This window comes from Astyanax mexicanus, chromosome 18 (assembly GCF_023375975.1).
Source record: "Astyanax mexicanus isolate ESR-SI-001 chromosome 18, AstMex3_surface, whole genome shotgun sequence".
Classification (NCBI taxonomy): domain Eukaryota; kingdom Metazoa; phylum Chordata; class Actinopteri; order Characiformes; family Acestrorhamphidae; genus Astyanax; species Astyanax mexicanus.
In genome coordinates, this window is record NC_064425.1 from 45196245 (window position 1) to 45249343 (window position 53099).

The 53099-nt window shown below is 35.7% G+C and overlaps 3 protein-coding genes across 8 annotated transcripts in view; all 3 read left to right on the forward strand.

Moving 5' to 3' along the window:
• The first annotated feature begins 6599 nt into the window (after positions 1–6599).
• arfip2a (ADP-ribosylation factor interacting protein 2a) lies at positions 6600–20589 on the forward strand. 5 transcript variants are annotated; one of them, XM_022668778.2, is made up of 11 exons: positions 6600–6695; positions 9225–9327; positions 10739–10771; positions 13179–13287; positions 13424–13486; positions 15552–15632; positions 16741–16856; positions 17782–18003; positions 18498–18655; positions 19322–19496; positions 19899–20589. In XM_022668778.2, exons 1-11 carry the CDS (start codon positions 6664–6666, stop codon positions 20052–20054), a joined length of 1248 nt encoding a protein of 415 aa, XP_022524499.1. In that variant the 5' UTR covers positions 6600–6663; the 3' UTR covers positions 20055–20589. The 5 variants fall into 5 exon arrangements, with proteins under 5 accessions (XP_022524499.1, XP_022524501.1, XP_022524500.1 ...); XM_022668780.2 differs by lacking the exon at positions 13424–13486; XM_022668779.2 differs by lacking the exon at positions 10739–10771.
• Positions 20590–22292: 1703 nt separating this feature from the next.
• fhdc4 (FH2 domain containing 4) lies at positions 22293–40583 on the forward strand. Its single transcript, XM_022668785.2, has 12 exons — positions 22293–22475; positions 24043–24483; positions 29517–29578; positions 32426–32528; positions 32961–33046; positions 33447–33547; positions 34032–34102; positions 34742–34849; positions 34947–35017; positions 35950–36067; positions 36843–37007; positions 38598–40583. Exons 2-12 carry the CDS (start codon positions 24121–24123, stop codon positions 39711–39713), a joined length of 2364 nt encoding a protein of 787 aa, XP_022524506.2. The 5' UTR covers positions 22293–22475; positions 24043–24120; the 3' UTR covers positions 39714–40583.
• Positions 40584–44962: 4379 nt separating this feature from the next.
• The window catches only part of trim3a (tripartite motif containing 3a), a 31625-nt gene continuing 23488 nt past the window's right edge, over positions 44963–53099 (forward strand). For both annotated transcript variants that reach the window (XM_049466940.1, XM_022668797.2), the window contains exon 1: positions 44963–45128. The gene's annotated coding sequence lies outside the window, so the exon portion shown is untranslated. The remainder of the gene's footprint in view (positions 45129–53099) is intronic.

Consider the following 53099-nt stretch of genomic DNA (forward strand, 5'->3'; position numbering starts at 1 on the left):
GAGAACGAGCTCCTGTTTTCTGGGTGCTGTTTTACAAGCATTGCTGTTCTCACGAACTTCACAGGGTTCAAAATGTGCTGTCAGGACATATGAAACTCATATATTATATATCTGTATTAAACACAGAGTGATCTATTTAAAGCGTTTATTTATTTTATTGTTGATGATTATGGATTACAGCCAATGAAAACCCAAGAATCAGTGTCTCAGAAAATTAGAATAATATAAAAGACCAATTGGTACTTTTGGTACTCAGTGTGGGCAGTGTGCCAAGTCCTGCTGGAAAATAAAATCCTCATCTCCATAAAAGTTGTTATCAGCAGAGGGAAGCTGTAAGATATGAAGTGCTGTAAGATTTTGCGGGAAAATAAAACTGCACTGACTTTAGACTTGATAATAAAACACAGTGGATCAACACCAGCAGATGACAGACATGACCCTTTATCCAAACCATCACTGATCATCAGTAAATTTTATCAATGATGGTTTGGAGAGACATGTCATCTGCTGGTGTTGGTCACCCTTGTATAAATAAAATATATATTATACTAATGATTATTATTGAAAGTATTTAGTAGTATCTGTATTATGTAAGTTTGTCTTTTCTCCTTCAGGCAACCATCCGTTAAAAAGTACTGAACATTTCATATCAAATTTATGAAATATATCAAATTTACGACAAGAGTCGTATTGTACTGTATACTCTATGATGGCATCACAGAGCTGGTGGATGTCCTGTTTGAGGATGCCCCACAGGTACTCAATTGCCCAGTCTATCACTTTTACCTTTAGCTTCCTCTGCAATCCATCTTCTTGTAGCCTAGGCCTCATCTTAGTGGAATATCTAGTGGTTAGTATGGGAAAACTGCTTCCCATTCACACCTGAGATCTTGTGACACTAACAAGTTACATGACACTATTGGGGGAAAATGGCTAATTGGGCACAATTTATTTTATTTTTATTTTTCACTTAGTGCTGTACTCACTTTTGTTGCCAGTAGTGGTCAGTTGTAAAGCGCTGTGCTGTTAAGATAAGAACGCGCCAAAGTCAGAGCTCAGAGCTGCAGACTCTTAAAGGGAATGATGACTGGCACACTGATTGATTTATTATTTCATGTTACGCCCAAAACCTAATCACACCAATGATTAATTAGGAGAATTAGTACATGCTCAAGGCATATTTTTTGCACTTTTACGATACCAAACACACTCCGACACATCATAAATCAAGCTGTGTGATCTGCAATTGACCAATACGGCCTAAAAAATAGGAAAATAGGGCCTGTGTTTGACGTGTGCTGTTTTAATTAGTGCTTGAGGTAGTTTAAAGATGGCGATATGATACAGCTCATGACAGAACAGACTGCAGAAGCAGCTGAGTGACAAATCTCTTCTGAAACAACAAAGACCCCAGTGTGTCTTTGCTCTAGCGCCGTGATCAAACACAGCATCATCTTCAGTGTCAAATTTAAATTGAAGTGTCTCATTGTCTTTCTGATCCCGCAGCAGAAGGACAGGAAAGAACAGCTTCATTTAAGGACATTTTAATGCTGTTCTCAGAGTCAGTGATCAGTGATGAAGTTTGAGAAGACTTTCATCTGTGTTTCGGCCCCATGAGGAGCCGAGGAGCCGAGGGTGACAGAGTGATACCCCGCTGCTGTGTGTTAGATCTGAAGAAAAGAGGAAAACATTTAGTATATATATATATATTTAGCTATATTAAGAATTTGCACACTTAAGCTCTATCTGTACAGGATTAGTTTTTCAGAGGGACGTCTGTAAAAACAATATTTCACACTTCTACTCAATGATAAAACTCTGCAATTGAAAAAACAGTGACACTAATTTTCTTTATTATGGGTTTTTTTATCCTCTGTGATTTTATTCCCGTCCAGAACGATCATGTAGGTGTTTTTCTCAGACGTCCTCTGAGAAAATTACAGGCTGAATTATCTACTGTTTTTCTCTGAACTCCGTGCTCCTCCGGTAATTTTAGTCCCGTCCGGATGCACATCTCTAAGTTTTGTCTCCTCGTGTTTGATAAAATAATAAAATAGCTATTTGTCCACTGCCGTGCACCGTAATTACACTTTGGGCACGCCACGGTTTCCACGGAGATCCACGTTAAAAACTCAACAGCGAGTGGAAATGGAGGAGCTACTGAACGCCGAGAAAAAAGCCTAAAAACTCACTGGTTCTCCTGTTTTTTCAACTGCAGTCCGGATACAGGAGTTTAAATTTTTTTTTTTATAGACGTCCCCCTGAGAAAATAATCTAAACACTGTTATGACTCCAGGTTCGACTCCAGCTCATTTCAACAACGCAAACCTTTCTTCAGTAGACAGTTCTGTATTTAATAGGTAATCATCATTTTCTGTGTTATAAAAGGAGCCAGTTCTGAACTTGGCGTAGTCGGCACAAACTTGCCTGAGTGATGCTCTAAATTCACACCGCTTAAGGTCATCGGTGACGACAGCCAATAAACAGTTTCAGAGAGCTGGAGGACTGGAGTAAACCTTTGTTGTGGCTTCTGGATATCATCCATTTATTGTTTTCAAAGCTCTAAAGAACCTTTTTTCCTACATTTTTCACGTAAACAGTTCTGTTTTGTCAGGGTCACGAGGTCATCAAACACAAAGCTCACTACATAAAAGAGCGTTTCTGTTTCAAAACAGTGAGTGTTGCTGAGAGACCATCAAAACAGCTCATACAATACAATACAGAGTAGTTTCTTGTTTTTTTCCATGCAAATGTGATAATAAGCTGCACGCACTGTGAATCCATAATAACAAAGAATCTAAGTAAATGCAGAAAGTTGCAAAACTTTTTAAGTCGATTTTACGTGTCATGTTTTTTTTTAGTGTAAGGTGAGTTTATGCTGATGTGTATTTTACGGTGGCCGAGAAAGCCCAGCGCAGTGCAAATTGAAAAGCGCTGCAAAAGCACAAAACACATCCATCAAAATTACAACACAGGCGCAGCAAATAGAAAAACACGCTGCAAATACAACCACAACACAACGGAAGTGAGTCACAACACAACGGAATTTTCCCGGGGGAACTTAAAAGATGCTGTACCAGCTGTATACAAAGGACAACAAGTGGCAAATAAGCTTCTGAAAAGTAAGTTATGTTTATTACCTGTGATTACCACGGTTGTGTGCATATTATTAAAAGTTCTGCTTCACAAAACGCCTTGTTTGCCACTTATTGTCCTTTGTACACATAGTGAAGTCCGAGACGTTACTGAAGACGCAGCTTAGCTGGTACAGTATCTTTTAAGGTCTCCCGGGAAAATTCCGTTGTGTTGTGGTTCACTTCCGTTGTGTTGTGGTTGTATTTGCAGCGCGTTTTTCTATTTGCTGCGCCTGTGTTGTAATTTTGATGGATGTGTTTCGTGCTTTTGCAGTGCTTTTCAATTTGCACTGCGTTGGGCTTTCTCGGCCACCGTAGTATTTGGATTATTATGATTATATTTTTTGATTGACTTGTGTACCACCACTCTCTTTGAAACGAGACCCTCAGAGAGCGTGAGAATATGAGATATCAGATGAGAAAAACCCTGTTTGGATATTAATATTGATGCGTGTGAGTCTGAGTGTGTTGGTTTATGATCCGTACAGAGATGATGGTCACTTTCCGCAGTGACACATGTTTGGGCCAAAAGTAACACATGAACATGCATGAGCCTATTGACTTTAAAATGAAGCATGTCTCTCACCCCCGCCTGAACTTTAACACCAGTCTAACTCTACAGATTCAGCTTTCGGTCGTTTTGGCCTGAATACCAAAAATTAAAAAACTAGGGCTGCGTGATATTGTGCAATAAACTGACATTACAATAAAGTATACCTTCTCATTTAATTTTTATTTTTATTTTTTTCCTTTATAGTAAATTAATAGTAGATAGGCGTGATCTATCTATGAAGGAACACATAGTGAATCATGTAGTAACTTAAAAACAGTGTTAAACAAACCAAAATACTCTGCGAAGTATTTAGGTGTGGTATCCTGGGTGGTCCTGATGAGTGCCAATTTCATCAGTTCTTGAAATTCTTCTTTTCGAAATGACTGACATTAATTTTTTCTTTATTTAGTTGAGTAGATCTTTCTTCTCATAATCTGGATTCGAACATTACTCAAATATTCACTATTCACTGTAAACCTGTAACTCTACCTCTTCACTACTTTCCCATGATATTATTAATTATTTCAAGTTCAACCATTGCTGTTTTAAGATAGTGTAAAGTCACACTTCACAGCAAATAGAACTAAACTGTCGCCAGGTGATCAGCTATTATACAAAATACACTTGCAAAGATATCCCCGGAGGGTAAGACTACACACTGATGGTGAGATAGTCATGAAGAACAAAATTGTGAATTTGCAAAATTGCATTGAACTACTTGGACATTCAACTTGCACGTTGGCCTTTTTAAGTCACACACGTCGTGTAAATACTGCTTTTCACTAAAGCTACAGGCTACAGATGCAAGAACCAATTTGTTCTGGATTTTTTACTTCATGACCTTTCCTGACCCTCCTCACGAGCACCTCTTCAGATCTGCTGTTTATTATTTGCAGGTTTATTACTGGTTTGCAGTGCTCTGCTAATATCAGCACATCTGGAAAAGTTCATGCATCTGTGAATCAGAATGGGGGCAGTTCACCCCCCTGCTCTACATCCAGTGTGGCACGGTCACTGTTTTACTATGGTAAAAGTTATTCAGCTTTATATATATATATATATATATATATATATATATATATATATATATATATATATATATATATATATATATATATATATATATATATATATCTAACAGCAGTATTAGTGTGGCAGGCTGCATCTTATTGGTCCAGCAAATTTATAAGATTAGATCATTTCCTGTTTGGAGCACAGTGCAGGTATTTTTAAGGCAATAGCGACACCATGTGGCAAGTTTTCAGCATTACAATTTTTTTGTGTGTGTATTCAAGAGTATCAGAGCACACTGAATTATTTTTTGTTTAATCTTAATAAAAATAAGTAACAGAGTTTTTTAAAAAACTGAACACTTTGTTATTACTAGTTTGCACTACATGGTTAAGCTAAGCTGATGCTGTTAAGGTAATATTGGGCCCTTGCTTCAGGGGAGCTGTAGTATGGAGGACCCTCTGCTTTCTAAACTGGGATATGCAATATAAAGTATAATGATAATTTATGGAATATTGAAGTCTAATATATGAATATTTATGCTCATATGTACTTTACTGTATTTTTCCTCCTTCTCCTGTTAAGTTAACGTGATTGAGAAAGAACATAGTGCTGTTACAGCACTTATAATAATTTAATTTATTTAATTTATTATAATTTGAACACACCTATGTATTTGTATGTATTGTATCACACCATAGGACTATATCTTTGTATCTTTGGCTTTTCACAACTGTCATATTTATCTATTTTTCTACAGTAAGATAAAAAAGTAGTTTAACAATGTTTAACACTTTTAGTCTAATATATCAGAAATATTATTAACTTACTATATATATATATTTTTACTATAGTATATTTTTACTATATATATATATATATATATATATTTTTTTTTTATTTTATTATTGGCAATTTTTTTCTTTCATTCTTTCAATGGCAACTTTTTTGCCAATAACTTTTTTTTATAGAATTAATTGCAATTAATGTTCCCTTTTGTCTAAAAAGATATAAATAATAAATGTTGACATATTTTAATAAAAGTCACATATTTAAAATATATTTATGGCAATATATCACAGATTTTTGTATGGGAATAAAAAGTAGACCTCCTTAAGATCATGACTCGAGTGGATAAATATTAATAAATCAGGAGAAAAATGTAAAAAAAAAAAAAAGCTATTAAAGATTTATTTTCCTGTTTTTTCTCTTTCTATTAATGTCATTTGTTTGGCATTCGTAAAACTAGGCCTGTCATGTTGCATAAGCTATTGATTTATTGTGCAAAATGCGAACATGATCCCAGTTCTTTCAGTGGCAACTTTTTTTGCAGATTTTTTTTGTTTTATAATTTAATGCAATTAATTTTCCTTTTTTAATCAGATATAACAAATAAATTCGACATATTGTAATAGAAGCCACATATTTTTGCTGTATTTATAGCCATACATCTGATTTCTGTATGGGAATAAAAGGTAGACCTCTTCGGGAGTGTATAAATCTGAATAAATCATGATAAATCAGCAGTAATTGATGTATTAAAGGTGTGTATTTGTGTATTAGTGTGTTAGTTTAGTTTGAGAGAGAGGAAGCAGCTGCTGGTCTGTATTAGAGGCTGAAAGACAGACACTGGTTAATCCTAAAGCTCTAAAGCCCTAAAGCTGGACTGTGACGACAAACCCCCATTCCTCCACCCCCCCGTCGTCACTTCCGTTTTCGTGTCTCGTTTCTATTTTCCCACCTGTTTTCAGACAAGCCCCGCCCTCCTGATCTGCGATTGGCTGGTAGCGTCCCGCCTACTAGGCTGCGATTGGCTGCAGCTGCGCACTCGCGGCTGGTCCTCCAATAGCGAGCAGCGCACCTGAATACAGGTGTGAAAGAAAGTAGTGCGGGCTGCAGTTGGAGCGGAGGGGTTTGAGGTGTAGTGATACTGTGGTAAAGCTGCAGCTGGCGGAGGACAGGTCGATGATAAAGCCCAGTTTGGACTCGGAGTACCGGTAAGCATCATCTTTAGCATCATCTTCATCATCATCCTCATCAGTACCATCATCATCCTCATCATCAGCATGAGCATCATACTGGTGGAGGTCACTGGCGGGTGGTCGCCAGGCTGGCAGGCTCTACTGGGGAATATGGAGGACAGGCTTGACCATTAAAGCTAAGAGCCTGGTCCAGGTAGATGCTGGTGGATGAAAGGATGGATGAATAGATGGATGGATGGAGGTGATCAGGTGGTCTGTGAGATGCTGATGTTGATGGGTTTGCTGGCTGTTGATTGGCCAGTATTGTCTTCTATAGATTGATAGTGTAACTCTATAGCTGTAGATATAGAGGCCTGCATGCCTGTGTATAGTATATTTATAGTATATGTATGTATGTAGTCTATATATATATATAGTGATGCTCATATATATATATATATATAAGCCTCATTATATATGTATATATATTCAAGCCCACTACATGCACTGACCTTCAGCCCAGGTTAGACCTTCATATTTCATATATTATAAATATGTTTGTTCATTGGCTGCTGTGTAGGACTATAATCTTAAGATAAGGTGAGCTAAACCCAACCTAGTCTCTCTATTTTTTCATTTATTAATACCTTTGCTTGATTTAAGGATTTATTACTTTATTATATCTTTATATATTTCTATATTCTTTCTATTAATTGCATTTTTTGGCATTTGTAAAACTAGGCCTGTCATGATACATAAGATATTGATTTATCATGCAATATTCATGTTGTTTCTGTTATCTAGGGGAACTCATTAATTCAAATGTTTGGATATTTAAACAGTGTTATGTTGTAGGTTATAAGAGCAAGCATCATTTTCTGAGCTGCTGATTCTGTATTGGTTGTATGCCGTACTGTTCATTCTATAGCACTGACCTTCAGCCCAGTTTAGACCTTTATATTTTATTAATTGGATGGATGTTTGTTCATTAGCTGCTGTACAGGACTATAATCTAATGCTAAGGTGAGCTAAACCCAACCTAGTCCCTCTATTTATTCACTTATTAATACCTTTGCTTGATTGAAGGATTTATTACTTTATTGTATCTTTATATATTTTTATATGTTGTGATACATAAGCTATTGATTTATCGTGCAATATGCAGACATGATCACAATCCTTTTTCTTACCTCAATATTGGCTTTTATGTTTTTCTTAGCAAAAGACAATTCATTAGCGGTAATAAGAGAGCATGTCAATTTAAAGGTTTGTGTATTAGCTGATATATAGGACTAAAGTCTAAGGCTAAGGCTCTTTCCATTCTTTCATACTTTTGTTTGGTTTAGGCATTTATTGCAGATTTTTTTCTATATTAATGGCATTTGTTTGTGATCTCAGTATTGGCCATTTTGTTTCTGTTAGCTAGCGGAACCCATTCATGTAAATATAAGGGTATGTCAGTTCAAATGTTTGCATATTTAAACAGTGTTATGTTATAGGTTATAAGAGCAAGTACCATTTTCTTTGCTGCGGAGGCCTAAACACAAATCTACAGATTTATTTACAAATCTACAGATCTATTACATATTTACATATTTATATGTTCTTACTATTAATATTTGGCATTTGTAAAACTAGGCCAGTCATGATAAATAAGCATGTCATGATCTCAATCATTTTTCTTTTGTGTTTCACATTGTTCTTTATATGTTTTTCCCAAAATCTTATAATTATTTTGGTTTGGGTAATATAAGTTAATATAATGAACATTTTCCAGTATTTATTAATAGGTCACTCATTTATTTTTATGGTAGGGGCAGCATTATTAAAGCTACATAACCCATTAATAACAGATAATGTACATCTACAGTACCTCAGCATTTATAAAAGGCCTTTTTAAACAAATGCAAGTACAGTATAAATACAGTCTTGGCCAATTATGATGTCATTTTATTGCTGGACTCGCCAGATTATCAGCATGATCACACTGACCAAACTGGGCATCAAGCTGGTGGTTATGAGGGGTGAGGGTGGACAGACTGGTCTTCAAGCTGGTTGCTGTGACGGGCCAGCTTAATCATACCTGTAGAGACGACTCTCCAAACCATCACTGATCATCAGTACATTTTACATTTTTCATTTAAAGTAAATAAAGGGATCAGAGTCTGGAGGAAGAGTGGAGAGACGCACAGTCCAAACTGCTCGAGGTCTAGTGTGAAGTTTCCACCAATCAGTGATGGTTTGTGTAGATGCGGATTTCATTTTCCAGCAGGACTTGGCACACTGCCCACACTGCCAAATGTATCAATAGTTCTTATATGATATTAATTTTTTTAACACTGATTTTTGGGTTTTCTTTGACTGTAAGCTTCATAATAATTATCAATAAAAGAAATAAACTCTTAAAATAGATCACTCTGTGATTAATACATCTATATTATATATGAGTTTCACATTTTCAACTGAATTACTGAAATAAAGTAACTTTCCAATGATATTCTAGTTTTTTAAGATGCACTAGTTATATCTATATAATATCTATTTATTATATATTTTTCTCTGTAGGTCCACCATGGCGGACAGCATCATGAGCAAAGCTGCAACGATGGAGATTCCCATCAACAGCAACGGAGACTCCAGAACAGCTGAAGACGACAGTCTGGAGCAGGTAAATAACTACATCACTACAACAGAACAAATATATAATACAAATATAGACTTTAGATAGTAAATATATAACACAAGTTATTTTAATATGTGGAATTCTAAATAAAACTGTTAAATGATTAGCTCATTTTTAGCAGTAAAACTTCAGGAAATCCATTAAAAATCACACAATAAAGAGTAAAAATAAAACTAACGATATTTGGGAAGAGTTTAATTTAGATAATAAATATGGAGTAAAAAATTCTGAGTTGCTTTTTACAGTGTAAAACTATTAGCCACATCATACATGTTATTAACACTTCTAACAGTTATTAACACTATTAACAGTTTCTCTTAATATAATTCACTTGAAAGTAATAATATCTTTAAGTCAGTATACGTCAGCAAAAAAATACCATCTTCATTATTATTGATCGTTTTTTGTAGTTTATCTATAATATATAGTTTTTTTATACATTAATAAAAACAGTTTTACATAGAAAGTACTTAGTGACAAATGAACAGTAATTAGACAACTAAAATTAAATAATAAAGAGGATAAATTCATAATATACGTAGGGCTTCTGCAAATATATATATATATATATGTGTGTGTGTGTGTGTTGCAATATTGAATGTTGCAAAATGCTAAATGAATCTAAAAACTATATGGTAACACTTTCTACTTTCTATTAATTTTATCTCTATAAGATTCTTAAACATACTTAAAACACATTATAATGCATTCATACTACATTATATACATGGCTATACATGTTTATAAAAATGTATAACTCATCATAGCCATGTTTGGTAAACATGATGAAGTAATAGCTGGTCATAATGCATTTATAGCTGTGTTTATAACATGCTATCATACATAATATTACCAAGAAACTCAGTGCCAGCTTGCAGAAATATGCATTATAATATGTTATGAATGTGTTTATAGAGTCTTATAGAGATGAGATTTATAGAAAGAGTTACAGACTACATATAAGTAGTCACCTATATAAAAAAATGTGTATAAATAACTTTAATAATAAAGTTTATGAGACTTATAACATGGTGTACCCAGTTAGCTAAGAGTGCTAGGCTCCAGTTAGAGCATCAGGATATGGAAAAACTGGTTGACTGTTGAGGATTAATTCATTAACAGATTAAAATTTTATAGATTCAGTTTGTTTATTGGGTAATTCTAATATCAGGTATTGAAGCTGATCGCTTTGCCTTTATAACCTTATAATTATTTTATTATTACACTGCACCCCTCATATGATTTTTCTGTTTTACTAAACCCCATCCCACTTCACCTCTGCTTCCACTCTCTGTCTCCTGGTCTGTGTTTTATTTCTCATTGTCGTTCCCTTTGTTTTGTGACTGTCTGCTCATCCATGCCATGTTCTTCTGTCTTTATGTCTCGTTTTGCGCAGGCGGCACAGATTGATTGGAGCTTAGAGCGGAAGGTAGGGAGTCTTTCAGTGGTGGTGATGGAGGAGACGGTGGCAGTGTGCCCTTAGATTACCTAGAACCCTAATTATCACTTCGAATGAGGTCTCTCTGAGTTGTTTATGATGCTCCACATGATGAAACTCTTCCTCAAACTCTTCCTCATTGTCTGCAGCAGAAAAAATATTCAGAAAAACAAAACGAGTCGATCAGGAAAAACACCGTGTCTACATCAACCTGTGAATTAGTATTCATGACCCCGCCTACCACGGCTCGGGACCGCCCACAGGCAGAGCTGAAGCCGGGCTGCAGCAGAGCCGAAACTGTCTCTCATCAGCTAAAGAGCTTACAGCTCTGTTTACAGAGCTAGTTAGCGTTGGCGAGCTTGTGTAAGTAGTAACTTTAGGTTTAAATCGGATCTCCGGTTGATTCTGCGTTTTCCCGAGACCTTAAATATTATACACTAGGGAAGCACAGTTTGACAAGGTAGCTCAACTCGACAGAACACCAGTCAAAGCAGCGCTGTTCACATCAGATTTTATGCTATAGAGCGATATATGAGCCTCCACTCCCCCTGCAGCATCTGACGTTAAGTGAAGTTTAAGGGTTAATTTTACCCAGCACTCAGTGCTGTATCTTTATATCTTTATAGCTAAGGCTGTATCTCTGAAAACATTTAGTCCTTTGAGTTTTAGAGCTGTAAAATTGACTGTAAGGGAAGGCAAGTAGGCGTTCTCTGCCGCAGTGCTGTTAGCCAATCAGAGGTTAAATATTTGCATGCATGAATATTAATGACCAAGAGCTGAGATCCTGTCTTTCTTCAGAGAACACTAATCCAGTGAACTAAAGCAGGGCTATACAGAAACACCGGAGCACTTGGCTTCATTCATACTAGAGACACAACTAGACATTTTAAAATGAATTACAAAACGATGGAATGAAACTTTTAACCTTAACTTTTAATCATCTAAAGATGTGAGATTGTTTTGGGCAGACAAGAGACAAGAAGATGAGCAAAAATCACTGCTGATTCACTGAGCTGTGCAGGGCTGTGTTTGGCGCTGTGTGCGGGTAAACTAAAGGAGCTGTGAGAGATGCACGTCTTAGCAATTCACACTTCAGTGGTGCTGTGGGTGTGTGCAAAATAAATAGCACTGTTGAGGAAGTAAGTGTCGGGATTCTGGCAGGAGAACTCATTGATTAGTTTAAAATACACTCATCATCAAATAAATAGTTGCACCCAAAAGAAAGTGTGAAAATGCAATGCTGTTTCCATGGAGTTGTAGTGGTTTCTAATGGTGTCCTGCAATAATACATCGAATTAACTCATTTAATTTATCGAGTGAAATACAGATTTTTAGTGTAATAATCCCATAAAATGAAACAGAGTGACAAAACTCTATAGAATGACACAATCAACAAAGAATTAGCAGTTTAGAAAATGATGCTTGCTCTTACAGACTACAACACATAGATTAGACAGTCAATCATATATATAATATATGAGCTTCAATATAACCCAAGGTTGCCTCCACCAGTCTTACACACTGCTTTTGGATAACTTTATGCTGCTTTACTCCTGGTGCATAAAAATTCAAGCAGTTCAGTTTGGTGGTTTGATGGTTTGTGATCATCCATCTTCCTCTTGATTATATTCCAGAGATTTTTAATTTGGTAAAATCAAAGAAATTCATCATTTTTAAGTGCTCTCGTATTGTACTGTACTATAAAGAGCAAAATGCTAATCTTCTACAGCTGCACTTTATAAGATTATTAATAAATATATTACTGCATATTTCTTATAGTACTTTTGAAGTACACAGTTGGAATGCAACCATTGACTACACAAATACTAACTATTCTTAGGCAGTGTTTCTCAATCCTGGTCCTGATTGGACGCTGCTGTTCGCATTTATTGAGTGTGTTACAGCTGGAAATCAGGGAAGGGGGTCTCCAGATCCAGGGTTAAGAAACTCTGCTAAAATGGCAGATAATGTTCTATTAATAAAGATTTTGAATGACTCTATATAAGCAGCTCCTTACCAACACTGTAAGCCTGGATACATTGCATTTACTCAAATCATTTTTAAAAGTTATGTTTACTGAAAACTTTGCTTTTTTGCTGTATAAGTTGCTTTGCACAGTAAACCTGCTTTGATTTTTATGGTTTCACTAAGGTTTCCTCAGTCTAGTGCTATCGGGTGACATTTACGTCCCGCTAGTGCTGCAGTTAGCGGCTAATGCTAATGCTAATGCTGCTGCACCGAGCCTTAGAGTTTTCAGACCAATTAAAATAAAAAAATACAATTTCAAGTATGTGTATTTATTGGTTAAACATGAAACAAATGGATTAAGCTGAATATTTAATTTGTGCAGGTTTTAAAAGATCTGAACACGTTTGATTTGACTGTTTATGGTCTTCAGGACCTGCAGCAGGTGATGGTGTCCGGGCCCAACCTGAACGAGACCAGCATCGTGTCTGGAGGATACGGAGGAGCCGCTGAGGGCATCATCCCCACCAGCTCCATTAAAGGTGTGTATCATAACCAGTTATCTAAACCGAGGCTCATCAGATCTTCTCACACTGATTCTCATTCTGATACAAGAGATTACTGAACATTTTAACAGAATTTCAGCCCTTTTATTTTGTGCTAACCCGTTGTTTGTAGGACCAGCTATACTTTTCAACGAGGAGTATTTTGAGAGGCGATGTGGTAACACACCAAAGCCAGGTGTCTTTATACACTCCTGATCTTATTATATATATAATATCTTTAATTTTCCACTTTCTTTCTCCTTATGCTTCCCTCTTTCCTAACAGTGACGTGCACGGAATCACAGTATTACTGTTTCAGCTCATGTTTGGTTTGTTAAATAGAAGTTTCACTGATTTTAAAATACATTTCTGAGTAAATCAGTAATTGAGGTACAAAAAAAGGCATTGAGAGGGTTTAAGGCAAAATGCTTCACTATTGTAGTAGTGGTGTAACGATTGACTCGTTTTTAATCCTTTAATTTTCCCAAAATGGTCAGTGTATCTTTATAATCTGGTGCTCCATGTGATTGAAGATGGAGTAAAGCCACTCTGCTGAAGTACAGAGTTAAAAGGGTGAGTTTTTAGTAAAGTTTCCCCAGCTCTAAGGCTGGAGCAGTATTAGCTTTAGCCGCTAACCTCAGCGCTACCTCTTTTGCTGGGGCGAAACGCTGTCTGATAGCGCTCTGGGTTACTGAAACACTCAGGGTTCCTTAGTGTAGAGATGTCGGGCAGCATTTACATTAGCAGCTAATGCTAATGCTGCTGCACCCAGCCTTAGTGCTGGGGAAACTTTACTGAAAACTCACCCTTAGATGAAATACTGGAAATCTAAGCTCACTGTAAATAAACAGAAGCCCTTTAATCACCCAAATAAACATTTTTAATGAGAGAAATTTGTGTAGATTAACATGCAGTACTCGTTTAACTTTAAAAGAAAATATTTTTTTAAGAAATACTGTTTTTTTTACTTAGGCGCTTCACCATTCACTGTTTGCTTCGATTTAGGCATCCTAAATAGTGCTGCTTAAAGCAAGCTAACTAAAAACAGAAAGTGAAATTTTTGGTGAGACTTAATATTTGAAGTTATTATACATATTAAGAAAAATGGACGATTGCTAGTAGTGTTCTTTAAAACTGTTGCTCTGAAATTTTGCTGAAATCAAGGGTTAAATTAATCATTTGATTAAATTCAGCAACAAGAGTGTTAGGAATAGAAACACAGATAGAATAATATTTATAAACTCATATCAGTGACTTTATGCTGTTAATTATGCAGAATTTTTGAGAAATCAGTGGGATTTTTATTTAACAGGCAGCATTTACTCCTTTTCTACAGACTGGAAAGATCTGTGACAAACTGGCTGCATGCTGGTTCACCACGGAGCACTAACTAACCAGAGTGTGTTTTCCTGGTCTGTGTGTGTGTGTGTGTTATAGCAGTGGTATGTACAGTCTCTTCTTGTTTTATGAACGTTGTGTGGAATAACAGATTAACCCCCTGCATTTATTCAGCATTGTGACTTTTTAATGTGCTTATTTTCAGTGCAATGGATCTTAAACACTGATCAGATGTTCAGATGTTTCTTCTGCTCGTTTATTTGCTGCTAATTTCACCTTTTTTATCGCATTTTAATGATGTTTTTATCCCTGTTCTCTAATCTTCCAGTGCTGACTTTCCTCTGATGCTTTAATCGATAACTTTTTTCTACATTAAAGCTTAAATGCATCAGTTCCTTCACGTTTTGTGTGTTTATTCCATTTTCTAAAACCCTTACCATTGTTCCCATTGCAACTGACTCTCGATTGTGTTCTCACTGCATGTGTAACATCTCTTTTTTTACTCTTTTGAACCCTTAGAAGAATTATCATTGGTATTATTGATGTTGGGATAGTAGGGAAATGTAAATATATATATATAAACATAATAATATAAAGGTGAGCAGACAAAACATAAAAAATATCTTGGGTTTATATTGTGTGCTATAAAGTAAAGTCTAATTATAATTGTTTACAAATAATTTAGACTGATTTCAGGTTGCAGAATTCACGATTTTGCATAGATAAAATAATAATAAAATAATAATAATAATTAAAAAAAAGGAAAAAAAGTTTTTTGAATGTTCAATGATAACTAAGACTAAGATTTCTTCTAAGGGTTCACAAAAAACACTCATATAAATGTTGTTCATTATATTTCATAATAATGATCTCACCTCTTCATCTCCCATCCCTCCGTTCACACTCCTCTCCACTCACTCCAGACCTTCGTTCCAAATCTAGGGGAATTCCTCCCAGCCAATCAGCTGCCAGCAGAATAGCCCACCATCCAGACCATCACCCAGGTATCACAGGGGCTGATCACCATCGTCTTCCACCTCCGATCACACCTTTTCACACTCTTTCACACCATTTCACACCACTTCTTTCATCAGCATCACTCTGCTTTGTTTAAAAAATATGAAACGAATTTTAAATGACAAAAAATAAGCAGACTTCTTCTTCTTTTTATTTCTTAAATGCACAAACAGTACTGTTTTTGGTGTAACAAACTACTGTGCTGTTGCTGTTTTTTGAGTATCTTTATTAAATTATTTTCATATTTTTTGGTGACTTTTTACTTTAATTTATGACTGCATATAAAATTCAAACCTAATTTTTAAACAGATGTTTAAAAGTCAAACATGTACAGTTTCCAGCTGCTAGCTTAAATTAACAAAAAAAAAAAAAATGGTGCGTTTACCACATACATTTTTGCTAGTTTTTTTTTTTAGTTTTTATACAGGTAACATTTTTTTAGAAGACCTTATGATACACATTTCACATAATGTACATTAGGTAAATTTTAAGTTGGTGAGACAAAATATTAGAGGATTTTATCCATATGAAAAATGAATTATCTGACCTAAGATTTTTTTTTTTACAGCGTTTTAATTTTTTTCTGAAATCAAGGGTATAAAAAAATGTTTATCCTGCTTTTGTTGGAGATTCTCATTTACACAATTAAAGGGGAACTCCGTTGTAAAATTGATTTTGACACCTCCGCTCTCCTGCAGCTTTCCGAGATCCAAGAATTTTGTGCAGTTTGTCCAAATAGACTAGAATGTGTTTTAATGGGGCATATTCTTGCAGATCCCCTGCAGATAAATTGCTTTTTATACTGTTATCCAGCTCACAGTAGCTCCACACCTCATTGAAGAAGAATTCCTGACATTTAAAACGAGGCATTAATAACTTTAAAACTGTACAAAAAGCTTATTAAAAACACTGTTTAAATCTCATAGCGTAACCTATTGTTTTACTAAACCCAAAGTCAAAAGTTCTCCTTTAAATTCAGTTTCAAATCAAATCACAAATATTGTTTTTTTTAAATGTGTCTAAAATAAGAATAATAAAGCAGAAAAGATTGTGATGATTGTGATTTCACTAGTGTTTCAACCTTTTCGACCTTAGCTCCCAGCATGCACCACAGTAACAGCCTGTCGGCCATGATGTCGGAGGAGGCCACGCGAGGCATAGCTGTGGAGAAATTCGACAGCGTGAAGAAATGGAGCATCAACACGTACAAGGTCTGTCTATCTATCTATCTATCTATCTATCTATCTATCTATCTATCTATCTGTCTATCTATCTATCTATCTATCTGTCTGTCTGTCTGTCTGTCTATCTATCTATCTATCTATCTATCTACCAAATAAAATTCAAAGACATGCCAAAAGTCTTGGGATATGGGAATTAATATTGAGTCCCATGACTTTTGACACATCCCATGCTAAAAAGCTAAATAATGCTGCGCTGAACTGTGGGATATGTATGAAAGTAGTATTAAAAGTAGATGTATTTGTGCCAGAATTACTTGACAGGATGCACGGACAATTCTAGCCAGATGCTGCCGGTCACAATCATTAAAGCCTTGTATGATGTATTTATTACTTGTTCACACATAACACAGAATCTCCTTCCCAACTGAGACCCACTATTAGACCTCAATCTATTTCCAATAGTTCACGTCACCTTGCCACGAGCACATTGGCCAGATTTCAACCTCACTCACAGTATAACACCTCACAGCATATAGAGGTTTGAGCATTTTTAATTTACATACTGCTCATACTGATTATTGACTGCTCACGTCAGTGTATATAGTTTTTAGAGTTTTTAATTATTTTTCAATTGCACCAAGCAAAGGAATTTAATTGCAGTGTTATTTAAGTGCTTTTTTTTTTTTTTTTACAATTATAGGTCTAAATAAAGGTCTGGATCTAAGGTCCATGTCTTTGTTAGATTGTGAAAATTTGATCTGGTTAGTTTTGGTTTCACACAGCACTCTAATGAGCGAATTAAATAACTTTTCATGATATATCTACTTCCTCTCATCATCATCATCATCATCATCATCATCTATGTGGGCTGCATCTCCCTACACTTTCCATACAATAACATAACTTCATATAAAATGTGCTTCTTATTAAAACCCCTCCTCCGGTTCTCCAGTGCACGAAGCAGATGTTCTCGGAGCGCTTCGGTCGTGGAACGCGGACGGTGGATCTGGAGCTGGAGGCTCAGATCGATGTTCTGCGTGAAACTAAGCTGAAGTACGAACACATCCTGAGATTAGCGCAGTCGCTCACCGCCAACTTCTACAACATGGTGCAGACGCAGCAAGCTCTGGGGGACACCTTCGCTGACCTCAGCCAGAAATCTCCTGAACTACAGGTAACAGCACCTCATATATGTATTGAGATTTTAAATGATAGACCAACATAAATTAGCACATCATTGTGAAGGGGAACGAAAATTATACATGATCATCCACCCAAATTAACAGCTAAAGCAAGGAGACACTGATCAGAGAAGCAGCAAAGAGAACCATGATCACTCTGGAGGAGCTGCAGAGATCCACAGCTCAGCTAGATCAGGAGAATCTGTCCACAGGACAAATATAAACTGTGCACTTCACAAATCTGGCCTTTATTAAAGAGTGGAAGAAGAAAACTATTGTTGAAAGAAAGATGTAAGAACTGTTGTAGCTTCAAAGCATGTAGAAACACAGCAAACACTCTGCATCCAACCTGGCTGAGCTTCAGCTGTTTTATAAAGAAGAATACATTTAAATTATGATTGTAAGCTGACAAATGTGAACAAGTTTGAATACTTTAGTAGGAAAGGTATAATTGAGTAACTTCTTAAATATCTGTGATGTTTTTCAGGATGAGTTTGGCTACAACGCAGAAACACAGAGACTGCTGTGTAAGAATGGAGAGACGCTGCTCGGAGCCATTAACTTCTTCGTGTCCAGCATTAACACTCTGGTCAACAAAACAATGGAGGACACGCTAATGACCATCAAGCTGTACGAGAATGCGAGGTACTGCACCTCAGCACCACTGTAGACCCTTTTAGAAATGCTCATCAGCTTTTCAGAAATGTTGAATGTAGAGCTGAAAAAACGTCGGTATCATTAAAGCACTTAAATGGTTATTTGAGCCATTCTATATAGATCTTTACCTTTATTAAAGAAAAACTGAAGAAATTTCTTTTAAAGAGGCACTAAACCTTATTTTTATTTTCATTAATAGCTGAAATGTGTTTATTTGAAGTAATAAAACATACCAGTCCTGATTAAAATGTAAATAAACCTTTCCTAAATTGAAAAAAAAACGCTTTTATTGTGGTAATCTCCTGCCCCGCCTCTAAACCCATACATCACCCAGTGCCCATTTTTCAAATTTGAGCTGAGGGTGGAATCAGCTAAAATCAGGGATTTTAGTGCCTCTTTAAGGATGCAGCTGTTAAATGAGCTGGATGCATTTTTTTTTTCAAATATATCTAATAAATTTAATGTTTTAAACATTTAAGAGTTTTATTGAAAGATATGAAAGTATTTTCTTGTCTGTGTTTTTTTTTTTTGGAGATGTGAGAGGGAGGGTTCAGTGGTCTCTGGTGACCCAAAATATGTATTCTATAGTTTTATTGTTCTATTGTGCACTGAAACTTGGTGTGTGTTTGTGTGTGTGTGTGTGTGTGTGTGTAGGTTGGAGTTTGATGCGTACAGGACAGATCTGGAGGAGTTGAGTACTGGCCCCCGGGACGCTGCTACTATGATGAGGATTGAGATCGCCCAGCAGGAGTACCAGATCCACAAAGATAAATACGAGCGTTTACGCAGTGACGTCACCATCAAACTCAAGTTCCTGGAGGAGAATAAGGTACATCAGCCACATTAGATGCAGACCAAAAGGATCAACTGAATCATGGTCTGGTTTACCACTTTTCTAGATGCTTTACTGTTTCGGACCAGTTATAGGAAACTGAGGCAGCCTTTAAGCCAGAAGAAAAATATAAAATTGACTCCTCTAGTATGAAGTATGAACACAGATGCTTATACTGCAAATTAATTGATTTACTGTAACAGTAGATTAACCCTTATTTATAAACAGCGCCATTGGCATTAGCCGTCAACCGTTGTGCTAGCTTTTTCACCGTGCAGAAGTGAGTATACCAGACTCTAGTCTGCGTGTTTACCGTGTTAAAACAAGCTAGCTGATAGCTGATAGAACACTCAGGGTTCCTGTAATGATGTGTTGTGCTGCTCTGTGATCTATCTGCAGGTAAAGGTGATGCACAAGCAGCTCCTCCTCTTCCACAATGCGATCTCAGCGTACTTCGCTGGGAACCAGCAGCAGCTGGAACAGACTCTCAGGCAGTTCAGTGTGAAGCTGAAGCCCCCCGGATCAGATAAGCCCTCCTGGCTGGAGGAACAGTGATAAAACCCGTCCGTCAGTCTCTGGAGCAGCAGAGCAGCGGGAGGACGGACTGATGGACTGATGGAGTGATGGATGGATTATCTGACAGAGGGACAGTCAGGATGAATGGAGAGACGTCTCAGTGTTAAACCGCACCGTGAGAACAGATCCGGCTCACGTGGATCCGGGTCTGATTCTGAAGAAGGAGATTCCTGCAGTTATTTTGGATATTTTTCTCACAGAACCTGTAACATAACATTATTGTTCTGTACGTGAAAAAACGGCACCTTGTAGGGAATTTTATTTTAATCACTAATGTTTTAGAAGGAGACAGAAGCGCCGCGGGTGTGGCGGGCGTGGTGGGTGTGGTGGGTGTGGCGGGCGTGGTGGGCGTGGCGGTAGTGGTGTGTTGGTGGGTTACGGATGCGGGACGCTGGAACGGGAGCATGTGATGGGAAGTTGTTTACAGTACATCTCATAAATAGATAATTCATGTATATTATTGTGTAAATTACAGTGTAAAGTCTCACATATAAAAATAAACAGTTTGAAGAAACGCAGTTGTACATGTTCTGTTTGGATATTATAATTAATCTACACACTATAATTATAACTTAAATAAATAAATAAAATAGAACATTTAATTTGATTTACCTAGCTAGCTACCCACCCACTCCTCCATCCACCTACCTACCAATCAATATCAGTCAAAAAGTCCTTGAATTCAGTGTTTTTTCATTATTTTTGTATTTTCTGTGTTGTACAAACTTTGAAAGTATCCTTAAGTGCGGTCAGAAAAAAACATCTAAAAAGCTGGTGAAACTGGCTCTCATCAGGACCACCCTAAAAAATGAAAATACACAGTAGCTCATAATTCAGTGATTTTTATTCTTCATGTTTGAACCAACAGCACCATCTAGTGTTCATCCTAACTGAACAGGTGTGATGTGGTGTGATCTTACTCATCTCACATCAAATACTAAGATAAATTAATTACAAATAATAAATACATAAATAATAAATACAAATACCAATATATATGTATATAAAGATATCAATATCAATGCATTAACCCTTGTACAACAAATACACCTTTCTTTTATTCTATTGTTCTTTTTTTGTTTTATAGTGTAATGAAATGTTTACACCCATCAGAGTATCTGTCTGTAATAAACACATGCTTACATTATACTAATATGTGATCATTCTAGTGGTCAATTATGTAAAAAAATGCTTAATTGAAGAGTTTTTATTTGATTGACAATATATATATATATATAAATTACCTAGTTTAAGAGTAACATAACAATTAGTCTACTTTGGGAATTAGTGCTTTAGATTGGCAATATACCAAAAAATAAAAACTGGCCTGGTTTGAGATTTTATACAAAATTATTAATAATTCATGCTGATTACCTATATATATATATATAATAGACTAGTTTGAGAATAACTAAAAAAGCAAAGTTTGAAAATGAATAAAAATAGTCTAGTTTAACTGTTACTAAAAATAATAGTTTCTGAGTTACTAAAATAGTCTTGTTTTTAGAATGACTAAAAATAGAGTGAATGCCCTTTAATTAACAATGTATAAGAAATTAGCCTAATTTAAAAGTTAATGCCTTTTAACTGACAATATATCAAAAGTAAGCATAGTTTAAGATAAAAAAATAACCTTGTTTAAACCTGGTTTAGGAATTAGTGGCTTTTAATTAATGCTGTATCAAAAATTGGCCTGGTTAAAGAGTTAAGGCCTTTTGATAGACAATATATAAAATGTACCTAGTTTGAGAATCAATGCCTTTCGATTACTAATACATTATACATCAAAAATTAATTAACCTCAATTGAGAGGAAATGCCTGTTGATTGATAATGTATTAACAGTTAGCCGACATTAACAGTTACTTACTTAAAAATATTAATTTACACTATATTAAAAACTGGGTAACTTACTGACTCTGGAAACGTTATTTAACACATTTTTATTAGGTTTTTATTTAATTTTGTTTACTAGACCAAAGTGGAGCTAACTGATGACGTTTTCTGTGCTGTAAAGTGTGCTGAGATTTTACAGAATTAATAGATGATTTATTTGATATTGATTTGTGGAATTGATTCGAATTCTTTGAAACTGATTCTCTATTCTAAACATGTGTAATTTAGTGAATCGACTCTCAGCACTAGTGAATAACTCACTCCCACTGAACTGCTTCATAAACAGGGTGGAACTGGGCGGGATTAGTTCATTGCGACACACAGCTCTCTCACACACAGCTCTCTCACTCACTCTCTCACACACTCTCTCACTTTTTCACTCATCTCACTCTCCTCCAGCTCCTCTACAGCTCCTCTACAGATACTCACAGCTGGAGCTCCTCTTCAAACCTGTATCTGTTTATTTCAGAAGGAATAATTATACCAAACAGGTTCATTTAAACAGGTGAGTCTCTTTACCTCTCTCTATATATGTAAAATATTTCACTTGTTTGAAAGTCAATGTATGTCAAAAAATAGGCTAGTTTAAGAGTTACTCAAAAATGAGCCTAGTTTAGGAGTTATTCTAGAACTACCTTGTTTAGGATTTATTCAAAAAATAGCCTGGTTTGAAAGCTACTTAAGAATTACCCTATTTTCACAGTTACTCAAGAACTAGCCTGGGTTAATTACCTTGTTTAGGAGTTACTTAAGAATTAGCCTGGTTTAGGAGTTACTCTAGAATTAAATTGTTTAGGAGTTCCTCAAGAATAACTTTGTTTAGGAGTTAATCCAGAATTACCTTGTTTAGGAGTTACTCAAAAAATAGCCTGGTTTAGAAGTTACTCAAGAATTAGACTGGTTTAATTTCCTTGTTTAGGAGTTGCTTAAGAATAAGCCTGGTTTAGAAGTTACTCAAGACATATTCTGGTTTAGGAGTTACTTAAGAGTTAGCCTAGTTTAAGAGTTATTTAAAAAATGCCAAGTTTGTGTGTAATTCAAAGAATTAACATGGTTTAAGAGTTACTCAAAAAATTTGCCTAATTTAAAAGGTAGTGCCTTTTAATTGACAATATATGAAAAGTAAGCATAATGGAGCAAACGGCTTTTTTTATTTGCTTAATTTAAAAGTTAGTACTTTTTGATTGACAATAGATAAAAAAAAAAACCTAGTGTGAGAGTTACATAAAAATTAGTTTGGGAATGAATGTCAATGGTCGAGATCCAAAATTACGCTCATTAGAGTCAATGCCTGTTGATTGAAAATATATATGAAAAATAGTCTACATTGACAGTTTAAAAGTTGCTTAAAAATTTGAATAAAAATTGGCCTGGTTTGACAGATAATGCCTTTTGATTGACAATATATAAAAAATGATGCTTGCCATCAGCTGCCGGAGCCCTGAGAGAGCACAGTTGTCCTTGCTCTCTCTCTGGGTGGGTACAGTACAGTAGATGGCACTCTCTCTTTCCCCTCATCACTCCTAGGGTGATGTGGATCAGCACAAGGCTGCGTCTGTGAGCTGATGTATCAGAACCGCAGCAGTTCAAAAAGAGGCGGAGTCTGATTCACATGTATTGTAGGAGGCGTGTGCTAGTCTTCACCCTCATGCTGTTTGGGCATCACTAGTGCCTTTTGATTGACAATACAATACATAAAACATCAGCCTCAATTGAGAATAAATGCCTGTTGACTAAAGCTACAAAAAAATATGTTCATACTTTTAGAACTACTCAAAAATATCCTAGTTTGGGAGTAAGCGACTTTTGTTTGACTATAAATTGTTTTATTTTTAATTTTTTGGAGATTTCATAAAAAATTAGCATAATTTGAGAGTCAGTGTCTTTTTATTGACAATGTATTTAAAACAATAGCCTCAGTAAAGAGTTCATGTTTTTTATTGATAATGTCTTTGCTGTTTGTACAATTTAATACAGTAATTATTAAAATAATTGATTTGGTACTGTAGCCTATAGTTTTCTAACTGTTTTATTTCTTATAGGCTTAACCTTTTGTACCCCTGTCTTTACAGTGTGGAGATACACCAGAAGACTCTGCCATGCTAAAAGCAATATAATTACATTTATACTGTGCCCAACTGCCACGACCAATGGAAGAACCACCAGCACCAGCACCAGCACCAGCCCCTCCACCTCCTCCACCCCCTCCTCCACCCCCTCCACCCCCTCCTCCACCCCCTGCTCCAGGCTCTGGTGGGAAGCTTCTCTCCAGGGATTCCAGAAGAAGCTCCAGGATGAGGAACTTTAACTGGGAGGCGATCCCGCAGCACACTGTACTGGGAAAACATAATATATGGACGGTGAAGAAGAAGAAAGAGTATGAGCTGGATACTAAACGCATGGAGGAACTGTTCAGCCGCGACGACCAAACCGACAGCAAGCGCCAGGCATCTGTACGACGGAGCGTAAAAGGACCCCAGAGCAGGGGCCCCAAGACCCAGGGGCCCGATGTGGTCAGTTCTCTTCTATTTCTTTATTTTGGTTCATGGGTACAGTAGACTGAATATACTCAAAACGTAAAAGTAAAAGTAAAAGTACTGATAATTTGGTAAAATTTGGACTTTCCAAAAGAACAACTTGAATAAAAGTAGAAGAAGAAGAATTGATCAAGCAGCAGCTCAAAGGTACTTAGGTATTAAGTAATTAATTGAACTGGGGTTGGAAGTTCTTATGCCTTATGTTCTAATATGCCTTAAATATTGCTTTAATATATATATATATATATATATATATATATATATATATATATATATATATATATATATATATATATATATATATATACAGGGGTTGGAGAATGAAAGTGAAACACCTGGTTTTAGAGCACAATAATTGATTGTGGTGACGGACAGTTCTGGTGGAAACAGGAGAGTTGAGGAGCACATTGAATTCTGGGTGATTTGATCAGCTGTGGTTTTATGTTTTTTGGATACAATCCGGGTTAGCACCCGAACATCCCTTTCAGACAGCTTCCTCTTACAGCATCCACAGTTAATCCTGTTGGATGTGGTTGGTGTTTCTTGGTGGTATGCTGACATTACCCTGGATACCGTGGCTCTTGATGCATCACAAAGACTTGCTGTCTTGGTCACAGATGCTCCAGCAAGACGTGCACCAACAATTTGTCCTCTTTTGAACTCTGGTATGTCTCCCATAATGTTGTGTTCATTGTAATATTTAGAGCAGAACTGTGCTCTTACCCTGCTAATTGAACCTTCACACTCTGCTCTTACTGGTGTAATTAATGTGCAATTAATGAAGATTAAACACCAGGCTGCTCCAATTTAGACATGAAACCTAAAATCCCACACTAAAATGATGACAGGTGTTTCAGTTTCATTCTCCAACCCCTGTATATAATTCTAAAAATCTTCTATGATGTAGGCATAGTTTATTACTGTAAAAAGTGTAAATTCTGTGGGAATATAAATTAAATATCTTATTTTTTAATCCAACAAATGACATTATACTAAGTAATAACTAAGTAATGTAAATACTGTAGTTAGCTACCTTTCATTACTGTGTTTAGTTAAACGTTTAGTTTTTACAGTATATACAGTGTATAACTCTACAGCAGCACTATTACAGACTGAGCCTCACCACTCACACATTATCTACAGAGTCTACAACTGGAACATTTTCATACGCCGTACTCGTCCTGTTCAGCGTCTGGACTGATTTTGCATAAACCGCCGGCTCACTATCTGTAATCTTCTGCGTAAGAATGGAGAGCAGTTTTTCTCTGAGAGGAAAGTCGAGGTCAGATCGTTCCTGCAGGTTTTATACAGTAATGATGATGCATATGCTAAAAAATACTGAACCTTTTTAGCCTAAAATAACAACGTTAATATGAGCCATGACTTCAATATTACAGATCTTATTACAGATATCAGCTATAAAAATATTAACTAGTGTTAATATCAGAGCTACAGATCTATTTCAGCCGTTCTGACAACATTTCCTCGATGTCATTTTGACTAGTCAAATTTTACTTTTGTTTACATGAACTTTCATTATCTCTCGACAATAATTATACTTTTTTACACTTTTTTATTTTTTTTAAAAACTCCAAAATTTTAAATATGTTGGCTATGAAAAAATGTCAGGTTTATATAACTTATAAATTATTCCTAATACTAATTCTATATATTTCTAATGTAGCTTAGACTAGTTGTAATGTGAATTTTGAATAGGTGCAGTTTTAGATCTTTACAATATCATTTTTAAATGAAGAAACTACAATTTACTACCAATGTTTGACTGGTAGTACTAATATTGGTGTCTAAAAACACAAAATATAGTTTTTACTATGGTGTAAAATAAATTGGATCTGGAATTACATACTGGAAATTAAATAGTAATTAAAGAATTCTGTATCTGTAATGGGACACATGAGTAATCTGAATTATAATATTATGAAATATGTGTTTTTGGTAGTATGACTAGTCAGAATGGATTTATAGATCTGAGATAGATCAGTATCTATTATCTGAAATGAGAGTCTATGAGAGACTAGTGATAGAGATCACAAGCCATCAAGCCAAGCTAAACTGCTTGAATTTTTACACCAGGAGTAAAGCAGCATAAAGTTATCCAAAAGCAGTGTGTAAGACTGGTGGAGGAGAACATGATGCCAAGATGCATGAAAAAAACTGTGATTAAAAACCAGGGTTATTCCACCAAATATTGATTATTTCTGAACTCTTAAAACTTTATGAATATGAACTTGTTTTCTTTGCATTATTTGAGGTCTGAAAGCTCTGCATCTTTTTTGTTATTTCAGTCATTTCTCATTTTCTGTAAATAAATGCTCTAAATGAGAATATTTTTATTTGTAATTTGGGAGAAATGTTGTCTGTAGTTTATAGAATAAAACAACAATGTTCATTTTACTCAAACATAAACCTATAAATAGTAAAATCAGAGAAACTGATTCAGAAACTGAAGTGCTCTCTTCATTTTTACAGAGCTGTATGTATATATAGTTATATCTCTTCTGACCTATATTCACATGCAGTAAAATACAGATGTTTACTTCACTTGACTCTGCTTGAGTTCACCTGACCCGGATTGATCTTTTCTGATCTGGTGATTTGCTGGGGAATATTGCTGTGTGTCAGCGTGTTGTTGTGTTTTTGAGCAGGGTGGTTTGTGGTGTATCTGTAATACTCCGTTGCTGTGGAATGTGGGGGAACTTGGTTTCGTAACGTTTCTGTTATCTGGTTTTGTTTGTTTTCTCTGGTAGAGAGAATAAAAAGTGTGGATTCCACCTTAATCTGATACTGTTATGTTTTATACTGGTATTTATGGGTCATGTAACATACTAGTACATCTCAAAAAACTTTGTCATTAAAAAAAAACTTACTTTATTTCAGTAATTTAGTTCAAAATGTAAAACTCATATATTATATAGATGTATTACAGCCAATGAAAACCTAAAAATAAGTGTCTCAGAAAATTAGATTATTATATAAGACCCATTAGTACTTTTGGGAGTGTGTGCAGTGCCCCATGTCCTGCTGGAAAATGAAATCCTCATACACTAGACCTGGAGCAGTTTGGACTGTGTGTCTCTCCACTCTTCCTCCAGACTCTGCTCTCTTGATTTGCTTTAAATGAAATTAAATGTAAAATTTACTGATGATCATTGATGGTTTGGAGAGACATGTCTGTCATCTGCTGGTGTTGATCCACTGTGTTTTATTATCAAGTCTAAAGTCAGTGCAGTTTTGTTTTCCCACAAAATCTTACAGCACTTCATATCTTACAGCTTCCCTCTGCTGAAAAAAACTTTCATGGAGATGCAGATTTCATTTTCCAGCAGGACTTGGCACACTGCCCACATTTCACAGCACAAAAGTACCAATCGGTCTTATTATATAATATTCTAATTTTATGAGACATTGATTGTTGGGTTTTCATTGGCTCTAAGCTTCATAATCAGCAACAATAAAATAAATAAACGCTAAAATAGATCACTCTGTGTTTAATACATCTATATAATATATGAGTTTCACTTTTTGAATTGAATTAACTAAAACTGAAATAAAGCTCTATAGTGCTATAGTTTTATATAGTATATAGTTTAGACCTATAGTGTTTCCTTAATGAACAGTAGAAGACTCATACTTTCCCATTTTGATCCTATATTTATCAGTTCTTTGAGCTACACCCTTTTATGGGTGGAGCTAGTGCTCTGATCTGGCAGATATTTGCACAAGGTAGATGCTGGATTTAGTTTGAAAAGCTCATGTTTGATTAACTCTTCAGTGTGGTGACGTTTATTCAGTTTATTCACGTCTTGATTTCACTTGTTGTGGGTGAACTGGGTGTAGCTGTATGAGTAACAATAAGGACAGGGGTGTGGTATAGACCATAATACTCTATTCCTGTTATTGTTACCATGCAATTACGCTATACGCTCTACGAGGGCTGGGCGATATGGCACTAAAATAATATCACGATATTTCAGGGTATTTTTGCGATAACGATATACTTGGCGATACAGGAAAACTAAAATAATTCATTCATTTCAGGAATATAGTATAATAGTATAACAGTATAATCATAATGTGGCAAAATAAATAATATAGCATAAAATAATATAATGCAGCAAATAATATTAAAGCTTCACAGTAAATTATAGACTACTTTTAAGACAGAACAGACCTATTTTCACAATATGGATTTTTAATATCATGATATTTCTGTGTCACGATATATTGTACACGATATAATATTGCCCACCCCTACACTCTACACACTTGAAAAAAGCAAAGCAACTCGCCGTACACTGACATAACTAACATTCTACAAACCAGTTAATATGAAGTATAGATAGAATCCGTCTATTAAAGTTCTTTAGTTCTTTAGTCGCTCACTAAACTGCAGTGTGAAACCGAAACTAAACGAATCAAATGTTCGGAATACAATGTAACAAAGACATAAATATTAATGCACATTCTAATCCAGAATTTCAGGTGTGAATACGCCCTACAATGTGGTTTGGAAACCATGGTTTTACATGTTTTTGAACAATAAATCTTCTGAAAGAAGCTTCTCTAGGGATCTTTGGAATCTCTGCGATCAACCAATCAATAAAATCACTGTGATCATTAAATTTCTTGGTATCACTTTAAAATAAGACTACCTTTATAAAGGGTTTATAGATGGTTTACAATTAGTTTATTAATGGTTACTAATTAGGTTGTAAATGCCTTAAAAAGCATTAATAATCAGTTATAACACAAACGTAGAAAGGGCAACAATCTGACCTGTTGTTTGTCAAATAGTGAACTATATCACACAGCCGTCTATATTGTTGCCCTTTCTAATTATGTGTTATAATTGATGATTAATGATTTTTAAGGCATTTACAACCTAATTAGTAACCATTAATAAACTAATTGTAAACCATTTATAAACACTTTATAAAGGTAGTCTTATTTTAAAGTGGTACCAATTTCTTTGTGTGTCTTTCCAACAGGTGTCTATTCTCAACGCCAAGAAGAGCATGAACGTCGCAATTTTCCTGAAGCAGTTCAGGAGGTGAGTACGGTTCTACTGAATCTTCCTCAGAGTGCCGAGAGAAATCCAGCCACGCCGTTTCCTGTCAGGTTCAGGTCAGAATTCCCATGTAGTCACACCTATGAGCTTCACAAGTCTCTGCAGGCCAGGTATCTGAACGTTGCCTCACAGCAGAGCTGAGCAGCTCTCCAGTACTCTAAACCAGGCATGAGAATCTAGATAAGAGATCAAATCATTAACAGCAGCTTCAGGTAACTCTCACCTGAGTCACACACTGTTACCTACTATAAGATAGATAAAGATCTGTGGCCTATGGTAAGATCAATCTGTTTATTTAAAGAGGAGATAGTTATATATAATATATTATATTTTGGTGCTGAGATATTTTAGATCCCCAGTTCACGCGTGTGTGTATAGTGTGTGTGTGTGTGTGTGTGTGTGTGTGTGTGTGTGTGTGTGTGTGTGTGTGTGTGTGTGTGTGTGTGTGTGTGATTGTGAGACAGCAGGTCGAGGCTTGTCCAGTGTAAAGATGTTGTCAGAGCTCTACTAAAGCCAGTTGAGCTCCTGTGTTTTAAGCAACGAAGCCGAAGTACAGCGTCAGCCGAGCCCAGAACCATAACTAAAACAAAAGAATGTGGAAATCAGGGGCTGCCCACTTCCTCTCACTCAACTTCACACAATGATATCTGGATTTACTGCAGTTTCTGTGGGGAGGAGAGAGAATCTGATTGGTCGGACAGGTCTTTCACAGAGGAACAAGGCTGTGCAATTAGAGATATAATAATAGATGCGTAGATAATATTAGAAAAATAGACGTCTACACAATTTCTGGCTTCATTTCTTTTTAAAATTATTATTATTATTATTATTATTATTATTATTATTATTATTATTTTCTTAATTCACACTTTTTTCACACTCATTTTATTGTCTTCTTGTTTTTATTTTATTTTATTTTATTTTATTTTATTTATATTTATCTATTTTAATAACAGCTTTTGGGTGTAATCTGGATCGTGAGATCACAATTTTGTTCCACCTCATGCGAATGTTAATAAAATCTCCTTGAATCCTTGAATTAAAAAGTTCTAGTTGTGGAGATGGAAATGAGCTGTTATGTTTATGTTATGTATGTTTAGTATTCATCGTATCTGCTAAAACCTGATTTTCTCTTATACTTAATTTATTCTGTATTAGTATTAGGCCTGTCACAATAATTGCAATATCGATTTATCATACAATAAATGAACATGACCTTAATAATATTTAATAATCATAATATCTATTGTCTATTGTGTCTATTTGTATGTTTGTTCACACATATAAAACAGTGAACAGTATATTTTAGTCAGTCATGCTTCAATAACTTTGATTCTATCTATCTATCTATCTATCTATCTATCTATCTATCTATCTATCTATCTATCTATCTATCTATCTATCTATCTATCTATCTATCTATCTATATATATATATTGCTATGAAAATCCCCAAAACTTGCTTCAATTTTAATTTTCTTTACTTGATAAGGTTCATTCTGAGAGGCAATACTTAATATAATACTGCATTTTATTCAAAGTTCCTTTATTAGTTTAGTTGTTTAATGTAGTTTGTGTTTCTATTTCTTAATAGAAAATAAAATTGTCCTGCACCCCTTCACTGCCAGACTTTTTCCACATGTCACTTTTTCTATAAAGAAAATGGTAACTTGTTCTTATGACCTACAACACTTTGACCAGCTAGTCAACCATTATATAAAATATAAAACTTAATACTCAAATTGACGGTGAGCTAGTAGTGGTGGAAAGACTTATTATGTAAATAAATAATGCCAGGAACCAATAGGGAAGATGCATGGGTTAATATGGTGCTACATTATTTTGTTTAAGTTTAATTTGTGAAAATAGTGAAAATTCAATGTCTGGATAGTTCTCTGTGCACATGCTCTCTGAAGAACATGAAAGTGTTGAGTGTATTTTACTCAAGTGTATTTATTCATACAGGTTTTTCATCCTAAATTAGAAATTTACTAAAATTACATTAGTTAAATCTTATTACGGATATTATAAAATACTGTAGGTAAAGTTTACTAACGTTATTTGAGAAAGTAGTGATGCTACCTTGTGTTGCCTGATGTTTTAAATCATTTAATACATCATATCTAAAGAATCAAGTGAATCATTGTGAGTTCCTGTCTTTTCTTATCCTTTTGTTTATGTGATTCAGATGGAATTGCTTGTTCAGACGGTTCTCAACAGGACTGTTCTAAACGCCTCTGTAACCAGGAGAATTATCCATAACCATGCAGTGCTGAGTCATCTTCTTGCAGACTCATGTTGTGGAAAATATGGACAAAAGTATTGGGACAGTTGTTAACTAAATAATTGGTAGTTTTCTTGTCTTGTCTGCTGTCCAGGAAAAAAAAAACCTTTTGCTTGGATTTTTGAAGCTTTGCCTTGAGGAAATATAAGATACACTTAAAAATGAAGAGTTTCCTTGATTTTACCAAATTAAAAACCTCTGAAATATAATCAAGAGGAAGATGGATGATCACAAACCATCAAACCACCAAACTGAACTGCTTGAATTTTTACACCAGGAGTAAAGCAGCATAAAGTTATCCAAAAGCAGTGTGTAAGACTGGTGGAGGAGAACATGATGCCAAGATGCATGAAAAAAAACTGTGATTAAAAACCACCAGGGTTATTCCACCAAATATTGATTATTTCTGAACTCTTAAAACTTTATTTTATTAAAACGATATTTCAGTCATTTCTCATTTTCTGTAAATAAATGCTGTAAATGAGAATATTTTTATTTGGAATTTGGGAGGTGACTAACAGCCACTCCTCTTTACTCTCTTTACAGGTCAGTGAAAGAAATTATCGAGGATATTTGTCACGGCAGGAGTGCAGGATTTGGATCTGGGAAGCTGGAGGAGCTGATTAAACTGCTGCCTGACACTGGAGAGGTATATTTATATATATATTTTTCTATTTATACAAATATTTCCCAATATTTATCATTATTAGAATCCACATTTTTTTTGTTCTAATTCAATACCGATACACATTGTCCAATACCAATAGAAATACCAATAAAAGAGCTCTTTTCTTTTTATTTTTATTTGTTTAACAGTATTATTTTATTTATATTATCACTATTTCTGTTGGTGTTGTGCTTAACTTCACATCATGCGGCTGAAATATACCACAGTACATCCTATTAGATGAACAAAAATACAAATAATCTGAATTTAATTTCTTTCCAAAGCAATTAATAAGAAAATAGATGAAGACAGCCTACAACATACAGGTGGTGCAGTAAATCACAGTATATGACTTAATCAGTCAGTATAACACAACACAATAATCCTTTTGTTGGTGTTTGATTATGGTTTCAGGTAAAGGAGCTTCTTGCTTTTAAAGGAGACTCTGCAGCTCTCTCTGAAGCTGATCAGTTCATGGTGCAACTTGTGAAGGTTCCATGGTGAGTCCTGGTTTCTGCAGTCGTTATTAGTTGTTATTTACAGCTCTGAGAAATCTTAAGAGAGCACTTCAGTTTCTGAATCAGTTTCTCTGATTTAGCTATTTATAGGTTTATGTTTGAGTAAAATGAACATTGTTGTTTTATTCTATAAACTACAGACAACATTTCTCCCAAATTACAAATAAAAATATTCTCATTTAGAGCATTTATTTACAGAAAATGAGAAATGACTGATATAACAAAAAAGATGCAGAGTTCATATTTATATTAAAGTTTTAAGAGTTCAGAAATCAATGGGATACACAGCTGAGTAGCCTAGTTAAATTGGGAGAAAAATGAAAAATGTGAAACCATTATATAATACATGAAATAATCTGTGAACATTTCTATTACATCCCAGTTATGAGGAACGACTGAAGAGTTTAGTTCTCAAAGAGGAATTTCCCCATTTCATGGATGAGGTGAATCACTGCATTATCATCATGACGGCTGCTGGGAAAGGTAACAGCCCACCTTTATTTTATTATTTAACACTAACAAAAGTAATATATCAACATTGCACAAACAATGTACTGCCAAGATAGCAATGAACGTCTGACTGTTGATGTATATATATATACAGGGGTTGGGCAATGAAACTGAAACCCCTGTTATTTTAGTGCAGGATGTTTAATGGCTAAATCAAGTCCTGCAGAATTATCACAGTATTGTGATATCATGGTTATTGGGCAAGGTATCGTAGTAATATCATATTGTCAGATGCCCTGTGATTCCTTCCCCTACTGCGGATGAGGTGGGGTGGTGATTATCTCAGATCCTGTGCAGATTTTAGTGATTCAGGTTCTAAAGTTCAAAGCGCTTTTAGCAGTGGTTTTATTTTTAAGAGTATTTATGCTGTTATTCCAGTAAGAAGAATAATAAGAACCAGATCAGCAAGTTTTTACTGTTTACTTAACTTAATCTCACTACTTACTCTTTCCTTCAGAGCTGCTGGACTGTCTGGATCTTCACTCTGTAATCCGTCTCGTGTTAAAAACAGGAAACTACATGAATGCTGTGAGTATTCTCAGCTTTTTTTATTTTATCAGTGTATAGAGGGCACAGTTACCATGGTAACTGACCTAAAATACTAAAATACTTAGCGACTGCAAAGTATAGGAAACTATTCACCAAAATTGTGTTAATATGGTGCTACGTTATTTAAGTAAAAGCTACTAAAATACAGCAACTAAAATATACTTTAGTGAGTGTGAGTAAAAAGTATGAATTAGCATTTAATTTTAAGCATAATGTACCAAAAATACTGAGTAGTTGTTCTGAATTTGAAGTTCAAATTTTAAAGAGGCACTAAACCCTAAAACATATTTTAATAATAAAATATACCAGTCCAATCATCTGCGTCTCACCATGATCAGAGGCACACTGCTGCTGCTGCAGCTCAGCCAATCAGCTCTCCCTCCTGTCCCGCCTCTAAACCCATACATCACTCAGTGCCCTTTTCGACTACTGCCCCCATTTTTTTTTTCCAAATTTGATAATGTTTTATACAACATTATATTTAAACAAGTAAATCATTAGGATATGATGAAATCAATGTTATTTGAGAAAGAATTGATGTAATCTTTTACAGTGAACACATAATGCAGTACATGTATTAAATGGTATTAAAGCTCGGTTTTATGGGGAAACACGCAGGATGGCTACGCTGGCAGTGCTGTTGGGTTCCGGATGACGTCCCTCCTGAAACTCGCTGACACAAAAGCCAACAAGCCAGGAATGAACCTCATGCATTATGTTGTGATGGTGAGAATCTTTCTGATACTGCTCCAGCCTGAATTTAATCCTGCAGATCAGAGATTATTCATCTCATTTACTGATTCTATTAAATTTCCTTTAACAGCAAGCTCAGAAAAGCGACGCAGCTCTCCTGAAGTTTACTGAACAGCTCACACACATCGGAGAAGCAGCCAGGTATACAACACACACACACACACACACACACACACACACACACACACACACACACACACACAGGGATTATATTATATCAGATTTTCACTATGTATTTATTATGTGTTTAGTGATATTTCTTTTATTTGAGAGATTTTGGAAAACCGATTGCCTGCTTATTGTAATTACTTAAAATAATATTTACTTAATGTCTACTATTTAAATGTACTTAAAACACGATTTTAATATTTACTTAATTTAATTGAGATGTTCTGACTTTAAATACAATGTCTTCCCATTAATGGCTATCTTCCCTTGAGTGCTTACAATGTAAAAAAACAAAACAAAACTGTACACTTTACAGTAAGTCAACATTTTAATAACTTAGCAGAAAGGTGTAAAATAACTACAAAGTATTACAGATTTTAGAGTAAGTTTTTGCATAAATAAATACTTAATAATACAGTAAATATAATATAATACCATAAACATTTGTACACACAATAACCATATGTACTTTAAATGTTTGGGGTCTTTAATTGCCAATAAAGTACACTGTACAGTTATATCTAGAGATATCCAGAGGTGTCCCAATACTTTTGTCCATAAAGTATATAAATGCAAAGAATATTTTCCTTTTAAAACAACTAAAGGCATTTAAAACATTAAATGTTTTTTTTTACAAACACATACCTTCATTTTGAACATACAATCATCTTTATAAAACCCCAAATGGTTCTTCTATGGCATCATTCAAAGTCTAGTCCAATAAATCCACTTCTTTTCGTGCTAAATCTGAAAGTTTTTCTTGGCTTTCCTCCATTGGTTTGATCTATTAAAGGGCAGAACTTTGGTTTTGATGTCTTTAGCTCAAACTTTGCAGGACTTTTAAATGTAAGTCTTGTCTGCAGCAGTTACATCAGCTGATGATGTATTTGTTCACTGTGTTACAGGATCCACAAACAGGAAATAGAATTAGATTTTCAGAGGAAAGTGAGTGCAGTCCAGGAGGCCCGGAGGAGCGCAGAGAAAGAGAACGACCTGGCCGAACAGATGAAAGACTTTTTCCAGGTAAGCTCTGCTTCCTTTAGTTTCTTATTCTCTTAGTATCTTTGAGAATCAAATGTATTGATCAGGTACATTTCTGGCATGTTTCTAATTTGGTGGTGAAAAACACAAGAGCTTATTTAAGGGAACAGTAATGTTATATTATTCTTTATTCTGTTTATTGTTGAGTTAAACGTTGGGTTTGTGCTCTGTAGTGCGTCCATGTGTGTGTGTGTGTGTGTGTGTGTGTAATAAGTGGTGGTGTATGAGTGCTGGGAGCACCTATAGGAATAGACTCTTGACTGTTGACTGTTGTCAGGGTTTTAATCAGTCAGTGGAGCTCCTGTGTTTTCTACTGACAAAATATCAGATAGAAACACACCAGAAATGTACCTGAACACACCTCACTTCCAGACCACCACACTCATCAGTGTAGATATATTCCTAAACTCTGACACTATTTTAACAGCCAGGGGGCAAGATAGCGTAAAAATAGACTGTTGACAGGGTGTAAGGTAGCAATGAGCATTGTCAGTATTAGCACTTATTTTATGGATGATTTTTAGTATTTTAAAGGTTATTGAGCTGATGATTTCCTTGGAGTTGGACATGACTATCCTCCAGAGGCTGTAATAAAGTCAATATAATAGTATTATTTGTTTGAATTGAATAAAATAAAAAAGAATAAAAGAATTTAATCAGATTTGAGACTTGAGGTTGAAGTTAAAACCTGTTTGGAGCGAAGCCTCTTGAGATAATCTGCTGTGATATTTGACCTGTTCCTGCTTGTTGTTCTCAGTTCGCTGAATCCAGGATAGAAGAAACCAAATCTTCCTTCCAGACTCTGAATGCAGTTACTGAATCCGTAGCTGAATATTTCTGTGAGGATCCCAGTGAGTTTAAACTGGACGAGTGCTGCTCCATCTTCTACTCCTTCTGTGAACGATTCAAACGAGCCGTTCAGGTAAGATCTTCATCATCATCATCATCCCAGCAGGCTTTAAATATTACAACTCAATAAAGCTTTAATACATGCAATTAATCTGGGAAAAAATGAAGAGAGCACTTCAGTTTCTGAAACAGTCTCTCTTATTTTGCTATTTATAGGTTTATGTTTGAGTAAAATGAACATTGTTGTTTTATTCTATAAACTACAGACAACATTTCTCCCAAATTACAAATAAAAATATTCTCATTTAGAGCATTTATTTACAGAAAATGAGAAAAGGTGCAGAGCTTTCAGACCTCAAATAATGCAAAGAAAACAAGTTCATATTCATAAAGTTTTAAGAGTTCAGAAATCAATATTTGGTGGAATAATCCTGGTTGGTTTTTAATCACAGTTTTTTTCATGCATCTTGGCATCATGTTCTCCTCCACCAGTCTTACACACTGCTTTTGGATAACTTTATGCTGCTTTACTCCTGGTGTAAAAATTCAAGCAGTTCAGTTTGGTGGTTTGATGGTTTGTGATCATCCATCTTCCTCTTGATTATATTCCAGAGATTTTATATTTGGAAAAAAATGTAAAATCAAAGAAACTCATCATTTTTAAGTGTTTTTTTTTTTTTGTATATAAAGCGCTGCTTTATTCTGCCCTCTGTTGGGAAAATAAAAATACTACAATCCCAGTCTTACACCCTGTGAAAGTGTGTTGCTGCTTAATACAAAGAATTTAATAGACAATATCTACCAGATTACTGGTTAAATAAACCTAATTTCATTTCATTTACTCCAATCATTAATGAACAGATTGCATTATTAATATCCTGACATGTTGCATCATCAATGTTCGGCAAAATCTGGTAAAATTCCTGTATTCTCAGCGAAATTTCTTTTTAATATCATAATATTATATATGTATCGCAGAACAACAAAATATCATAATGTCATTTTTTTCCAATATCGTGCAGCCCTAATTGACACTATTTAAGATATTATTAAATTATTTAATTAAATGTTTAAAAATGCTGTAAATAACAGTAAATTCAGACACTGATTATAAGCAGTAATAAACAGATAGCAATGTTTTTATTCATAAAGATATTTTCATGGCGACTGCAGGACTTTTATTCTCTTTTGGAAGTCTGGAAGGAAACTACACACAATCTCAACTTTCACATCAACAAATAGAATATAATAAATAGAATACTAAATGAGATAAGCACTTCGCCGTTAAAGTAGCAATCCACCAATGTCAGAGCTCACTCTTAAGACTCTTAAAGGGAATGATGAGCAACAGAGAGACACTCGCCCAAAATTAACCAAACCCATGATTAATAAAGAGGATTAGAACATGCCTTTTGCACATTTCACACTGACACACCTGTAATCAAGCTGATTGTGTTATGGTAACACATGCTTTATCACTGGCAAATATGTTGGCCAATCATGTGATTGCATGTGATTGAATTATTTTAAGCAAAATTAAAAAAAAAAAAGATTTTTATATGAAAATGAGATGACGTTTCTACCATAATTCTCTTTCATACAATTCTTGATCCTCTTCCATTTGTGATTACAGCTTCTCTCATGTTTTTATTCTTCTTCTCAGGAGAACCTGGAACGTGATCTGGCAGAAGTAAAGCGAAGACAGCGAGAGAAGCTTCAGTCCGCCGCCAAACGGCGCTCCACCGCCACCTGCTCCATGAGGGACAAAGACATGGAGGGCGTAGCTCTGGAGTCGGTTCTTCAGAGGTTCCTCACCAACCACGGTTCTAATCGGAGAGCCAGGACACCCTCGCCCACAGGAAACAGCCTCTCTGAGATCACATCCCAGGAGAACTGCCCGGCCAAGGACGACTCCAGAAAGATAAACTGGCCTACGAATCTGTCTCAGGCTTCTGTGGATAAAGAGAACATGGAGGAAATGGTGGATACCACGCCCAAAAAAACAGAGAGTAAGATTTCAAGTCCATCCTGGAAGAAAAAGCCGGAAAAGGCTGGATTCACGCCTCCAGGTAGCCGGGTATTGTCAGTGTTGGTGGCGAGTGAAGACGAAGAAGGACACACTGAGGAAGAGGTTCAGAAACTGAGGGAGGTTTCTCAGAAGGTGCTACGCTACCAATCAAGTCGAAGTAGCATATCTTCAGGAGAGTATCTTTCCCCGGTCAATTCTCCACGCAAACGGACGTTTCAGGAGGACACGGACAGGATACTCTCTGCTTCAAACGTAGAGGAACCTCCAAAACCTCCTGTAAGTCCTTTAGTTTTGATGCAGAAAAGCCCGACTAGCATCAATCGCCGTCATACCATCGCCCTACCGTCGAGATCTTCACATGCTGGGAGCGACAGCGAAGAAGACGTGGTCATCCCCAACAACCCGGCCAATGGAGACACTGGAGGTCATGTCGTCTTTCTAGGAAACATCGGAAAGATGAAATCTGTGGATGGATACTTTCAAAAACCTTCCAACAAAGCTTTACCACAACCGCAGAGGAATGTTCCCGAAAATACACCACCAGACTCTTCAAGAAACGAATTAAAAGTTGTGAGCTCTTTAGTAGAGTCAAGAAACAAAGACGTTAAAGAAAAGACGAAAGAGGAGAGTTTAAAAGAACCTCAAAAACAAACGAAAGAAAGTTCCAGATTTATATCCTTCTTCAGACGTTTGGCAGAAAGGGGCAAAACGAACAGCAGAGAAACGGAATCGAGCAGTGTCGACCCCTGAAATGTCCTTCTGAGAACGTTGAGAATAATGTTTATGTGCATTAATGTTTCATAAACGCTGCTTTCACACTGGCAGACGACAAGTCTCTTCCATTGCCACAAGTTTGACGCATGTGGGTGTGTAAATTAGCTTCGCTGGCTAGCATGCTGGCTAATCTACCTAGCTAAGCTAAGCTAGGTACCTAGCTAGCTAAGCTACCTATTGAACTATCCACTGCTTTCAACATGTTGGAGGTCCTCAATTGCATCGAAGTAGCAGTAAAGTATTGACCCAAGACAGAATGGCACTTATAATCATACACACACATTTACTCATAAATACCGGTTATACCATTTAAGACTATTTTACCTGATCTCCATGTTTTTGGAGTTTGAATAACTAGGAGAACATAGAAACTACACCCAGATAGGGATGTGAACCGAGGACCTCAGAGCTCACAGTGAACTAGTGAACATGCTAGTAGTTAATGAGTGGTGGATTGGTTGTTTTCTCGCCTGCCGGTGTGAATGCAGAATAAAGCACATGGAAAGACCATCTATTGCATGTATTTTATTAAGTTATTACTTAATGTTATTGATCTGTAAACACCCAACAGTGTTGACCCCTATAATGTCCTACTGAGAACATTGATGACTCCTTATTCTGGGAAACTCCTTATTCTGTTTCTCCATGGCAAATGGTAAAATTGCACATTTAATGGTAAAAATGTACATAAAGCAAATAATGCAATGATTATTAAGTTATTTTTAATGTTATTGGCTGCAGTACAACAATGTTCCACTGGGATGTGCTGTTTCACAGAGGTGCCTTCAGGACAGAATTAATTCAATACTTTGTATGGCTCTGGAATAAATATAAAAATCTGTATTATATCAATGTTATAACCTCTTCACTGATAAATCCTGACATTCTACTTACAGAATAGTTTTAATTCAGACACATTAGAAGGTTTTCCAAAATGAACGTCCTGTTTAAGATCATCCACAGCATCTCAATCATTATCAGACCACTCTAAAACCTTTATTAATTCATTGTTTGTGAGCTTTGGGTCATTGTCCTGCTGCAGAACCCAAGCACACCTGAGCTTAAGCTCACAAAATGATGGCGAGACATTCTCCTTAAGGATTTATCATTCCATCTATTACAGCAAGTTAAAGTCCAGCAGCCCCAGACCATCAAAACACACTACCACCACCATGTTTTACATTGTTTAGTGTGATTTTAGTTCTTTTTCTGAAACGATTTTCCTGGAGATCGTCAAGATGTTAGTTGGTAAATATGAGTCTCTTTCTTATTATTGAATCATTAACACTGACCTTAACTGAGGCAAGTGAGATCCTACAGTTCTTTAAACGCTGTTCTGGGTTATTTTGTGCCCTCCTGGATGATTTGTTCATGCCCTTTTGGAGTCATTTCGGTTTTTACAATCACAATTAAAACAAAAGCTATTTTATTTCTCATAGGGTTAGATTTGTTTGGATAGCTATTATCCATTATCCATTAATAAATACAATTATCATTTTAAAAAAGTGCATTTTTATATTTGCTCAGGTTATATTTGACTTTTTCCACTGCACTGTATTTGAAGCAGGCTATCAGATATCATCTCCCTGACCTCCTACCTAACTTCATACCCATCCCTGAGTTTAAGAGCTTTAGCAAGGAGAGAGTTAGCGCCTGCAGATCCCCGATAATGTGGTGCCGAGATCCGGCCTGGCAAGATTCACACATTAGCACACATGCTAACGGTCCCCTGACAGCCGGGGACCACCAGGGGGTCTCACTAAGAAGCTATGGGGAGAGAAAGAGAGAGAGAAATAGAGGAGGGGAAAGGCTTACAGTTAAATATATGGGTCGCTGTAGATTTTAGACAATAGATTTCACTGAGCCTGTTAAACTGACCGTTTATAATTTATAGTCCCAAAAAATGATTGTGATAAAGGATATTATTGTCATTTTAATTATGAGACATTTATTAATAACATTGTAGAATAATAATGCCTTAACTGATTCATTTTGTAGTAATAGTATTAATGCACTGTTAATTATTAAGTATATTTAGACGCTGAAATATTGGACAATTAAAATATACAGCTCTGGAAAAAAAGGGAGCACTTCAGTTTCTGAATCAGTTTCTCTGATTTTGCTATTTATAGGTTTATGTTTGAGTAAAATGAACATTGTTGTTTTATTCTATAAACTACAGACAACATTTCTCCCAAATTCCAAATAAAAATATTCTCATTTAGAGCATTTATTTACAGAAAATGAGAAATTACTGAAATAACAAAAAAGATGCAGAACTTTCAGACCTCAAATAATGCAAAGAAAACACGTTCATATTCATAAAGTTTTAAGAGTTCAGAAATAATCAATATTTGGTGGAATAACCCTGGTTGTTTTTTAATCACAGTTTTATTTCATGCATCTTGGCATCATGTTCTCCTCCACCAGTCTTACACACTGCTTTTGGATAACTTTATGCCTCCATCCTCCTCTTGATTATATTCCAGAAGTATTCAATTTGGTAAAATCAAAGAAACGCTTCATTTTTAGTTGGTCTCTTACTTTTTTTTCAGCGCTGTAATGTTTTTACATAGTCTAAATTAATGAAACATAATTAACCATTTCAGGCCAAAAAATAATATTTTAGTTGACTGGATTTTTATTTGTAGATTTTATATTAAAATATCAGAATATTTTTGTGTGCATTACAGGCAGGAAACGGCATTTTTATATTTTTTTAGTCACTGGAACAAAATTTAGGTCTATAAAAGGGTTAAAATATAGCCACTGTTTTCTTTTTGTTATAAATTAGTTGATATGTATGTATGATACTGACTTTGTCTGTTCTGTGGCATCACTCAGCAATTACACCACCTTTTATGCAGTGTCATCCTTATTATTATCTTACATTATCAACTATCTAAAGGCAAATTATTACAAATAAATAAATAAAAAAATCATCATATTGTTGCACCCACTCCTATAACACACCCCTCAGGCCCCGGCGATGTGCCGGTGTGCCGGTCCGGTCGGTCTGTGGGTCGGGTGGTGATATCTGCTGATGTGTCTGAGCGAGGCGGCCTGCTGTACCATCTGGCTGGATGCAGTCTCCATGGCAACCGCCTCCTTCTCCTCTGAAAGCTAAAGATGTCTCCCTCCCCCACCCCTCACTGTAAACAATGCCCGACCCCCGGACTGCGCCGGCTCATTACAGCTCCAGCGTTCACTCGTTACTGTCCCCCGTCTCCTTACTGTCCCCCGTCCCCCGTCCTCGCCCCGCCCTGAGCACTGACTCATCCCTCTATGTCCTCAGTGGGCAGAGGACACTGTATTTTACAGACACTGTCTCTAAACTACAGTCAAAAAATTTGATTAAATTATTCAGCAGGGTAGATTTTTTGTAATCTGTAAATACTTTAAATACTTATTTGGACACTTGCTTATCCATTGGTTCTTTCAAAATAAGTGAAAACATAAAAAATAGACATATAACTCCCCTATGCCCCATAGATTTAAAACTATTATGGGATGTTGTAAGAGTTTGTCGTTGATACTGGATTTACTTCCATATTCATTATTTACATTAATCTGACCTTTAAACCTGACTTGTTCTCACACTGATTTATCTACAGATCAGTGTAATTTAATCACTGAAGTGTTAACTATGTGGGTCAGAGGGGGGGTTTGGTGTGAAATGGATCACTGTGGAGAAACACACTGACTCAGATCTCTTTACAGAGGTGGAGATATAAATCAGACGTACTGTAGTGATCCTGCAACACAAATAATCCATTTATTCACTAACTAAAATCACCAGTACTCTTTTTACAACCAGCACTCACAATGGTGCACTTGGAGCTTCATATGTATATCATAATAATAAAGATAATATAGGAACTATTTAACTGTACAGTGTTTTGAAAATGTAAATAAAGTTACTTAGGTACAGTTAAATGTGTCTCCTTAAGACACTTTCTGAGTGGTGAATGGATATACAGTCATGTGAAGAGTTAAATAGCTCTACAGGCTACAATGATTGTGTTTAAATAAATCAAACATAATAAAGTTACAGTTTTTCACAATTAATGTTATATCTCAAAAATATAATATAATTAAATGTAGAGAAACTGTTTATCCATTATAAAAAACCTGTCGTTTTTTTATTCAAAAATCATGTTTTTTTTTCTAAAAATAAAGAAAAATATTCCTGCCTGTGAAATGATTTCAAAATATTGAGATAGTGATCGCAATGCAATATAATAAATAAATAAATGTAAAAAATGCAGAAACAAATATTTAAGTAATTCAAGTTTTTTAATTATCTCAACATAAACGAATTTTAGGTAATACAATTTAAGTTATTTTGCAAACATGTTTTTTTTTTACCCTTTTTAGAAATCGAAACATATTTTTTGTGATTCCCATTATATGGGATAGTATTTATATTATTATTGTTTTAATACTCCTTTGAGCAAGGCCATATGGTATGGAGGACGAAAAAAATCCTAAGTATAAAAGAATGAATAAATAAATAAATAAAAAAATTGCATGGAAATGTAGAGATTCCTGATATAAATGTAAGTGTTACCTTTTTCATGACAAAATGTATTCAGTGTGCGTGTTTATTTATTTATTTATTTTATTTTTTATTGTTGATTATTTTGCAAACAGTTTTTTTCCCCGATCAAATCGTATATTTTTTTGTTATTCCAATTTTATAGGATAGTATTTATAAAATAATTGTTTTCTCCTCCTTTGAGGGACACTATATGATAAAATATATATATATAATAATAAATAAATAAATAAATAAATAAATAAATAAATAAATCAACAGCCTGAACAAAAGTTATTGCATCGAAATGTAAAAACAGATTCCATTTATTCATTCATTTATTGTTTTAATCATTTGACTGTGTGTATTTATTTATTTATATAATTATTTGAATGTGTGTATTTATGTATTTATTTATATTCTTATTTATTTCTATATATATATTTTTTATATTCAGTCGTTGTTTAATCCTCTATACTGTGGGCAGGGCGTTGCACTTCCACTGCAGTCTCCTCCAGAACAAAAAAACAAAAAAGCTAAAAAAAAAAAAAAAAAAAAATCTCAGACTGGCTTTCAATATTCAAAATTCTTCTCTCCTATTGGCCCGTGTAACTCCTCCTCGTGCAGCTCTAGCCAATCCGTCCACTCCTGTGCGTTCGGCCCCGCCCCTCGCCCCTCCTCCGCTCTCAGTCCTCCGCTTCCTCCCAGTGTGTCCTGTAGAGAGAGCGGATCAGTGGATCCGTGAATCCGGGTGAAAGCCTTTGTTTTGTGGGCTGGAGGATTTTCTAAGCGGCGGAGAGACTCGGGAGAGCGGTGGGATGTTGCTGAAACTGTAAATTCTGACGCTTTTACACGTGAGTTGCTGTTTTTCCCTGTTTTCTCCTGTTTTTCTCGTTTTTCTGAGCTGCTGCTGGTCATATTGTTCTGGGTGAATAGCTGGAATAGCTGAATGCGGTTTATTTCAGGAGGAGGAGGAGGAGGAGGAAGATGCGCTATTATTCAGTGAAAATCTGACATTATGTAGCGTTTATAAGCGTTCAAACATATAGCTGTGTTGTCTTGGAAAGCTCAGCTTTGCTGCATGTTGTAAAAATATTATTATGTAAATTTATAAATATATATATATAGCTAGAGCTACATACAATTGGTTTTAGCTACTGGGTTTGAAAGCAATGGCTTCTTATTGTGTCAGAATATGAATATATGGGTTTATATTCTCAATACAGGCCAGCTATCACCATCTCTGCTGAAATAAATCAAGAAAAATCATAAATATAGATCAGATTGGTTGACCAGCTTGGGAATTGCATGGTTTAATTCCAGTAACGTTATATGGTTTGTTTTCAGACATGATTAAGCTAATCAAGATACCGGTAGGTAGATCACCAGTGTGATGAGGCTTAAACATGCTGCTTGACCAGCATCACTAACTAGACCACTAACTAGCTGCTGGTTGACCACCTTAGATTTTTACTTGAGTAGATTAGTTATGATTCTGATTGATGGTTCAGCTGGTCTACAAGCATTGTTCAACCTGGTCAAGATAGATGACCATAAACACCAAGGCCAGTTTAGATTTTGACTAGCATAGCGTATGTTTATAGTATGTGCTTGATTGTTTAGCTGGTCTACAAGCATTGTCCAACCTGGTCAAACTAGATAACCAGTATGAGCAACCTTGACAGACCATGCTGTTTGACCAAAAACACCAAGGCCAGCTTAGATTTTGCATAGTGTTGATTATATATATGTTTTTGGTGGTTTAATTGGTCTACAAGCCAAATTGTTCAAACTGGTCAATCTGGATAAACAGTATAACCAAGCTTGATTAAAAACACCAAGGCCAACTTAGATGTTGACTAGTATAGAGTAGCTATGTTTCTGACTGTTGGTTTATAAAACCATTGTTTAACCTGGTCAAGCCAGATAACGTGTATGACCAAGATTGACCAACCTGGTTGACCGACATCATCACCAAAACCAAGCTGTTGGTTGACCAGCTTAAATTTTGATAAGAGTAGAGTAGCCAGCTATGTTTCTGACTGATGGTTCAGCTGGTCTATAAACATTGTTCAACCTGGTCAAACAAGATAACCACTATGCCCAAGATTGATCATGCTGGTTGACCAGAAAGACCAAGACCAGTTTAGATTTTGTCTAATGTATGGTATGTTTTATTATGTACTTGATGTTTTAGCTGGTCTACAAGCATTGTTGGTCAAGCTGGATAAACAGTATGACCAAGATAGACCATGCTGGTTGACCAAAAAGACCAACCTTATTAACTGGCATCACTAGCAAGGCCAAGCTGCTGGTTAAGACCTTAGATTTTGACTAGTGTAGAGTATGTTTTTAGTTTGTGCTTGATGGTTAAGCATTGTTCAACCTGGTCACGCTAGATAACCTGTATGACCAAGCTTGACCAAAAAGACCAAGTCCAGCTTATATTTTAACTAGCGTACAGTATGTTTTCAGTTTTTGTTTGGTGGTTTAATTGGTCTACAAGCATTGTTCAGCCTGGTAAAGCTAGAAAACCAGTATGTCCAAGACCAAAAGGACCAACCTTATTGACTGGCATCACTAGCAAGACCAAGCTGTTGGTTCACCAGCTTAGATTTTGACTGGTCAAGCAAGATAACTAGTATGACCAAGCTTGTCCAAACTGGTCAACCAGAAAGACCAGCAGTACTTACTACATGACTAGCACATGGCAACGCTTGACCAGAATCCAAAGTAATGAACACTCCACTGGTCGAGATTTGTTTTTATCCATATGACCAGCTTTTCATCCACCTTAACCGTCATAAAATACCAGCAAAACCCATCTAAATCCAGCTACCAATAAAATCTGCTATTAACTTTGTTCTTCAGCTGTGATCCTGATGCAGTGGAGCACATTTATCTGCAGCTTCAGCGAATAACTGATCAGCTGATGCAGGCATGTTCTCTATACCCACACAGCAGTGTTTAGTAGCATGTCTGATGCTGCGTATATGATTATATAATGCTAAAGTCTGATGAACCGGCCCACAGATATGAGAAATGCTATGGAACTGGATCTTCTGCTGCTGATCTGAGCCTGTCGGTGAGCTTCACTGGTCTGGGAACAGCTGCCACCAAATGGAGAGCAAGCGAATGCTCAGCTGTTCCTCAGACAGAGATGTTGTATTAGAAAGGAATGATGAAATATGTCATAAATCAGGCTGCGTGTTGTATTATCTCATATTACATCAGTCACTACCATTTTTGGCCTTTGGCTGTGATTTTGGCAGCGGTTGTTTAATGAGATCTGAGTTTTTCCAGCTTGTGATTGTTTATTTAATCATAGCTGACAGTAATCATGTTATCAAAAACACTTATTTTATTCAGGATTGAGTGATTACTGACTCTTTGGTGCGATTTTAATTAGATTTTGAATGGAGATATTTTATAAAAAAAGAAAAATATAGGTAGGGCTGGATGATTAGATATGGAAAGTCACTAATACTTCTTCACAGAGTATTTTGGTTTGTTTAACACTGTTTTTAAGTTACTACATGATTCATTATGTGTTCCTTCATAATCTGATAGATCACTTTACTATTCATTTACAATTAAAACTTTCGACTTTGACTTTTTGCTACTGCACATTAGCTTTTATCAGCCCTGCTGGCATTATACAACTCTGGAAAAAAATAAGAGACCACCTAAAATGATGAGTTTCTTTGATTTTACCAAATTTAAAAACCTCTGGAATATAATGAAGAGGAAGATGGATGATCACAAACCATCAAACCACCAAACTGAACTGCTTGAATTTTTGCACCAGGAGTAAAGCAGCATAAAGTTATCCAAAATCAGTGTGTAAGACTGGTGGAGGAGGAGAACATGATGCCAAGATGCATGAAAAAAAACTGTGATTAAAAACCAGGATTATTCCACCAAATATTGATTGATTTTATTATGAATATGAACTTGTTTTCTTTGCATTATTTGAGGCATCTGCATCTTTTTTTGTTATTTCAATTGTTTCAAATTTTCTGCAAAAAATGCTCTGAATGACAATCATTTTATTTGGAATTTGGGAGAAATGTTGTCTGTAGTTTATAGAATAAAACAACAATGTTCATTTTACTCAAACATAAACCTATAAATAGCAAAATCAGAGAAACAGATTCAGAAACTGAAGTGCTCTCTTCATTTTTTCCAGAGCTGTTTATGGCAGCACACTGATCTGATACACAGTGCTACGCTATTAATGCTAATCTGGGGGGTGAACAATGATTATACACACAGAACCCTGCTACTTTATTTTAGTGTAGCTTTTATAGTGTAAAAAACATTGATTCCATACTTGTGAATGTTATTGGATGGTGATGCACAGTAATGCAGGTGATAAACACCTGCTCCTGCATGAAGCTGAGGAAGCCAAGTGTAACGCTAAGCTGAGCGGTGCAGGCATTAGTATTCTGGACTCGTTCTTTCAGTGTGAGTGAAGGACACATCGACTTTACAGAGAGAGGAAAAGACAGTGGATGAGGACGAGTCCCTGCTGCAGAGAAATCATTAAGCAATCTTTAACACTGCTAAAGATACGGGTATTCTCTAATAAGAAGATATTAGAAATAAAATCAACATTGCAAAAATAAATAAAATAAAAAAATCAATGATTATGACTATGAGAAAAGTATTATTTCTTTTTTCTTTGTATGCAACATTTTTTTAAACATTTTTACTCGAAAGAACCTCCACATATTATAAATATTAGAAGACGTTTTTTTGCAAAAAAGAATAATCCAAGAATAACTTTACAACCAAAACCATGTAAACCACATCATCTTTCAAACATGGTGGAGGTAGTATTTAAAATGCATCTCAGACCCCCTCCTAAAGTGGTTTAAGTGTTCAGACTTGTATCTATTTTAAATGTGTCTTAGACTACCTGTTGAAGTTGTTTTAGTTATCAAAATTTTATCTGTAAAAATCACCTCCTGAAGTGGTTTAAGTGAAAGTTTGATCTGATTACACTTTGCCGTATCCAGATATAATCCTGATACCAAACACTTTTTAGGTGACCAGGAGTAAATGGGGTTACAGTAGTTATGAACAGTATGATCAAAAATGTATATCACAGTATTTTGATTATTATTATTGATTTATATATTTTTCTTAAATACAGCTTTTTTTTACATATTATACTTATAATACAGTACATATAATATACATATTATAATATAAATAATATAAAACACAAAGGCTGTAAATTAAGGCTTTGATTACTACTTGGTTTACTGGGTTTATTTCCTCAATATATGAAGAAATATGAATATGAATATGAAGAAATCTTCATTAGCAGAAAAACAGCTAAAGAATGTAAATAATAGACTTTAAAAAGAAATTCATTAACAACTTTAACTTTAACAGGGCTTCCTTTACAAAACGAAATATTTTAAAAGTTCCATAAACATTATAAATAAACCTAAAATACATATATATATATATATACCACCCAGCACTAGGTTATAGACAGTAGTGTCATATAAACCCCGCCCACCTGTCTGGCTCGTCTACAGCTCATCCTCCCTGTTTGTGAGGTAATCAGCAGTAAGAGTGTGATCTGAAGTGGGTGGCTGTACTCTGGACTTTAGATAAAGGCTGAGACGAGCTGGTTCTGTGGTGGGTTGGGCTAAAGGTGCTACAAGCTCTTAAAGAAACCATCAATCAGGTGATCTGCGGCAACAGACCAATCAACCACAGGCATACCTGTCAAGTCTCCCGTTTTGGCCGGGAAACTACCGTATTTTACTCCTCTTTCCCGCCGTCCTCCCGCATTAGTATTTTCCCGTAAATTTCCCGTATTATATTAAAATTTTAAAAACTTTATTATTGAGGAGACAGGGCACTGACCGATCTGTGTCTGTTAACCAATCGTGGTGCCGGTTCAAGGAGAAAGTCCCGCCTTTCAGGAGAAACAGCCAATCAGCTTGCTGGTTTCGCGGAGCGCAGAGGTATATCAGATTCTGATAATCTAATTTTAGTGTGTAAGTGGTTCACATGTGGTTATTTTAGATTTCTTGTAAACCTGTCTTAAAATGTAAGGAATACTAAATCTTCGTTGGGCTGGTGGGACGACTTTAAGCGGACGGAGGAAATTATCCCTTATTTTTAAATCTAAAACTTGACAGATATGACCACAGGTTCATCATCAGCAGAAATGGCGGCCATGTTCACTATATCCAGATGGATTGAGATGCAGGTCCTATAGATCTGTGATGAGAGGAGATGTGCTGGGAGATGTTGATGGTGAGATTGTGATGTTGGCTGGTGGTGCAGGGACCAAATATCACCAAATATAAGAACCAAAAACATTGGTATTGTTGCCACTTCAGTTTTTTAGCATCAGTTTAAAAGATACCAGTATTTAACCTTTAGTTTGGTGAAGCTCGGCTCCGGTTAGACTTTACGTTCATCATTCAACAGATTCTTTTATCCAGAGCCGTTTGCAGAAACGTGCAGACAGTAAAAGAGCAGATGATCTGAAAGGATTCGTAGCTTTAAAGAAACGTATCTTGTCTCCCCTTGATTGAAACTGACATAGAGAAATGCTTTGAAGTGCAACAGCCTGGATTTAACAGAGAATAAAATTACAATAAAAGAGTAAAAGTAAGAACAATAGGTACTCTTAGGTATTCTTGTCTTGGGGAGTATATTTGTATTGCAAATGTAGCAGAGCATTGTCCAATGTAAGTACGTACAGATGCATCTCAAAAAAAGTAGGATATCATTAAACAGTTACTGTATTTTTCAGACTATAAGACATGAAGGAATTCCTTTAATTTTCCCAAAAATCATCAGAGCTCCTTATAATCCGGTGCTCCTTATGTATGAATTCTATCAGTCAGGTATTAAGGAGCTGTAAAGACACTCCACTGAAGTACAGAGTTTCTTATAAGGGTGAGTTTCAGTGAAGTTTCTCCAGCAATAAGGCTGGGTGCAGCAGCATTAGCATTAGCTGCTAATCACAGCGCTAGCTCTTTCTCCATTCAGAGGTGAGTATATCAGACTGTTGTCTGCATGTTTACAATGTTAAAACAAGCTACATGTGACGAACCGCTAGCTGATAGCGCCCTGGGTTACCTAAACACTCAGTGTTCCTCAGTGTAGCGCTATCAGATGGCATTTACTAGCGCTAAATGCTGCTAAACGCTGGACAAAATAATGGAACTCTAAGATTGTTGTAAAAAGAAATGGAACCGCTTTATTTACCTCAAGAGAGAAATGTATGTAGATTAACGTCCAGCGCTTATTTGACTTTAAAATATATATATTTTTATTACAGTTTTGTTTACAAAGGTCGCCCCATAACAATAATACAATGTATTGCACTTATTTCTGGCTCAATATATCCATATATACAAACAAAAACAGTTATAATGACTACTATAGAAGGTCTACTTCAAGACAAGTCTGAGACTAGGGGTGTGCCATATTATATCATACTCAATAATACCGTCATTATACATTTTTGAATATGATGAACGATATTATACCCTGAAATATGGTGCCATATCACCCACCCCTAAATACCCCACATCAGGGTGCTACTTTTTTTGCTGTTTTTTATCAAAAGAAAAATTTACACTGTTCTCATAATTTCCCATTATATATCTACTAGAGACAGATTATATCTGTCAGTATCATTTATATTACTTTAATCCTGGATATATGGAGATATTTGTGAGTGTTCAGCCCCACTCACAAGAAGATAGCACCTCATGACTTTCTTTCAGCATGCTAGTGTGTTGGTATGATACTGAAGCAGCTTTTAATGAAGATTTTCCAGCCAGTGCCGCCGCCTGCTGAAACCCCTCAGAATGATTGATTAGATGCTCATGAATAATTGTAGTGTAAACAGCAGGACATGGTGGAGAGGCCTGGAATTAATACTCAGTCACCCATCTGCTTTTAAGGACAGCAGAGCGGAGAGGAGCTTCAGAGACAGAGAGAGACACAGAGAGAGACACAGAGAGAGACAGAGAGAGAGACACAGAGAGAGACACAGAGAGAGACACAGAGAGAGACACAGAGAGAGACACAGAGACACAGAGACAGAGAGAGAGAGCGGCTAATTAAAAAATAGGCTGAAATGAAGCCAAGTGCCGCCTGTTGGACCGGCTATCGAGGCCAGAGCAGGGTGCCAGCGCTCAGAACCGAGCCGTGCAGGAGAAAAAAAACAATTTACCGGTTCAGAGGAGAGGAGAGCTCTGGAGATATGGAGAACTGTACCTCGACTTTATCATCCGTTTATACTTTTATGCTAGTTTGCATTATTTTTAAAGTTAAACGAGTGCTGGATGTTAAACTATACAAATGTATATCCTGAAAAGCTCTTCTGTTCATTTACAGTAAGATTTCCACTTAAAACAAGCCAGACAGCGCTACACTGAGAAACCCTGAGTGTTCTTTTAAGCCAGGGGGGATATTAGCTAGCGGTTCGCCTCACGTAGCTTGTTTTAACACGGTAAACGTAAACGGGAAGACTCTGAATGCTGAAAAAGCTAACTAATGCTTAACGGTAATGCCAATGCTGCTCCAGCAGTGCTAGCCGGGGTTAGCAGCAGGCTACAGGCCGATAATACTCTACCTCTGAACAGCAAAAAAGCTAGCGCTTAGCATGGTTAGCAGCTAATGCTAATAATGCTCCAGTCTCCCGGAGATAATGATGCTCCTGGAGTGGCTTTACTGACTGGTAAAATTTATACATAATGTCATATCATATCACATAAATTATATATAAATATATTTAATAAATGATTTAATAAATTCAAACTGTGCAGTCAGACATA

Coding starts and splice junctions, on each gene's coding strand:
- fhdc4 (XM_022668785.2), top strand. CDS start 24,121: ATGGAAGAACCACCAGCACCAGCACCAGCACCAGCCCCTCCACCTCCT. Junction 32,529..32,960: donor TGCTGCCTGACACTGGAGAG/GTATATTTATAT, acceptor TTATGGTTTCAG/GTAAAGGAGCTTCTTGCTTT. Junction 37,008..38,597: donor GATTCAAACGAGCCGTTCAG/GTAAGATCTTCA, acceptor TCTTCTTCTCAG/GAGAACCTGGAACGTGATCT.
- arfip2a (XM_022668778.2), top strand. CDS start 6,664: ATGATAAAGCCCAGTTTGGACTCGGAGTACCG. Junction 10,772..13,178: donor ATTGGAGCTTAGAGCGGAAG/GTAGGGAGTCTT, acceptor TATGGTCTTCAG/GACCTGCAGCAGGTGATGGT. Junction 15,633..16,740: donor CCATCCAGACCATCACCCAG/GTATCACAGGGG, acceptor TTTCGACCTTAG/CTCCCAGCATGCACCACAGT.